This window comes from Dermacentor variabilis, chromosome 3 (genome assembly GCF_050947875.1).
Source record: "Dermacentor variabilis isolate Ectoservices chromosome 3, ASM5094787v1, whole genome shotgun sequence".
NCBI lineage: Eukaryota > Metazoa > Arthropoda > Arachnida > Ixodida > Ixodidae > Dermacentor > Dermacentor variabilis.
Window position 1 is genome coordinate 105,101,152 of NC_134570.1, and position 72,089 is coordinate 105,173,240.

General features: G+C 47.1%; 1 protein-coding gene across 1 annotated transcript; it reads right to left on the reverse strand.

The window, feature by feature from the left end:
- Nucleotides 1–16,396: 16,396 nt before the first annotated feature.
- On the reverse strand, nt 16,397–44,135 carry LOC142574081 (nose resistant to fluoxetine protein 6-like). Its single transcript, XM_075683251.1, has 8 exons — nt 44,054–44,135; nt 42,469–42,634; nt 38,936–39,018; nt 38,081–38,203; nt 36,943–37,063; nt 34,216–34,405; nt 24,748–24,890; nt 16,397–16,703 (listed from the first exon to the last, which is right to left on the reverse strand). Exons 1-8 carry the CDS (start codon nt 44,089–44,091, stop codon nt 16,470–16,472), a joined length of 1,098 nt encoding a protein of 365 aa, XP_075539366.1. The 5' UTR covers nt 44,092–44,135; the 3' UTR covers nt 16,397–16,469.
- Between the last annotated feature and the right edge of the window lie 27,954 nt (nt 44,136–72,089).

Below are 72,089 nucleotides of genomic sequence, written 5' to 3' on the forward strand. Positions count from 1 at the left end.
ACCTTCTATGTAGACATGTTGCCGGAATCTGTGTACGTTGTGAATGTGTTACAAAGTTGCTTGTTTCAAAGCTTGCAACGGGCTCCAGCTTTCTTCCTGATTTCTGTAATTGTCAATTGCACTTGCGGCCGGTGCAGACTCCACAATGGATGTGATAATCGTGTAGCAGGCGTAAATTATGATGGCAAGTAGGACTGACTGATCTCTTACAACAATTTTGGCAAAAGTTGAATGTGGCCTCTTTGCTGGCAAGCAAGCGAAATTTTGTAAGGGAATCCGAGTCACGTGTCGGATATGCGCTCTAAGCACATCTGTATCTATGTAGACTGTCAAAGGAGTGTTTCCCACAATGGCCTCTGTCGCAATTGATGGCGTAGTTTTGGGGAGACCGAGACAAGTTCTTAGTGCTTGTGCTTGCAAACTCTGGAGTTTGCAGATATTTGTAGTGCAAGTATTTCCTAGTACAGGTAAGCTGTACCGCAGGAAGTCCAAAACAGTGCTTGATATATTTGCAACATTGAGGGCACTGTTGCGCCCCAGGACTTCCCGCCGAGAAACGCAAGAAGGTCCACGATAGCGGTCAAACGCTTTGTCATGTACGAGACGTGAGGGCTCCAGGACAAGCCCCTAACGATGATGATGCCAAGAAAGTGGTGCGTTCGTTTCTATCTTACAGTTTGGTCATTAATCCGCAAAGCATACGGGGCCATCACTTTGCGGGTAAAAGCATCAAGTGCACATTTCTCAGGGCAAAGCTCCAGGCTCTCGTTGTTTAAACGTTGACTGCAAAGACATTCCATATTCGGCCCTGTTATGAGTACTTTCATGACGCGCACGCACTTTGTGTATTTGCGTCAGAGAGATTCAAATTCTGTAAGTGTGACAGATGCGAAGGTCCTCACAATTTGGCGCCTGCCTCATTGCACAGCGGAGCAAGAAAGCCAGAGCTGTCAAGTTTGGCTTATCTTCCGGCGCCGCCGCTCCCAGACTCCGGCGAATACATTTAGGGGAGGCGCAACGAGCAGCCAGTTCCACGTTTAACGTCGCCAAACAATTACAAAAATTTGATAGTTTGATGCCGCCCGACAACACCTGTACCACGCGGTTGCCACTGGCATTACGTTTATCAATATCACGTGCTCTACCGTACATGCCATAGTCGAGGTATTGGAACCGTTGCTTGCTGTTTCCGTTTGCAAATCCCAAGAAAATGATCATGTTTACCTTATGCTTATTAGAGAAAGACATCGCGATTGGGACGAAACAAATCACACCTTTCAACCTTTGCAATGATCGTTGTCAATTCGATTTTCTGGTGATAGGTGCTGTGGCAAAAAAAGAGCAACCGTGCACTTTATATACGCTAAGACAACAATTATCACAGCTTGTTTCCAACTAACACCAAACGCGACGTCTTAGTTCTGCCAGGGCGCGTCAGATAAGGCACTAGCTCGATCACGTTTTGTTTCCTTCATTTCGTTCTGACTAATTCGGAAGGAGCCTGGTCCAGGGCGCTGCTTTATGATCCAGGTGGGAGCGCAGTCACGTGGTATTCTCCCTATTTCGCGAGGTTTATTTATCTGTCAAAAAAAATTGTATTTTTACGTTGCTGAAAATGTCGCAGTTTCGAAAATGCCGAAAATGTCCCTAGGCTGTGCCTTCAAATGCATCATTGACGTTTTGATAATTAGGATGGTTTGTCTCGATATAGATAAATAATTACAAGTACCTAGTTAAATCCCTGTAAGGAAAAATTACTGGCAGCTACTCTATTGTACTATAAACAATGTGAACTAGGCTTTGTTCGAGCAACGCATAGCTCTTTCCTTAAGTCTTGCTGCATGATAGTTAATTGGGACACCCTGTATATATGTATGACCTTTGCATGCAACTGACGATGTTCCCATCCCTAATAAATGTTGTTAATTATTAGATAAGCTTTTTTCATGAGTCGCTAGCATTGCTAACTGGAAAGCAATACTGAGGCACACATCACATGCATTTCACACGCCATTGATAAAAGACTCTGCCAAAAGGGTCACTGAAGTGAATATATAGGTTTTTATTTTTTTTTTCAAGGTAAAAAAAGCACGCAAAGCGGTTCGAAGAGTGCTGAACATACAGTAACGTATTCATTCTCGAGGCATAGACTATCCATACGTTTAGAAATAATATTTAGTTGGCTAACCCATCTCCTTCAAAATATAGTAAGCTTTGTTCCGTGCGTATATTTAAATATAATGTGTATGTGCACTGTGTGTACAGTGGCAATCTAAAACAACCTTAAAGTGAGAAAATGTGGAAGAGGCCACCGGCCGCTAGTGCTTCTAATGTGTGTGCCCTCCTATTGTCAGGGTTTACAGAAATAAAGCGAATGTATGAATTAAAACCCGTGCACGTCCGCGTCAACAATGATGCACAAAGCTATTAGCGCCATAGTTACTAGCGCTAACAAGACTAACGGAAATAAAGTTGGCACAGGACAGAGCGCTCTGTCTTGTCCCAACTTTCTTTTTCGTTAGTTTTGTTAGCGCTGTAAACTATCTCTCAGTAAATGCATCAACAACACCTAGCCCAACATTCTGCGTTTATTACTATTAGCACAAGTATAATTTCAAGAGAAAAGTTCGAGAAAAGCCAACAGAAACCTCAAATGATTGGGGTGGCAAAGCGTAGGTAATCGCACGTTAGGTGTGTATAATATAGTGGATAAGTATAGGTGTGTGCGTGTGGACAGGGGGGGGGGGCAGTCTTCGGCATCGCCCGGGGGGCCTAGCGACCCCTCCCCCCCCCGACACCGTTTATACAATTGCTGGTAGGTACAGTGGGGCGTGGCGCTTTTCATGGGGCTCGAGTTTGTGCGCAGGCGCGAGTAAGAGCGGTTGCGAGAGAGAAAATCTGGGGGCCTGTGCTCCTTCAATACGTGAGTCTGCCTAGAAACAACGGACGAGGTTTCTTAACGTGTGTTGTATGCGTTTATCCCCTAGACATGCCGGCATTGCGGAGTGCGGTGCAGTTTGTTTACGCTCCGCCGCTGGCTGCCCGCGTGATTAGGCAGTGGGCATGGACGCCCCATTTGGTGATCGCTGTGTTTGAAGGAGCAAGATTCTGGCTGGTGTTGTATAAGTCACGGGTCGCTTTTTTTAGTCGCGACGATAAATTGCATATTTTACAAGCACTGCTCCAAGAGGGCACATGTAACCGCTAAACGGATGCCTCAGGAGAGCACCTGAGGTTATATTAAAGCAGGCGGCGCCGAAACTCCGGGGCACCCAAACGGTAGCGGGGGGAATCAAAGCTGGAAGCAGGGCGACCCGTAGGTTGGGGCCGCGGAGGCCGAAGCGTGCCAGGGAGTGTTCGCATTAAAAATGGGCTGTCCGCGATAGCGGACAGCCGATCTTATACTCCCCTGGCACGCGCAGGCCTCTGCGAGCCCCAACCCACGGACCAATCCGGCTTCTAGCTTTGATGTCCCCGTTGCCGCTTCGGTGTCCTGGAGGCGCCGCCGATAATCCGAAATAGTGACACGTTGTTTTAATTAGCAAATAACACGATTGAATAAATATAAGTGCGTCGAGTCGCCAACTTGCGATGCTAAGTTCAGCACTACTGCGCCCCGCGACTTCTGCTGGCACGCCTACACTCTAAGAACAGTTTACACCCTTTGGCTTGCCCCTTCTGCCACACAAAAATAATCGTCATCTGCCTTGATTCATTTCCTTTCTTTATCGCTGCAAGCCCGGAACTTTCCAGTGACGAACAGCACGCGCGTTATCAGAAGGGGCACTCCAAAGGGTGTAAACTGTTTTATGCTGATAACGCGCGTGCCATTCGTTACTGGAAAGTTCTGGGCTCGCAGCGATAAAGAAAGGAAACGCACCAAGGCAGATGACGATTATTTTTGTGTGGCAGAAGGGGCAAGCCAAAGGGTGTAAACTCTTCTTAGAGTGTAGGGACAAGCGCATACAACACGCGCTAAGAAACTCCCCTGTGGTGCCTTGGCAGAGTCGTGTATTCAAGGTGCAAAAGTCCCCACATTTCCTCGCTCGCATGCGCTCTTACTCGCGCGTGCGCGCAAATGTCCTTCGTCTCCGCAAGTGACATGCCCTGCTGTACACAATAGCAATTGGAAATACGCCCCCGGAAAAGCCTTAAGGGGGCTCGGCCCCCGGAGTGCCCCCGTAGTCTGCGACTACCCATGGATGGATGTTATGAGCGTCCTCTTTGGAACGAGGTGGTGGGTTGCGCCGCCAAGCTCTTGCTTTCATACTGCCTAATGACCTACCTAGGTTAAAAAAGAACAAAAAGACAGTAAAAGAAAACTCACGATGAATTTCCATAAACAAATTTTCTGACCCGCTATTGTGAAATTTGTTTTTGTACTTTCCCGTTCTTTTGGCGCGTCCCTACTTTTCTTCCGCTAATCTTCCAACCGCCTCTTGCTAATCTCTATTGCAGACACATTTACTTTCCCCCTGCTCTCGCTGAACCCAACGGCTTCAAGGAGGCCAGTCATGCTAAATCGACCACTGAATGGATATCTTCACATTGCAATAAAACATGCACCATCGTTTCCCTAGCTTTACCACAGCAAGCACATGCTTCTTCTTACATCTTGCATCATAGGTGCGTGTTCTAAGTTGTCCTGATCTCGCTTCGAGAAATTAGTAATGAGCTTCCCTTTGAGCGATCATGAATTGTTTCTTTCCTGATTCCGTTTTTTTTTCCTCTTAAGCACTTACTCATTGTAGGTTTCTTTTCTATTGCCGCCACCCGTGAGATTATTTCAGCCTCTCTGGCTTTCCGCTTGACCTTCATTGTTGTTGTGTTTCTCGCCCTACAGGCCGCATACTTGCTGGTAAGCTTCCTAGTTCTTTTCCTCCATTGTGAATCAATGTTGTTCCTGTACAAATACCTCAACACACTCCCAGCCCATTTACTTTCAACTGTATTCCTCAGTCATTGTTCACAGTCAATTTTCCTGTTAGCTCCCCTCACTTCATTACCTGTCCAGCCTATATCACCCTGCACAGCTTCATTTGTAGTCTTCTAGGGAGCGCCCAATGCGAGGCGAGCGCCATCTGGAAGTGGTTCAAGGAAGCGGGGAGCGGCGGTCCGTGGACTGATATATTTACTCGCCTGTGGGCGCAAATAGCGGACGCTGTTTTCGGTATGTTCTTTGTAGGAACGCTGTAAAAATAGTTTGAGTTTTCGCGTAACAGAAGTCTCATGACTGTAAGTATGTGTATTGTAGGTTACGATTTTCCATGCATTTTAGCTTAAGAAAATAAATTTGTTCAGTGAATTCCTCGCGTCACATGAACGGCCTGGGTATGTGGGGTTGGAAAATCTCCATGTCAGAATGACCAGACGCTGGACGCCGCATTTTCTGCGACACGGGATCCTTAAAGCTATCGCGTTAAAATTTGCTCCATTGAGTATTCGCCTGTGTGCATAGATATTTTTGCTTAAAAGCATACGCCGTAGAGAAAATAAAAGAACGTATTTTTGCTTCTTTTTTCCTGTTGTTGTTGTCCAGCATGCAAGAAAAATGTTACTTACGGTAGTTGCTACTTTCCATTTCTTGTTTCCCCCCCCCCCCAACTATCGTATGTTCGAGTGCCTAATTAACTCTGCCTTAGTTATCGCGGCCTTAATAAACACCAAAGGTCCAATATCTCCAAGTCGGTTCGACTCCCCTGAAAGTAAAGGGTACGAGTGCCTAAATTCTATCCTAATTACCTGGGCCTTAAATGTGCTTTAATTAACCGGACAGGTCATGCTGACGCTTCTTCATCGCCTCGGCTACATGCTTTCTTATGAAAAAATGATGGTCTAATTCAACCTAATCCACCAAACGTTGTGGGTCTTAATTCTCCTTAACACCAGGGTAGTGGGTTCGGCTCCCAGCCAGCGTGTAATGTTCAAAATAACTTAGGTGCCGTCACGCCGGACATCAGATTGTTTGTCCCATGAGCCGCCCAAGGCATTCGCTTCCGAGATTTGTTTTCCTGCAAGTATTGGTGTACACGCTCCTCGAGGTTACGGTCGCCTGTGCTGTTATTAAAGGGACACTAAAGGTTACTATTAAGTCAACGTGGACTGTTGAAATACCATCCCAGAAACCTCGAAACGCTTGTTTCGTGCCAAGGAGAGACTTATTTTAAGAGAAAATGCGTTCTGAAGCGTCCGCGTACCTCTAGCGCAGTTCAAATCGCCCGCCCTCCGATCGAGGAGAACTGACATCATGGTCTCATAGTGACGTTGCGCCATCGGTGAGTAGAACGGCGTCCGCAGACGGCGCTACGGCTTTTCTGCGCAAAACGCGAACGCGCGGCCAGAAACAGAGCCAAGACAGAGCCGACAGCAGAGCGAAAGCGGGAGTATGGTGGCTAGCGGAAGGAGAAACGAATTACGTCCCACGTTACGTCCCACGGCACACGGAGAGTCCGTTTTCGTTAAACTATAGGCTGCAGCGAGCTCGCAGCGTGGTCGGCGTGGTCTATGAGAAGCGACGAGCCTTTTCGCACTCGCAACAGGGCATAAAAATGTGCGAATCGACGCAAAACTCGGCCTAGAAACGTGCTTCGCCACAGCCAGGGCTCAATACGACCCAAGCTGGCACGACCCAGATGTCGTTTCCCGCACCGCCACCAGGCGCCGCTACTATACCTCACACTCCAGCGCAAGACGCCCATAAGCTGGTACTTCATTCTATGACGCTAACTTCGACGCTCGTCGCAATGGACCCTGACACCGACAGATTGGCTCGCGATGGTGGGCTCAACTTCAGCGATTTGAGCACCGACGAGCGCGACCTGCTTCTGAGGGCTCGCACTGCCGGCGTCGTTGCGTACTACGACGGCGGCCTCGACACCGGCTCTCCGGAGCGGGAAAGCAACGAGGGCTCCCCACGACATCACATGGACGTGGCATTCTCGCTGCTTGTTCCAAATGAAAGTTTCGCGAGCAGAACCCTCACAGCACGACGCGATAACGAAACTACTGAAACTCCAAAGCGTGCGCGGCGCAGAGTCGAGCGAAAACGAAACCTTTCGAACACCCATATTACTGAAGGGTAACGTCAAAATGTTATTTTTTCCTAGAATCGAATAGACGTAGACAAGTAGCATATTTTCCGGCTTATAATCGAATGAAATGATATTTTTAATACGAGTAGTTGAGTATTAGTAACACAAATTATGAGGAGACCTTTCGTCATCGGGCTAGTACCGGAATGTCGCTGGGGGGTCTCAAATCGTGTCATGCATTTACCTCAATTTCTCGGTTACTAAAGCTCTGTTCGCGATTATATTGACGCCTTAGACGTTCTAGAACATTGCTCTACCACTTTAACTTGAGTTTCTGGTAACCTTTAGTGTCCCTTTAAGGCGAAAGCCTTAGGTGCCTCATGGCTCGAAAAGACCGTGGCCCGGCGTTATCGAAAAATTGACCGTCCGATGTTATGGCACCAAAATTCAATGGCACCTAAATCGATAGTACCACCCACGGCCTTTGGTGGGGCCAAAATTGAATGGCACCAAAATTTATGGCACCACCATCAAAGCCACAAGCTACAGTGTTAAGGGAAAGTTAAGTCTGGCACAGGTACTTAAAATAGAGGTACTTAAGGCACTCGCACCTACGACCTTTTGTGGGTGCCCAACCTTGAACCTTCGGTGCTAATTATTTGTTTATTTAATTATTTATTCACACGACCTTACAGGCCCATTGAAGGGCATTGAGTAACGAGGGCAACAATAATCACATGACAAAAATAGCAAAGTGCAACATCGTTTTACAATATTGTCACAGACAAAGCCACAAAAGACTTCGGTCGACGCTAGAGATCTTTTATATCTATCGCTGTCCTGGCACCTTCGTCGTTCTCTTCTTCTCGGAGCCACCCAACGTGCCTAGCATGTGGCACCGACTTGCACCGAGTGGCTGTCAGCTGTGTCGAGGTCGTGGCATTACCCCCCTCCCTAGAAGCATCGTCTCGATGCGGAACATTGACGCACTGGAGATAGCGACGGTGATACTGTTAAGACAGACGTAGATGGTGAGAGAGATGCGGAGCTTTGCGTTCAGCGGGAGTGGTATAACTTCAATCTAGAGACGTGAACGACATCGGACAGGCCTGGGCGTCGGGGACGGCGAGTGGTGCCTTCTCCTTCAGGAATCACTTCGTATGTGACGTCGCCGAGTCGTTGAACGATCCTATAAGGTCCAAAGTAGCGGCGCAAAAGTTTCTCCGACCGACCACGCTGGCGGATCGGTGTCCACACCCATACTTTGTCACCGGGTTGATAAGTGACGTCGCGGTGACGAAGATTGTACCGGTCGGCGTCGTTGTGTTGTTGGTGGCGGATACGCATTCGTGCGAGCTGGCGTGCCTCTTCGGCACATCGAGCGAATTCCGCAGCATCAGTGACAACATTAGAACAGTAGGTGGGTAGAAGCATTGCGTCCAACGTTGTAACAGCTTCCCGGCCGTGTACTAAGCGAAAAGGGGTGAAGCGGGTAGTTTCTTGAACGGCAGTATTATATGCAAACGTAACGTATGGGAGAACTTCGTCCCAGTTTTTGTGGTCGACGTCAACATACATGGAAATCATATCAGCGATCGTTTTGTTTAGCCTTTCTGTGAGCCCATTCGTCTGGGGATGGTAAGCAGTGGCTTTGCGGTGAACTGTACCACTGAGAAGCATGATATCTTCTGTGAGCTGCGCTGTAAATGCTGTGCCCCGGTCGGTTATAACCACTGTTGGAGCACCGTGGCGGAGTACGATACCATGTACAAAGAAGGTAGCAACATCATTAGCAGTGCCTCGTGGGAGTGCTCGGGTTTCAATGTAACGTGTAAGGTAGTCTGTGGCAACAGCAATCCAACGGTTACCAGCCCTCGACGTGGGGAATGGCCCAAGCAAATATATGCCAACCTGCTGAAAAGGGATCCGCGGAGGATCCACGCGATGGAGAAGGCCAGCCGGACGCGCGGGTGGTGTCTAGCGTCTCTGGCAGTCGCGGCATGTCTTCACGTATTGCTTTACGTCACGGCGAAGGTTAGGCCAGAAGTACTTTTGTCGTATGCGTGAAGACGTTCGTGCGAATCCCAAGTGGCCCGAAGATGGCTCGTCGTGAGTGGCCCGCAGGATATCGTCACGCAGTGAAGACGGCACTACAAGAAGGCAGGCGGTTGCAGTCGAGTGAAAACCCAGTTTGTAGAGAACGCCATCTCGGAGAAAAAACGAGGATAATTTGCGGATGAACATACGAGGCGGCTCTGGTAGACGGTTCTCAAGGTAGTCGATGAGAGGCCGGAGTCCTGAATCATCGCGCTGTTGCTTGCTGATGTCTGATACTGTGATAATGGACAGAAATGCGTCCTCTTCATCAAAGTCGTATGGCGACGGTTGAAGTGCAGCACGTGACAGGCAGTCGGCGTCGGTGTGTTTACGCCCGGACTTGAACGCTATCGTCATATCGTATTCTTGCAAGCGAAGACTCCAGCGTGCAAGACGGCCAGATGGATCCTTGAGATCGGCGAGCCAGCACAATGAATGGTGATCTGTCACAACTCGAAATTATCGGCCATACAAATATGGTCGGAACTTAGCAATTGCCCACACAACGGCCAAGCATTCCTTCTCCGTAGTGGAATAGTTCCTTTCAGCTGGAGACAAAGTGCGGCTTGCGTACGCAATGACGCACTCGGCTCCATCTTGCCACTGTACGAGGACGGCACCAAGGCCAACGTTGCTGGCATCCGTGTGCAACTCGGTGTCACTGTCTTCGTCAAAGTGTCCTAGAACAGGAGGTGTGTGCAGACGTTTCTGGAGTTCACAGAAGGCCTCTTGTTGGTCCTGCGCCCAGACAAACGGAACATTATCCTTAGTCAACCGTTGCAACGGTTCGGCTATTCGTGAAAAGTTGGCCGCGAAGCGTCGATAATATGCGCAAAGCCCTAGAAAACGGCGGAGTTCGTGTTTGTTCGAAGGTGTTGGAAACGAAGCAACAGCAATGGTTTTGTCGGGATCTGGTCGAATGCCCTCGTAGCTGACGACATGTCCTAAATATTTGAGTTCGTCATACCCGAAATGGCATTTTTCAGGCTTTAAAGACAGGCCAGCAGTACGAATTGCGTCTAGAACTGCGTGTAAGCGCTGGAGGTGCTGCTCAAAAGTTTCTGAAAAGACAACGATATCATCTAAATAGACAAGGCATGACTGCCACTTGAGACCTGATAGAACCGTGTCCATCATGCGCTGAAAAGTAGCAGGCGCAGAGCACAATCCGAAAGGAAGGACCTTGAATTCTTAAAGTCCGTCAGGCGTAATAAATGCGGTTTTCTCACGGTCACGCTCATCAACCTCTATTTGCCAGTAGCCGCTGCGAAGGTCCATCGATGAGAAGTATCGAGCATTTCGAAGGCGGTCCAAAGAGTCGTCGATGCGGGGAAGGGGATAAACGTCCTTCTTCGTAACGTTGTTAAGCTTGCGATAGTCAACGCAAAAACGCAGTGTGCCGTCTTTCTTTTTCACCAGAACCACAGGTGACGCCCATGGACTGGTGGAGGGCTGTATGATATCGTCGGTAAGCATTTGTTGGACTTGATTTCGGATGGCGTCTTGCTCTTTACGAGAAACACGGTAAGCACGTTGGCGCACGGGTCTTTCATTGGGATTTGTAATAATTCTGTGTTTCGCAATAGGCGTTTGGTTGACCTTCGATGTTGAAGCGAAACAGTCCGCAAAAGACTGTAAAAGGCTTCGAATGCTAGCCTGTTGTTGACCCGATAATTTAGAATTCACATCAATATTGCTGTTGGCTGGTACGTCCCAGTTAGAATCTGCATCAGTTTGCCCTACAGTTAAACAAGCGGGAAAATCACTGACTGGCTCCAAATAGGCGATAGCAGTTCGTGGGGCGAAGTGCTGGTATTCACGACTGAAATTGGTCACTAAAATCTGAGCAGTCCGTGACGACAGCTGCAAGATGCCGCGGGCTACGCAAACCTGTCGAGCCAACAAGACTGACAGATTGCCTTCAGCGATTCCGAGATGGGGAGGATCATCGTCTGTTTCTACGGTGATCAACGCAGTACTCCGAGGTGGTAAAGTAGCACAGTCACCCGAAACGCTTAACACCGTGGACTGTGGGTGGTAGTCGTCCGAAATAGTTGCGTGTTCGCTGGAAAATGTGACAAGCAACTCGCGAAGGTTTATGATTGCGCCGTACTCCCGAAGAAAGTCCATGCCGAGTATGACCTGCCTAGAGCACTCTTCCAGTATAATAAATGAACCGACAAATGTGACCTCACGAATTTGTACCCTCGCAGTGCATTTGCCGATCGGCGTGAGGACATGACCGCCGGCTGTACGGAGCTTAGGTCCTGGCCACGGTGTCGTCACCTTGCGAAGTGCCGTAACCAGTTGTCCGCTCATGACAGAATAATCGGCGCCAGTATCGACAAGAGCGGTTACCGGGTGGTTATCGACAGAAACGAGTATGTCGGCTGAAACAGGCTCACGGTTTTCGAAGGAAGGTGTCGAAGGTACGCAGTCGTCGTTGTCTTCGTAGTTATCGTCGTCGTCGGGGTGTCGCAGCGGAGGATCTTTCGAAGTGCGTTGGACAGCGGCCCCACCTCCGGAGGTCGCTGTTCTCAGTTTCCCCGACTTGGGCTCGTGGGCCGGTTGCCCACGGAAGCGGAGAACGTAGTGTAGCGGCTAGGTGACGCCGATCGTCGAGGAGGTGGTGATCGTGACTGGCGCCTCTGCGGAGACGGAGATCGGGTTGTTGGCAGGGACTGTTCAACCGGTGGGAACTGCGCGTACGGCGACGAAGGTTGACTGGCCAGATATTGCTGGATTTCTCTCGGACGCTCTCCCTCACGTGGGCGACGAGCGCCGGGGTGATAGCCCTGGAGTCCAATTCTTTGGTAGTAGCAGGCACGGTACAAGTGGCCCGCTTCGCCACAGTGGAAGCAGAGTGGCTGATAGTCAGGTGTGCGCCACACGTCTGACTTTCACGTATTGATTCGGGGGCTCGTGGACCCGTACATATTTGTACGTGAACCTTGGCCCTGGAAGTGGCACAGCGGTTCTTCAGAAGAAGGCGGTGGTTCCCGGGTTGCGCAGGTAGCCTCACTGCTTGCGCATAAGTCAGTACGGGGGCGGCTTCAGGTCTGGTTTGCACGAATGGCTGTGCTGCCTGGCGAACTTCTTCGCGGACGATATCTGTGTGGGATGTTACGGTCGGTTGAAATCGCACTCCCTGTAGCCGGTCGAGCTCCTCACGCACGACACTACGCACAAGCTCTCGAAGCGCATCGGTGTCATAGGGTAACGAGAGAGAAGATGCTGATCCCAGGTTGATTTGGCGATCGTAGACCGAGGAGCGTTGTTGAAGGGCTCGCTCCATTGTTGTCGCCTCACTGACGAACTCAGCTACTGTAGCTGGAGGCCTTCGCATCAGTCCAGCAAACAGCTGTTCTTTTACCGCACGCATCAGTAGGCGTACTTTCTTCGCTTCTGTCATGCCAGGGTCAGCACGCTTGAAAAGCCGCGACATGTCTTCTACGAACATGGCTACGCTTTCGTTCGGCCTTTGAACCCTATTCTGAAGGGCTTGCTCTGCTCGCTCTTTTCTTGCGGGGCTGCTGTACGTATCGCGTATCTGCCGTTGAAATTCTTGCCAGGTGGTGATGGATGGCTCGTGGTTAGCGAACCATGTCCGGGCAGAGTCCTCTAGGGCGAAGTACACGTTCCTTAACTTTTTCTGCTCGTCCCAATAATTGACGTCAGCCACACGATCGAAGTCGTCGAGCCAGTCTTCCACGTCCTCAAAAGGCTCACCATGGAACGGCCGCGGCCAGCGTGGGGTGTGGAGAACCAGCGACGCAGGAGGCTGTCCCGTACCGTACGTCTCCTGTGTCTGGCTTGCGGTTGTGGTGGACATCCTCGGCAGATCTTGCAGGCCGTATTCCGGAGGCAGTCTTTGAAGCCGTCGGCTTTTGCGTAGGTTATCCGCTACCTGTTCCTGGGGGTCAGAGTACATAGACGCGTACCCCGCACCTCCACCAGTTTGTCACAGACAAAGCCACAAAAGACTTCGGTCGACGCTAGAGATCTTTTATATCTATCGCTGTCCTGGCACCTTCGTCGTTCTCTTCTTCTCGGAGCCACCCAACGTGCCTAGCATGTGGCACCGACTTGCACCGAGTGGCTGTCAGCTGTGTCGAGGTCGTGGCAATATTAATTAGTAACGAATTCAGGTCATAACGGAATGTTTCGCGATTGGAGATAGATGCAATGTGATCCGGGAGGCTGTTCCAATGTGTAATTGCTCTTGGTAGTGGTGACGAGTTATATGCCTGCATTTCTCTATGAGTGCGCATGAAACTAAAGGCGTTGTGAATGCGACGAGATGTGCGCACAGGAACATGAAGCGGCGAACAGTGAAAGTTATTACTGTAAATTTACGTGTGAAACAAACATAAAAGAGCAATGGCGTGGGGATCTTCTAATGACTGAAATGCAAGGTCTTGTTTTATTTGGGTAATGCTCAAATGATAGTCGTAGTTGCCAGAGAATCAATCTGGCTGCCCTATAGGGCAGCCAGATTGATTCTCTGTTTGAAATCGTGCAGAATATATTCTGCACGATTTCAAACATATGGATTACATAATCTTAATATGGTGACCATGCGGATAAAGCGAAGATCAGGCAAGGTAATTAAGATACAGTTAAGATAAAGGTGAATAAGGCACTCAAACCCACGACTTTTGGCTGGAGATAAGCAATGGGAAGTAACAACTCCTTCAAATGAGAATGTCAAGTAATTTAATTAATTCCTCGTGAGCGCGCAGGCTTTCGCCTTCATTCGTTTTAGCACATGCTAAAACGACTCTTAAGATTTTATTGCCTTAGGACAAGTGAGAATTTGTTCATGTGCAAGTGTGTTTTTGTTCTTCATTGATCGAACTAACAAGCATAGCAAAACTGTGTGGATCGGGATATTTTCATTGGCATGTATCGTGTAGGTGAGGCACGGTCAATTAAACCGCCACTCGCCTAAAGTTCAAAAGGAAAATGAAACACGTGATGACGTTACGAGACCGCTACTTGTGCTTTGTTCACAATTTGGCTAAACAATAGACGTGCAGAGGTAACGAAACATCAATACGTGCCTTACTTCTTTTTGAACCTTGGGCGAATGCCGGTTTATTTTACGGTGTCGCGCCGTCGCCTGACGAGATTTCGTCAAACTCTGGAACATGCTGCAACGCTGCTGGTATGTTATCGCCTTGGTGGTATCGTGCGGTCATCGTGACTCGCTGTGTTCGTATACTTAAGTTATCGGGATAAAATTATTCTAAACTGAAGAGATAAATTCGAGGAAGCTGGCAAGGATAGGGAGCATTTGTTGACGTCCCTGCGTGTTACATGCCGTGCACGTCCACCTCTTCACGCCACGCATGACGCGTGCAGGGTCATGGCTTCCCTCCTCTCTCCAAGTATTCGATGTTGCGGTCTCTACCAGGAGCGCTACCGAGACCTTCGGTGAATAGTGGCCTAAATGGTTGACCTGTTTGACACATACTGCACTCAGCAAATGCGAGGCCTGAACTTCCAAGTAGACTCAAAGAGCATGGCTTCTACGACTTCAAACACTCATGCTTTTCATGTTGTGACCGGTGACGAGCGTTGTTCTATCGTTCCCGTCGACCCGCAGGTGACTAACGTTGCCTCTTTTAGTCTTATTTTCGAAGTCCCCTTCCAGACCGTGTCACCATACAGCAAGGTTCTCTCTGAGAACTCTAGCCTTATGAGCGGAAAGCGTTGTGTGCTCACAAGGCACCCGCTTCTTTTCAATCGAGATGAGCACAGTTGCCTCTGGTATCTGGTCACCGAGTGCCATTTTACTGCCGCGGATCGTATAGCGGGTATTGTAGATGCGCTTCCAGTGACCACTAGCGGGCATGGTGCTCCACACCATTACGTAGCTGTTGTAACTTCCACGGTCACAAAAGTTTAGGGTGTACGGTTAAAACTTCGCTCATGTCAGCAGGCACAACATGTATATTTGTAGTATATCACCAGCAATACTCTACAAAAGAGTAATCATTAAAATTGTGACAGCCGGTATCGTCCATACGAACAACGTCCATGGAAAACGGCCAGGAAGCGCGCACGGATATCACGGAACGCGAGGCGGTCTCGATACGTTAACATGTGGGACTACGACGCGTTTTGCAAGTGTTACAACGGAGGCACTTGCAATGGAAAAAGCGCCATATGAGTCACTTGTTGAGGGAGCCCGAGAGGTTGTATAAATGAAAGAGATGCTATTTCTTCTTACCTACAGGGAACACGGCTGTTCGCCCAGCACTCGGTATAGTGTGTATTAACATTTACTAGACTTTGCTAGTAACGACGATATACAACGGCAAGAACATCTGCGCTCCCAAAACAGCCTATTCCAGGAGTCTGTGAAAACCGTAGACAAGTAAAGCATTGGAGAGATTTATATGCTTTTTTAATAAATTATACGTTATTCTTTATTTATTTATTCATAGATTTGTTTGTTTGCTTGTATATACACATTACTGCCAACTGCCCTTTGGCATCCAAAGGGAAGTGGTTAACAGTGAAACGGAAACATGAGGTACAGATGGTGGGATTAACATAGCGGCAAAGGGCAGAGGTTACAAAAATCACTCTCTCAATCGCATCGTAAAAGCTTGTTCAAGGTAAACTAAAAGCATTACACTTAAGCGCGAGGAAGAACAGTGTCAACAAACATCAGCACATCACAATCGATGAAATGGAAAAGAAGGTTGACGATCATGAACTAGCAGACGCAAAAGTATAGAAAACGAAAAAAAGAAATAAGGAGACACACGTTATAGTGGAAGACAGTGGACTATCATCTGAAACTGTGCTTCTTCAACGTGCTGGTTAAGAACTGCAGCACTTGAGCATCTCAATATCAGACACACCACCAGCACTTTGTTCTACCGCTCATTAATAAAGATGCTAACAACGATATAGTTCATTAGGTCGGCGAAATTGTGCATTATTCTTTAGTGTGTTGCCTGATGTCCAGCAACAGCTAGACTGAACGCGACCAAGAAGCGTAGCTTGTATTCCCTCCCAAGTCCTTTATTAGCTACGCAAAGGAAGTACACTCAACTCCTCCTGATTTCTTAACTTCTCCTTCGGGGGTACCTACCGTCGCGTCACAACAAGGTGGCAGTACGACCTGTAACATCGTCCTCAGCAGTATTGGCGCCGAAGTAACCAGCTCAAAGCGGTAATAAATGGCAGATTTCGCACAATATGTGCACGGTTTCGCTTGCTGCCGTTTAGGACATCACATGCCTGCTATGCCACAATATTCTGCATACGAATAGAGTCTAGCCGTGATTGTAGAAGGAGACGTCACGTATCCAGCTTGCTGTCCGCTTAGCAACGAGAGCAGACGTTGTCTTCTGCAGTCTCCGGTTTCTTCAAGTCGCTACCACAGGGATTGTTTTCAGGTTGTGCCTTTTCCGTGTTTTCTCCTCCTCTTCCTCCTCCTCCTCCAATTAGCCTGGTGAACAACAACTTGTCGAGAGCCGCAGTCGGTGCCTCACAAATGAGAAAAGATAAATAGGAGAGCAAGAAGCTCCAGACGAGCAGAAGAAACAGCAACGTCAGCTGAAAGGGAAGTGAGAAAAAACAGGCTGTTCACTATCTTTGCAAAAGCATCCGAAAAGAAAACTTCTGGAAAGAATTCGCATTCTAACGAGCCTACGTAAATTGTCGTATTAGTGTGAGGCCTTATGATGCATCAGTTTCAAATGTTATGTTAGGCAGCTCTATCACCTTATCGATTTCTTAGAGACTATAATGGTATAGTACGGCTATAGCAAAGCTGATACTCCTACCTATGCCACTTAAGTCGCCGATAATTTTCCCGCGACCGAAATCACTCCTTATGCAAGTGTCAGTAGAAAAGCAACAATAGCTTCTTACCAATATCACTAATGTTTCTCGTGCAGTACCTTGCTTTAGCCGTTGCACTTATCTTTTACGATGCGCACCTCCTCATTCAGCTAGTACTGTTTCTCCGATCGCTTCTTTCATTGCTCCTTTGTTCCTTTCTCTTAGCACCTTTTATCGCAAAGGGGCATCTGGTTACCTCTTTTCTCCTCACTCTCTCCACTGTTGCGGCTGCTGCAACCACTTGTGTGGCCGCTCATACAAACAGCAGCCAGGACTTGTATGGTCATTTCTGTCTTTGTCTCCAGTGTGTTGTGCTGTCTGGGAACAATTAACCGCTAACCGCCATGATAACCACAGTACAGCTTAGTCATCTCCCAGCCGTTCCTGCTACTGCTTGAGTTAGTGACAATGGGCAATCATCGTGCGTCACCATCATCGTCGTTATCAGCTAGTACTTATGTTCAGTACCCGACCGGGTGATTCAATAACCATGATGCAGCGCAGCTCAGCACGATGTCTCCGATTTGTTTCGTCAGCCACGTGATCGGAGCGGATCTGATGGGATTGGACTGCGAAAAACGCTGGTGTACGGTGCATTGAGTGCACGTTAAAGAAACCCAGTTTGTCAAATTTAATCGGGAGTCCCGCAGTTAAGCATTCCTTATAACCCACTGAGCAGTTCAGGGGGGACGTGCGACTCCACAATTAAATTCACAGAGGTCCCGTGATGGACAAAGGTCTCACCAAGCAATTTCTGTAAGTTGACTGCATGCAATACCCTGTATATTTCCTAGTCTCATTGCAAAACTTCGCAGCGCTACCTTTCTCTCGGCACCCACTTTTCCGAGCGGCGACGAAGTTTGAGCGCAACTCATTACATGTTCATGCGCATTAGACTGCGTGTTTATGCTCACTGAACCCAAATTTTACGTTAAATATAAACAATTGCGCCTATGGCTAAGAGAGTGCTTTAAGCTGTCTCAGGATAAACCGTCTTGATAAGTAGCTTTTGCTTTTTCCCGAAACAATAAACGTCATTCTGGTCACGCTCAACTATATACCTGTAGTGTTGACTGCACTGAAACGTGCACATTTGTTGTTAGTTATATGTGCAATGCTTTGTTAATTCTTCTGTTCACCTTTTATATGACTAATTATGATGCGTTGACAAGCGTGTTATGCTGAGTCTGTGCTGCATATATGTTGCAAGTACAATGACAACAAAACTAAATATAAAGAAATATATTTCAGGAATATTTGTACCATGCTGATTTGGGAGCTTGCCTTCAAACTACTTTACCGCTGTCCTTTTGACTAGATTTCTACTGAGTCCCTCCTCAATAAGTTTGTTGGAGATAGGGTAGTACATTCGTGTTTAATGGCGCAAAAGCGACTAAGGCCATGCTGCGCCAGCGACAAGATATTCAGAAATCCAATTTTAAAGCAGCGATCCCTGCGTTACTTTATATGCTCTGCAAAGAACCGGTTTTCTCTAAAAAGCTCAACAATTCAGTGAAGGGCACTGGCGGATCATCTCCGAGTATTGCGGTGTGGTTTAAACATATGTGTAAGTTATAGAGATTCTGTAAAAGCTTTCGTCTCTGTGTTTCGGTATGTGGGCACGTCATAATAATGTACATTACTGTAAGTGGTTCATGGCACTTCTCGCAAGTTGGAAGGTTTTCGTTTGGAAGTAGAAAATTGCGTGTCAGGTGTGTATGCCCAATTCGATGTCTCCGTAGGATCACCTCATAGCACCGTTGTTGGCGACTGCATGTCTTCCACTCGCCAATCAAGAATTTTATTGCATGTAACTTGTTATTTATGCAAGAGTCCCATTCTAGTTGCCACTTTGATGTCAGGGCCTTATCAATCGCTCGAATACTGTCTCTGCATGGAAGTGTCGTTTGCGTTATGCCTTCGTGCGCTGCCATGAACGCGCATCTATCTACTGCTTCCTTCCCTGGTATCCCAACATGGCTTGGGATCCAGCAGAGTCGTATGGTTCTTCCGTATGTATTATAGGCCACCATGTTTAGGATATCGCCAAGTAGGGGCTCAGACGTGGAATTAAGCTTTAGTGCTCTGAGTGTGCTCAACAAATCCGTATATATGACAGCATTCATCTGCTTGTCGGTGGTAATTTTTTTGCTGCCATCCATATCGCATAATCTTCGGCGGTAAAAACTGAAGAAAAATTAATTATTCGAATGCTAGTTTCTCAGTTTTTCGTTATAATCCCGACACCTAGGTATTCTTGTGTTTTAGAGGCGTCAGTGCAAAATTCCATGTAGTTTTCATATTTTCCTCGAATAGCTCGGTAGTCTTCTATCATTTGTTCTTGTGGAATGTATTTTTTTGTTTAGATGCGTTAGTGTCCAGTCACATAGATATGAAAGTTTGTACCATGGGGGAAATTTTGGTGACTTTTCAGCAACCTGCAGGACCTCATGAGGAACAACATCAGTCTGACAGTATTCTTCGTGTCTTAAGTGGCCGAATCATGTTCGGCTTGTTTGTGCAGTGTATCCGTGATTTGCACTATGTTACGATGCTGCAGCATATATGTTGTGTGATGACCGAATTCACAGTAGACAGGAAAGTGTAAGTACTGCCCTGCGGTGCTGTAAGGAAGGCTCATTGCAGCCAAAAAAGAAACTTTGGATAGGCGATGTGCTGTAGGCACCGCTCGCCAGCCGTAGGCCGAGATTATGAACTGGATCAAGTCGCTTGATATTACTGCCTAGCTGCACCATAAATTACACTACCATAGTCGAGGATGCTACGTACAAGGGACCGGTATATACGTAGTAGATAAGTTCGGTCAGATCCCCAGTGCTTGTGCGATCACACCTTGAGGATATTTGGTGCTATATTTTGTCTCATTTGAGTTGTGTTAATGTGGGCCGGGAAGTACAGCTTCGTAGCAAAAGTAACGCCTAAAAATTTGTGGTCTTCTTTGATCGCCAACGTTGTACCATGCAATGTGAGAAATGGATTGCAGTGTAACCTTCACTTCTGGGAGAACATAACTGTAACAGTTTTCTCCGTTGAAAAACGGAATCCATTTTCGTCAGCTCATTGTGTGAAATTATTTATCGTTACTTGTAGTTGTCTTTCGCAAGTGGGTAGATTTGAGGCGCGACACGCCACTTGCAAATCGTCGACTTATATTGAGTGCATATAAGAGAATGGGACAATCTTATTAACAGAGTTCGTTTTGACTATGAAGAGTGCCGTGCTCAGAATGCAACCCTGTAGAACGCCATTTTCCTCTGTAAATGTGCGTGAAAGTGTTGTGCCGAGACGCACCTTAAATGTTCTATTTGCCCTAAAATCAGATAGACAGTTTCTCATTGTGCCACGGAGTCCCAAGTCAGCCACGTCTTTTAAACTTCCATACCGCCACGTGGTATCCTGTGCTTTTTCTAAATTGAACAAAAAAAACTGCAATACAGTGTTGTTTGTGCAGACGCGCGTTACGCATTTGATGTTCTAGTCGTAAGGAGTTGATCAGTTGAAGAGCAGCCCTTTCTGTATCCGCGCTGGTGCATGTCTATAAGAATTCTTGATTCAAGGATGAATGTGAGTCATATGTTTATGATACTCTCGAATGGTTTGGCTCGACAACTTGTTAATGCAATGGATCTGTAGCTGCTTGGGGATGTTGCGGGTTTACCTGATTTCAAAAAGGCATTTCTGCTGCATTTTTCTAATCTGTAGGCATTACTCCAGATTCCCATATATCGTGTTTCTACTGATGCTTGAGATAGGTGTGCCAGCATTGTGTAGTGGGCACGGTCAAAACCTGTTACCGTTCTTGTTTTTTTACCGGCGGTTATTGTTAAGTTCATTTGAAGCCCCAATAGTGGGCAGCCTCTATTTCTCAGCCGACTCTCTATATTTCAGGAATGCATTTGAGTAGTTTGCTGAGCTGGAAATGTTGTAAAAGTGTTGGCCTAATAAGTTGGCCTCATCCTGTAGTGCTGTTTGTGTGCATGGACATGTAAGTAGTGGTATTGTGTATGATGTGTACTCTTTAGATTTCCTCACCTGGTCCCATAATCATTTTGATTTGACTGTACTATTGATTGAAGATATGTATTTTTGCCATCATGGTTTTTCCGCCTGTCTTGGAATAAATGGTGCTTTGGCTTTGACCTGTTTGAAATTGAAAAGATTGCTATAAGTGGGGTACTTCGTAAGATTCCCCTGACTTTATCTCGTTGTTTTTTGTTGTTGTTTTGATTCGGTACACTCGTTTGTCCACCAGGGTTTTAGCTATTTGCGCACAATACCGGATGACTCGGGTATTGCTTTTTCTGCCGCTGACATTGTGACCTCAGTGATTTTTAAGTTAAGTTCGTCAATGCTTAGTTCTGGCGAAAAGACAACTCCTAGTTTCGCATTCTCCCTAAAACCGGCCAGTCGGTGAGCTGTAATTTCCGCCGGCGTGGCATAGTGACAAAGGTGTGTGGTGATGATAAAAGTTTGATGACTGCGGGCAAGTGATCCCTACCCTATGACGGGTCGACGGCTTTCCATTTAGGATCATTAAAAATAGATTTTGAGCTAAAATCTAAATCTAAAGAACTAAAAGTGCGGGAAGTCGGTGAAATCTAGGTCGGTGCACGTCAATAGTAAAGGCAGATATGGTTTCAAATAGTAAAATCTTCAAACAGCTGCCCTCTTTGGTCAGTTTTAATACTGCCCCAAAAAGTACAGTGAGCAATAAAATCCCCTACCAAAGAAATGGCTCCGGTAAGGGACCTGTTAAATTTTGTAAGTGCTTAGTAGTAAAATGGGTGCGGGGTGGAATATACAGTGAACAAATGGTGATGGTTTTGTGAGCTAAAACGGTGAAAGCAACAGGTTCTATGTGACTGGTAATGCGAACTTCTCTAGCTGCAATACTACCCTGCAGAACAATGGCTATACCACCCGAAAGCGGGTTCGTCTGAGTAAGGTCGCGCCGCACAGCAGTGAAATCTTTTAAGATGTTCTTGTGTTTTTCACCTAGGTTTGTTTGCTGTAGGTACAAGGCAACAGGAGAGAAGTTAAATAACAGGTCTTTGATGTTACCTAAGTAATGTAATATACCTCTAGAATTCCAGTGGATAATAAAGCCATTATGAAAATCTAAGGTAAAAAATGGCATTACGAGTGAATAGGAGAATGAGAAAGATGTTAGGTGACATAGATCTAAAGGCTGATACAAAGGATAGATAACCTTCAGGTTATTGCTCTTTAATTTAGAATGATTATTTGGACTTGGTCCTTCTTTCCGCGCTAGAGAGAGCGCTTGTCTTTTGGTGTCGATTACACCGGGGTTATTGGGTCTACCTCCATCGCTCTCTCTGAAGCGCTGGAGGACCGAGAGTTGGGTGCCGAAACACGTCTCGGGCCTTGCGGTTCGTTTGAATTTAGGGCCCTGCGGAACTGGTATCTGCAGGCTCTTCGAAGAGGATGGAGCAGCACTGGCTGCTTCCACCGCGGAGGCGGGAGGGGCCACTACGGGACCGCTGTGCTCGGGTTCGGAGGACGGCTGAGGCCTCTGTGACGCTGCCACCACCTGCGTCCCATTGGCACAACTTCTTCGCGAAAGGTATGATAGTCGCTTTCTGTCTTCCAAGAACGATATGTTTTCTTTCACGGTTAGTGCAATTACTTTTTTTCCTTTTTCCAGCAAGAACAAGACCGCTAGTAAGTTGGATGGTCTCCTTCGCAGTTAATGAAATGTGGGGAAGAAGTGCGGTTGTCAGATTGCTGATCATTGGAGCTGCATTTATCGCAGGTTCTTTGGCCTCGGCATGCATGTGAAGCATGTCCGATCCTTTGGCACCTGAAACATCGTTTGGGCTTTGGGATATATGGTCTGACGTTTACTTTTACGCACACTGCATCCAGCGAGGTACGCATTACGCTTGTTCCAAAAGTAAGTATAACATGCTTTCTCGGGATTTCTCGGTCGTTTCTGCGGATGACAATTCTTTGCACTTTAGCAACATTTTGTCACTATAAACCTTCCAGCAGTTCGTCATCGCTCAGGCCAATAAAGACTTCCTGTGGTATTACACCTTGGCTTGTATTTAGTGTTTTGTGTGGTGAAATTGTCACTGTCGCGTCACCAAAGCTAGTAAGTTCCGAGAGCTTTTGCCCTTGACCTTTATCATTTAGTTCTAGGAGGAGGTCTCCGCTAGAAAGTTTTGAGGCTTCCCCGATTTTGTCTTTCAGGCACTTGGCCACCAGGAATGGGGAGAGCTTTCTTACTGGTATGTTGTTTTCACTGTGGATTACATAGTACATGGGAAGGATGGGGTGTTGCTCCGTAAAGAGAACTGCAACGGTGCTTCAGTACGGCATCTCTTCAGACGCCGATCATAGACGACAAGATTACGCTGCCATAAAAACATGTATTCGGCAACAGCGCCGATCACCGCCCACGGAGCCTAACAAGGGAACGCGGTTGAGCTTGTGTACAAGTCTGCACGACGGCAGCCGTACGCCATCACTATAACCAAATAGGGTGTACCCAAGGTAGGATATTCGCACCAGGTTAATCCTTGCCGCCAAGGAGAAAGGAAGTAAATGGAAGAGAGAAGAAGACAGGAAATGTAAAGAAAAGAGCAAGAAAGACGAAGATTTGAAGAGACAGAGAAAGGAAAAGGCGACTGCCGATTTCCCCCGGGTGGGTAAGTCCGGGGGTACCGCCTACGAGAAGCAGAGACCGAATAGGTGTGTTGCCTACGCCGGGGTGCCTTAAAGGTACAAATACCCTGCGTCGGCTCAACCCCCAGGATCCCCCTTTCGACGAGCACGGCTAACCCGCGCGCGGCTACTTGCGGGCGGGTTCAAACCTCATGTGCTCGGGTACGTGGTGTCGCAAGAGACCAAACGCCTGCTGCCGCAGACGCCCCTGCGGGGTGTTGGAGATAGGTATTTTTCAAATAGTTGATCAAATTTTTATTGGCCTTATTCTTTGCTTACACGTAACGCGCTCCATGACGCCGTTTCCGTTAGAAACCTTCACGCATGAGCAATCTTTGTTTTAAGCTTTATCCCATACACTTGTGTCACGATACAGGCGGCACTGAACATCTATGGATTTTCTTGAAAGCTTAAACGTTATCATTCTTATTCGCCTCCTTAAGGCACGAGGAACTGTTCAAACTGTTCCGTCGCATGAATTGAGCCGTACATATGCTTGCACAGAGCATACACCAAGCGTTTAGTGATCATGTGCGCGAGGGGAATTTGTGATGCAAGAATCAGCACTATAAGGAGTGGTTCTTCTCACCGAGGGTTAACAAGCTTTGCGGACAGAAATCTAAGCCAGACAGAAGCTTCAAAGGGAGATGGACAAATAATTGACTTCTGAGATTTTCCGTTTCGAAACCACAACCTGGGTATAAGGCGCGCCGTAGTAGGCGACACCTGATAAATTTTCATAGCCTGGTGTTCTTTACTGCGCACCAATTGCACGCAACATGAGCTTTCTTGCATATCGCTCCCATTTAAAAGCGGCCGCCGCGGCCGATTGTGGCACCCGCGCCCACATGCTGAGCAGTGCAACGTCATAGCCACTTAACTACGGCGGCGAATACCAAGAGATGCATACTTGAGGCCATCGGCAGTGCGAAAAAATACAAAGCTTCAGGTCAGAACCAGCGTTTCGACATCAGCACTTGCCTTCGTCAGACATTCCTCGTTTGCCCCCTCTAAATAATTCTGGCACGCCAGTTTCTCTTTAACTTACCTGATTGAACACCGACCAGAACATTCGTTCCCTCGACGCGTGAAACAGCAGGTGGAGGAAAGGCACGTGGATGAGATAGACGCCGAAGGAGAGCTTGCTCAGCGGCACGTAAGCGTTCCAGGATAGCAGCTTCGATAGAGCCCCTGCAGAGACAAACAACGGGTAAATTCTCTTTTTTCACTATGGCCTCAGCTTATGAGCTTAGCCAGACTTCGTAGGGACATAAATGGACGCTAAATGCTTTTAAGAAAGTCCTATTTAGCTTATTTGCGCACATATGAGCGCCTATAGTAACTGATTTGAATTTTGGATACATGTACTCCAAAAGCAAAAGTTATGACAGTGAGAGAGTGATTGTAGAGAGGAAGAGGTGCACTTTTCTGCATCAATTTTGTCTCAGCGCCTTGAGGAAGAGGAGGAGAACATAAATAGGTAAGAAGAGGGAAATATGATAGTACCGGTCGCAGTACGCGTTGTGACGAAGCATCACAAGTAGCTATATTATGAATCACCGCTTACAGAGTGACACCAAGAAGACGACAAAAATTTTGTAGTGCTTTCATCCTCTGGAGATAATTAGTGACAGTAATACGATTTGCATCCTTTCTTATGCTAATTGTTTCATTAAAGATTATACCTGATCAATTCTGGTGATGGTGAAAATAACGAGGCGTATACAGGGTTGTGCGATATGTTCAAGAGCAGATTGTTCATCTTTACCTGCTCCGGTTGCCTTCTATCTGCACTTTCTCTACATTTACACATACACACATGGCATGCCTGCTATATACATCCATAAAATTTACATCGATGTCTCAATCGGTTCGCCAACATTAGTGTATGATACTGTCTCATCTCCCACAGCTTCCACGGGTGCTTGCAGCGATGGCTAGCTTGTGACCCCAGTAACCCAAGTCCCCCAGCGACACACCCAGGGACCCAAGTTAGTGTCAAAGAGGTTCGCCCAAGTATGGCACCCACACAATGACCCGAATTTGTGGTAACGGTGTTCACTGAAGAGCGCCTCATACACAAACGCACATACCCATTCACTAAAACTGAGATATAGGAGGTTCACATACGTGGTGATAAAAGTTGGGGAGAAAGAGGTTAATTGAAAAGCGCCAGATAAGCAGTATCGAATACCCTTCAACACAAGTTGGCATGAAATGGATTACCTCATCAGGGGCACATGCGCAATGTCACATATCCGTGACACAACTTGAACCAGCGACTGGCTTCGAATCGATGTTCCCTCATCAAACCAGCGCAATGCCCTAAACTATATAGCACGGACTACCCAGTGATACAATTTGGACGGAAAAAGGTTCGAGGCACCGACGTACCCACATCGCATTCAAAAAGAACAGTGTTTCTCCCCTTGCGTCGCGTCTTGACGTAAGCGCTTTCTAAAGCGGTAGTATTCTTTGGCCATTTCAGGCAATTTCCTGGAGCGATGGCTGTATATGTTTCAAACTAGCCGTTTTCCCGCATACCTTGATAAATGGTGACAGTGACAAAAAATTATCCGAGTGCCCTGAGGAACTTGATCGGGGGGAGCCGAAGGCTAGTCCGCTGTATAATGGGTGTTGCATCGGGCTTCTGCGTTGAGGGAACAGAGTTCGAAACCAATCATCGGGCCAACTGCGATTACTGAGTGTGTGGCATTGTGTTCAACGCTATTCAAGAAACATGTCTCACGCCGACATCAGTCACTGTGGATGCGGAACTGAGTGGGTACCGCTGTTCAAAGAAACTATTCGACGCCGACCTAATGCATTGGATATGTACAACTCGGTTTTTTCTGGTCTTCAGTGAACATGTTCGATACCAATTTGTGTCACTAGGTCTGGGTGTTCTTCAGTGAACGTGTTTGACCCCAACTTTAGTAACTAGGTATATGTCACAGGGAATGTGCTACTCTACAGTAGACACTTTTAGCACTGCGTGCGCTGCATAAGCAACGCTGCTGCCTCTGTAAGAGCGCTACGTCCTGCATGCCGAGCATGTGCAGAACGCAACACGAGCCGTACCCGGTGCGTACAGTGCCACAGCGGGCCCCTGCATCCTATTCTTGGGCAAGTATGTGAGGGACCTCGTGTGCTGCTTTCGTACTTCTAGTTTGTTCGTGACAGCGCGGGACCCATGGTTGTTTCCAAAATAGCCGGTACTGTGCCATAACCTGACCACGGATCTGACTAGGACGTTTGGATTAGCTTGACTGTTAGCAACAAGCGCTTAATTTTTATTTGCCAGATGACACAGCATGTTGCCGTACGTTTACGCATGTGAGCACTCCCGTCTACTAAATGCCCTATCGTGAGACGCGCTGCCACGTTGTGAAATGTGCTTCTGCGCCGAGTGCGCACCCTCATGGCGCAATGTTATAACTATCTAATGACAAAAGAGATCCCTTAAATTCAAATCGAACCCAAGTCACAAGTGCTCCTCAAGTACAGCAAGCAAACGCATTAGCAAGCTGCGCCACAAGTGCAACAGGTATCTACCGTTTTCAATGAACACCTTTCGCGTCAGTGCTTTGGCGAACTGCGCCAAGAATGCACTCGGTGTGTCCGCTCTTCAATGAATCTCTGGCGAACTTGGTTCACTGAGTGCTCAAGTATTACTGAGTGTTCAGCAAGCGAAGGAACGACTCAGTGTTCGCAGGCACCGGCGCACCACGCTTGTAGCCTCGGAGGGCACGGGCCGGCTTCTCAGCAGCGTCATTAGATGGCGAGTCAAGTCCAGAAAGAAGCGAGGGGGAGGAGACAAGTGCGTCATGCATTTCGGATGCCATGCGCAGGCTTCGCGGCGACCACGATACGTGGCTGCCAGCGTTCATAGAAAACGCGAAAGAAGAGCCCCGTCTCAGTACACTCGTCATACATAGTTCTTTTCTACGGTGGCAATACGTTGTGTCGCTATGTTGATTCAATGCTAACGCATCGCTGTCGACAGTGATCCGGAAAGGGGTTCCGCGAAACATTTTTTTTTTCTTGTGCAATCAGCATCTTTTGGAGAACTTCACGCATTTTCTGGGAGGTATCTGCTTTTCTATGCAACCGTTGTGCTGCTAACATGGGTCCCTGGGCAGTCTATCCGTGGTCGATGCCTACGTCACCATGCCGCTGTGCTGGGAAAACAGGGTCAGAAACCAACCGTCAGACCAAGTTGGGTAACTGGCTATGCCCCGCTTTTTAATGAACCTCGCTCCCTCTAAATTTACTTACTGAGTATGGGCCACTAGTTAGGTTCCGCTCTTGAATGAAGCTATTTTGGGCCAAATGGTGTTCGCTTAGCGTGTACCACGGGGTAAGCCCAGCTGTTCAATAAACACCTTTGTAACCAACTTGAAATCCCTGTGTATGTGCCACTGCGTCCATAGGCCGCCTCTTGAATGACAAAACTCATTTAAAAGAACATATCCCGTGTAAGGCGGAAGCAATGCCGCATCATGCATACTAGAATAATCTTGTCTGAAGATATTCTATTCACATGCGCGCCACGCGCAGACCTCGTGGTGCCGTCGCTATAGCGGGAAGCGCCAGAGAGAGTCGGCTGCGTACGCGATTCATGCATAACACGTCTCTGCGACGGCAATATGGCGCGTCAATACATTGCTTGAATGCTAATCGCCTTAACGTCGTCATTCATCTTGAGATGGGCTCTGCCAGAACAGTTCTTGATCGCCTCCGCATGCAACAACCGGAAGAATTAGCTCGTTTTGGTAGTTGGAGACTTATCATGCGAGGACATTCAGTGACCACAGAAATGCAACCGCCTTTGAACTTGACGAGTACGCGTGCGAAGGTGAAAAGCAGCTACCGTATAGAGCAGCAAACAAAATAGAACATGGGACGAAACACCACACACTATGCTGTACATCTGGAGAGATGATTCCAATTATTACGCAATAGGCAGGCGCATCGTGAATCTCAACAACGATATCACTTGAACTGTGAAATGAAATTAAATCAAGTTGCACAGTTAACGTCCATTTGCAACTCAAGGGCTATGAATATACGCCACAGCGTGAAACTGTGGTTCATATCGACCACCTGTATTTCGTTGAAGTGAAGCGTTCGCAAATGTTTTCAAATATTTTCTTTTAAAGGACAGAGAAATGGTCAAGTTGAGATACGTTAGTGGCTGCAACAATTCGACTTAGGATACGCACTACGAAGGGACTGCGTCGCCATAAGGCGCTATTATATTTTTAACGCTTATCACCTTATGAAGGGTACGTCGATTTGTGGTTTGCTACAGTCAAAATGACTCGCAGTGCCAAGTGCGACTCTTGCTACTGTGTTGAAATTGTAGAAGGTGTTCGTCATGGGTGCGCATCATTCGGTACCCACACAATTTCTCTTGTAGCTCCCCTCCTCCCTTCTGTGAATTCATGCTATCCGTATTGCTCAGCAGAGTTATTATTACGACATTTGATTGTGGCAAGAAACAAATTCTCGTGTTCTGCTAGAACGTGTTGTTATTTAGTGTTGTTTTGTTGTCTTCTATTTTGCAAAGAGAAGAGTAATGCTATATCGAGCCAAGAACGGCGAGGAATAATAGTCATAGCCGTCAAAGTCACAAATGTTCTGAGTGGGAGTGCTTGGCAGGCACTGCAAAGCCGCAATCAATTTCTATGACCAACTTTATTCACTGAAACTCTAACTTGAAATTAAAGATGAAGAGCGCTCATGAATGAATGAGAAATATTTCGAAGTTCGCATTCATTTTCCACAATTTGCAATTCTGTCGCACTTTGTGGGATCTTAATACAGTGGAGTAAATATTTCGATAAGAAAAATAGCACAATCATGCTTTCCTTTTTTATTCTTACTGAAAACTGTACTTCCGTTTTCTTGCAATGCAAATATAGAAAAAGACAGCAGCCACAACGCACTCGTAATCTACATTTGACGAACTTACTGCTGACCATAATTACTTTGTTTAGCGCAAAACATCGGACACAAGATGCAGGACAAGGCGTAAGAATTGTAAATTGGGAATGGGGAATGCGCGAATTTTCTTACTGTTGAAGGGCCAGTTAAATGTTGTGCAAAAGAGTAGATTCATGATGTGGGAATTTTCTTCCAAGCACGCACGCAAAACTGTTCGCATTCTTCTCCCATTGCAGAAGTTTGGGACTTTTTCGCTGCGGGGTAAAGCTCCTGTCACGATCCACCCGGGTTCGTGAACCAGGCAGGGCTCGAAGGACCCTCTGTTAGACAGACGCTCCGCGTGGTGGGGATGAACGGTGACTGACGGCCGAGCAGCTTATTGCGCGGTGACCAATGTTGCCTACCGAGTCTGGCAGGCCACCGAGCCTGGCGGGCCAACGAAGATTATGCCTGAGAGCGCGCCCCATGCTTGCTACACCCCCTTAGCCCCAGTTTGTTTGTTGACAACAAAATAAACATCCCAGTTCAATGTATGAGCCTCTACCTCCGTCCAAGCTGGGTCGACGGTGCCTGCTACCCAGGCGAGAAACGTTCCGATGGCCTACGCGGTCGAATACTCCGCCAGGGCACCGGTGTTGACGGGCTAGGTGTGGCAATGCTGGGTGCTGCATGAGCCAGCCTCGCTCCACCCGGAGGGTCCGCGCTGGTCAGCCTTGTGAGTGCTGCCGGACTTGACACCGGCCCAACGGCCGCCGCACAGCTGGCAACGCTTGCCGCTTACGAGGTGGCTGGCGCTCCGTTAGAAGTGACTGGTGTTGCCGCTAATCCTCCAGCGGGCTTGAAGTCTCAAGGGGCAGCCGAGGGTGCTAGCTAGGTCCCCAGGCAAGGCCTAACGTGGTCGGCGTGTCTGTGCCACGTGGCCCCGTCTAGCATGCCGACAAGCAGCGATGAGACGCTGGCAGGAGACACCACCTGTCCAGCGGACCAGGGTGGACTAGGACCGAAGTTCCTGGTGAAAACTTGAGCTTCCGACTGCGGCAAAGGCCTCGGTCAGCAGCCAGCTTCTGTTTCAGCTGCTTCATGAGCACTGTGGATCGGAGGTCTAGATGCAGGGCGTACAAGGTTGTCTTGACCATCCGCCCCAGCATGAGCTCCCAGGGCGTACAGCCAGTGACATCGTGGGGCGTGGTCCGGTGCTGAAACAGTATCTGGGAAATCTGCGTCCGGAAATCCCCAGTCTGGCTCTACTTGAGCTTGTCCTTGATGGCTTGAACCACCCGCTCAGCTGCACCGTTTGAAGCAGCGTGGTACGACGCAACCATCATGCGGCGGATTCCGTTTTTTGTCAGCCAGGCCAGGTACTCTGTGCTGGCGAACGCAGAACCATTGTAGAACACGATGACGTCCGGCGACCCCGGGGCAGTGAAGACCTGTCGTAGCGCTGCAATGGTCGCGCCTGCTAATGGAGTGGTGACAGGTAGAACCTCCACCCATTTCGAGAAGGCGTCCGCGGCCACCATGAAGAAATGGTCCTTGAAGGGCCCCCCCAAAATCCTCATGCATGCGGGTCCAGGGTCTCTGTGGGGACGGCCAGTGGGCGATTTCCACATGACCCGAAGCCCGCTAATGCTCCTGGCAGATTTGGAAGCTCTCCACCATGTGAGCGATGTCCTGCTCCAGGCCAGGCCACCAACCATGGGCTGGGCCACCATCTTGGTCTTTTCCATGCCAGGATGACCATCGTGCAGCAAGTGCAGCAGCCTGGACCGGAGACCTTTTGGGATGACCACCATGGAACCCTACAGTAGGCAGCCCTGCTGCAAGCTCAGCTCGCCGGCCTTGTGGCTATACGCCTGCAGAAGAATTCTTCCCCATGGGACACCGCCTTGACCACCTGAGACAGGACTGCGTCCCGGCTGGTCGCTTGGGCAGATCAGTAGAGTACCTCTGGGTACGCCTGCTCCAGCGTGAGCACTTCATGAGGCACCTCTGGCAGAGGCAGGTGGCTCAGGGTATCAGCAGGTCCCAAGTCTCTTCCCGGACGGTAAACTAGTTGGTAACTGTAAGCTGCCAGCCTCAAGGCCCAGCGTACCACTTGCGGTGATGCCTGCACGGGAACTGCCTTGTCAGGCCCCAGCAGCCCCAACAGCGGCTTGTGCTCAGTGACGGCCTCGAACTTCCAGCCTCACAAACACTGGTGGAAGCGTTCGACACCGAACATGAGGGCCAGGCCTTCCTTGTCCAGCTAGCTGTAGTGTTGCTCTGCTGCATGAAGCCGATGAGAAGCAAAGAACACAGGGCGTTCCTGGCCATCCTTGTCCTGGTGTGCCAGGACGGCTCCGACGCCGTACAGCGACGCATCTACGGCCATTATGACAGGCTTGGCAGGATCGAAGTGTACCCGCACTGGAGCCTTGGTGATTAGCTCCTTGCTGCGCTAGAAAGCCCGGCCCTGCTCCTTCTTCCAGACCCATTGCTGATCTTCTCGTAGCCCTGCCTGGAGCCCTGCCACGGAATAATTTGAGCCTGCTGCCGCATGCTCCCGCCCGCACCCTTGCGACGGCTACCCTGGCCGCGGGCTTGTGCGGTACCTGACCTTGAACCAGGCTGCTGCTGTTTGCTGTTCGTCCTGCCCTTCGGCATACCCGTGCCAGGTGCTCAGTTTTCCCGCACGTGAAGCATTATGCTTGAGACAACTGGCATTGTGAGAGGGAGTGCGGGCACCCTCAGAGCGACGGCAGGTACTGCCCTTTGTCGCCAACTTGTTGATCGCCGCTTTCGCCGACGATGAGCCAGTCGCACGGGCAATCTCGCCGGTGTGCTTGGCGGCAGCTTCTATTTCCAGCGCTGCCTTAACGGCGTCGTCGCGAAGGGTCGGGAAGCTACAGGAGTCGCGTCTGCATGACGGGGTTGTTGATGCCGCAGACGAAACGGTCCTGGAGCAGCTAGTCCAGCTGGTCCCCGAAACCGCAGACACTGGCTCACGCTCGTAGCACAGCAATGAATTGCCCGAGGGTCTCTCCCTCCCGGCGGCTCCGATTGTTGAAGCGGAAACGCTCCATTAGTGTGGACGGTGCTGGGTTGAAATGCGAGCGCAGTATAGCGAGCAGCTCACCCTACGCCTTAACATTCGGCGTGGCTGCCTTGAGAAGGTACAGCAGGAGACCGAAGACGCGGGTATCGCAGCTGGCCAGGAAAATGTCCCGCTGTTTGGCCTCGGGTGTGTCGTTTCTCCCTCAAACGGCTCGAGCCTTCCGTAGATCGGCATGGCGGCAGCAACGGGGTGGGGCGGTTTTTCCCCGCTCGCGGTAGCATGGGTCAATCCGTGGGTACTCGTCGCCAGTGTCACGATCCGCCCGGGTTCGTGAACGGGGGAGGGCTCGAGGCACCCTCCGTGAGATGGACGCTCCGCAGAGTGGCCGTGATGAACGCCGAGCAGCTGTGCTAGTCGGTGTTTATTAGTGCGGCGACCAATGTTGCCTACCGAGCCTGGCGGGTCAACGAAGATTATGCCCTAAGGGCGTCACATGCTTGTTACCCGCCTTCTATACCAAATTTCGCATTATAGGCCTATGCATTATTATTGGGTTGTTTCTTGTTGCTCGATAGTATTACCTTGTACACCGAACGAGTCAACAAAACTTATCCGCTCGCACCAGTAAGCTTTCTGTACTGCGAAGGGCTTCATTTATTGATCTAGACATGTTCAACACAAAGTAGTCAATATCTTTCTAAATCTTCCACTTTCTTTATTAAAACGACTTGAGACTTGTTCTGTGTAGGCAAACCACAAGATAGGCGGTAGAGAAATGCGGTCGAGAAAGTAAAACATGGAACGTATGCGCTTTCTCTGTCAAGTTTTCTACGTAGTTTCCTTTCAGTCCTTCGTCCCCTTTTTTACGTGTCGCAGTGCAGCTAACAGGACGTCCATGTGCTTAAGCTCCCTGTCTTTCCTTGTATTTTCTGTCTCTTTCTCTAAGTAGCGATCAAGCGCACTCTCATTCTTGTGTCACTCTTGTAATTAGCGATAAACACGACTGCCCAAGCGCATCAAACTGTGACTTCCAAGAACGAATGATCGCTAAGGCTGTCATATACTCTCGTGCTATATATGCGTATGCAGCCGAATGTGCAGAACATCGGGCTACTGCGCTAGGAGACCCCGGCTCAAGTACCATCGCTGGCCACGTAGCCATTCTTTTTCTACCTAGGCCTCAAGCGAGTCCAGCAAAGAACCCAATTACCTACCAGCTGATCGCAAAGCGGCTGTTCAGAGGCGAACAATATTTCCCATTTAAGGCCACGATGTGGCGTAGAAGGCGCCACGATTAGGCATCCCAACAATATTCATCGAGATTGGCCACCTTGGGGTATACAAATGCAGAGACCAGATGATGTCGCGGGCGAAGGAACTGCTCCCAACCAAACCGGCTGTAGCGCGTATGCAAGTGCATCCCTGAGTCCAGTACTGACGACGACGAGAAAAAAACACGGGAAGGTAGCTAAAGAATGCTTCGAATTTAAATATCCTAATGTGACACAAAAACGTAAAATTTGGTCGCCTTACCGCCTCGTCCCGTGGAGCACGCGAGCGTGATCCATACCAGGAAGAGCGTCCAGAGGATGCGGTCCAAGAATGCCGCAAGGAGCGCGACGCCCGCTGACACGGGATTCGGGCTTCTGTACCAGGCGAACTTCACAAATACGCAGAACAGACAGCAGGCCACGGACCCGTACCAGCAAACCTGCTGGAACCGCTGGAGAAATGAAGGCGAAACACACATCACTCAGAGGCCCAGTGCGGAATCTCACAAATGTGCATGCCACGAGGACCGCAGTAATAAACTGGCTTGTAACACGTGGTTTCCCTCAGTCAGGAATTTGTCTTGCGCGAAGTCCCTTTCGTAAGCAAAACGAGAATGAACCATAGGCTGGTGCTGCGAGACACAACTTGTGCGAAAACGCGCAACTACTGATGCATCATTATTGTAATTTATTTTTCCCTTAAGGGCCTTTTACAGGTCATTACATCGAGAATTCCCCAAAAAAGGCATGTCATAAAACGAATACCATAATTATCGGAAAGGCAGCCATTTCCCAAACAAATAAATACGCAGCGATTACAACCAAGGAGATTTCTGAAGTTATTATAGGGTACAGTAATAACAGCAGTGGGAAATTAAAGCAAGCAGAAAGTGCCGATACATAAGGAGGAGGAGCAAAATATAAAAAAAACAAAAAAATTAAAAATATTGCAACTACACCTGGAAATACGCTTACGCATTAAGGAAGGCTGAAGCGAGTATTTGCACCTTACAGGTGCTGAGAAATATGATACTAACATGAACTCACCGGGACCGTCGTCGCTCGTGGCTACGTCGTTCTTTTTGTTAACACGTGATCTGGGTCTCAATTCCCGGCCCGGCTGAACTTAGGCTGATTTCGTTACACTTCGAGTAACCATAAGTACAATGTACGAAAAGTTTTCAGTACTGTATAAAACATTCGCCAAGATAATTTCCAACAGAATCAGGGCAACACGTGATATCAATAACCAAGAGGACACGCTGGCTTCAAGAAGAGATATTCTACGTCACATTCATGTCACCAATCAGGTAATCGACAAATTTATAGACTACAGTAAACTTCCCTATATTGAATTTCATACAATATGAAAATGCATTTGATTCATTTGAGTTACCAGCAGTCACAGAGACATCGCGTAATCAAGTAGTAGAGGAGGCATACGTGAATATCTTGTGAAATATCTACAAAGATCCACAGCTAATTCGGTTCCCCACAACAAAAATAGAACGTTACTTATCAAGAAAGCGGTCAGGAAAGGAGACAATCTCTCCAATACTATTCACTGCATGCTTAAAAAAATATTCAAATTATTAGACTGGGAAGGCTTAGAAGGGAGGTTCGACGGCGAATATCTCAATAACCTTCACTTTTCACATGACATTGCCCTCTTCAGCAGCACTGTGGCCGTGTTACGATAAATGGTTTAGGACCTTGAGAAAGTGTAAGAGTGGAGCTTAAGATAACTATGCAGAAGACAAGGATAATGTTCAATAGTATGGCAATGGAACAAGAATTAAGGATAGCTAGTCAGCCTCTAGAGTCTGTACAGCAGTACGTTTATCTAGGTCAATCGCTCACAAGGGACCCTGATTCTGAGTAGGAAACTTACAGACAAAGAAAAATGCGTTGGAGCACATACGGCAGGCATTACTAAATCTGAGTGGGAGCTTACCACCGTCATTGCAAAGAAGTGTACAGTCGTTGCATTCCACCGGTGCTAACATTTGGGGCAGAAACTTGGAGGTCAACAAAGCGGGAGAACAATGAAGGTTAGGATTGCGCAAAGGGCGATGGAACGAAAAATATTAGGCCTTATGTTTAAAGACATTAAGAGAACGGTTTTGATCGGAAAGCAAACGGGAAAAGCCGATATTCAAGATGACATTAAGGGGAAAGAATGGAGCTGCGCAGGACATGTAATGCGTAGGGCAGATAACCGGTGCACCATTATAGTTACACAAAATGGGTGCCAAGGGAAGGAAAGCGTGGTGGAGGACGGCAGAAAACTAGGTGGTGCGATAAAACTGGGAAATTCCCAAGCGCCAATCACCTAGCGCAAGACAGGGGTAATCGAAGATGGCAGGGAAAGGCCTTCGTCGTGCAGTGAAATTAAAAATAAGTTGCTTACTATTATTATTATTATTATTATTATTATTATTATTATTATTATTATTATTATTATTATTATTATTATGTTCGGAAACGCCGAACATAATTCGCGCGAGACGCATAGCGCCCTCTCTCGGCAAGCTTAACTGGACGGCCAACGGAGCCTAAAGATATACTGTATAACTCGAAACAGCACAGTTATGCATTCCGAATTTGTTATAGTTTTTAAAGAAAGACTCATTTGGGAACACATTTCTAAATGTGAAAATCAGTAGGTACCTGAGCAGCTTCAACCTTTAATTGGGCCCTACTTTGTGTTCTAGAAGAGCCAACGACTGAATTTGGCAAGTTTCAAAGTTTTTTACTAAACTAAAAGGGCCATATTACCAACAAAAAAAAAATACGTGGATACTCGTGACTTCACGGTGACGTGCCAGCACTGGGAATGCCCACCCACAAATCATGCAATGCAACTAGTAATGGGTCATCATGTACTCTTACTATATTTTAATAACCAACCCTTAAAAATAAATTATCGAAATGTAGCTTTTTTAAGCGTGCGTAGCGTCTTCGCATGTGAGGGTTGTTTCAGCGGTACCTTGGATATCTTCCTTTCCTTGAAGTCGTCTAAGACGAGATACGTCATGCAGCCGCCGAAGTAGCACACGGCGTGGTAGTAGGGCCGGATGTAGTATTCGTCCAGAGTTCGCAGCATGACGCTGAAATTCAAAGAGATTAAAGAATTCGGAAAGAATAAAGGTACAACTCTACAGCAGGGGGAACACTGTCACTGCGATTAGTGAAGGAGTATAGACCCCTTTCGCTACTTACAAACACAGGGCCTGAACGGCTTGCGGTTTTGCTCACTGACGTAGCCCGCTAAATGTGGCGAGCAAGAAAGGCATAGGCGGCTATATCGCCTAGCAGGACTGCGTTAAAATCTAAGCCTGCAGACTTTCATCACTTTTCCTGTGTACATATAACGACTATTTTACAAGTCGACGCTGCCGCAAGTTATACAAAACTCTTGTATGTTAGTCTTGAGGCGTGATGTGCATGTCTTTTATCTCAAAACTTTCAAAATAGATTTCAGGCGTAGTGAAACAGCTCATAAACGTGCTTTGTGCTCCGGCGCAGTAGATTGAAATGTCCGTGGCCGGAAGTTTGTTGGCCCCGCACTTTCGCTGCTATTATCAGGCCCAGCCAGCTATACTCGCGGACAACTTCACCTGGCTTTGAAGGGAAAGCTACGGAGGCCAATCGCGCACAACTGAGAACGCTTCTGAACAGAGGCCCACGTTTTAATCTACGTTAGTTTAGGCTGGGTGAGATAAAACATAAGCAGCTTAATAGCAACAGTTGAACAAGACAGAACACATCACCGAGTGTAAATGTTTACATATTTTGCGGCGTTTCCCTTCCCCGTCTGCGTAAAAGCGAAACTGTCGCAAGTGGAAGCTGCGTCGCTTCAGCGTCTCTCCCGACAAACCAAAAGCGCTGTCAAACGCGGCCGGACTGCTTGTGCAGTCACGCATGCGCAGCAGTCACGCGCCCGTAGCTTTCCCTTCATAGCCACAGAAAGTTGGCCGCTAGTACAGTCTTGCGAAAACAAAAACAAAAAACAAAAAAAAAAACGCGAGACTGCTGCGATGCTAATAGAGGGTTCGGTGAATTTTCCCCGCGCTGCGAGCAGTGACCGCATTTACTTTTAGTTGGCAGTGATCTTCAATACTTACTCTGCAATCGAGCCTGGGAAGATCATAAACGGCGACAGCTGAAGGACTGCAACGACACACGTCCCAGCAATGCAGCCCAGAAGAGATAGAAGGGCGAATGCTCCGACTGTAAGTGTCCTGCGCCTGCGCATCAAGTGTCCTTGTCAAACGACATCGACAGAATTGTTCTAAGTGTGGAACTTTTCTAGCAAACAATAAACGATTATTTGAAAGAATGGTTGAGCCTTGAGTATCTAATCCCGTATTTACACATGTAAAAAGGAATGCACGGTAAATAAACCTATCTTAAGTAAAGCTTATCCATCTCGCTGCTTTCTGCATTGATGAATTTATTTGATCACCCGTAATTTTGTACTTTAGATTAGAAACTGTCATTTACTTTGTGCAGGATTCTTTGCAGGTATGCTTACATTTCCATCTTCCTTTTAGAAGTAAACCAATCGTGAATAACACTACGATTATTTCTTTACATATTCAACTGCGTCACGAATAGACTCTGCAAGCTGCAAGCAAAAGCACTCATATAGTCAAAACATTCGTGCAGTAGGCTTATGCGCGATAGGATCGTATTGCTGTATGAGCATTCAGTGCCGCAGTGTAAGCAATTATTTCAAATTTACAAAACTAAAGTACTGGCGTGCTTGTGTAAGGTCGCTTTCATTTGAATCTGACAACTTTGAGAACAGATCCCGTAGCGCTTTTGAGTCACTCTCTTAATTTGCACACGTAACAAGCAGACGTATAAAACATTTTTAATAGATATTTCCATGCACTGTAACAAGTAAAATACCTCCAATGCATATTTTACGTATGCGGCTTTTCCCATTATGATGTTGCTTTTTTCAATGAGCTCACCGTTTGAATATCAGCAGCGTAACAAGAGAGACGACGAACAGCTGGAAATCCGTCGACAGGTACCACACGTGCGGTATGACATTCTGGCACGAGGAAAAATGGGATATTGCACATAAACAAAGTTCACTTTTATTATCACAGAGAGAGAGTGGGGCGCTTGGCTTGTGCCTACTCCCTTGGCCCGTCTAAAGTTCGCGCTTGTTAAACAAGCCAATAGGAACCCCCTAAATCAGCAATAGGTATCATTAGGACCCAGAACGCTTTTTAACGAAACACACCGATTTTTTCTGGCGTGTGTTTAGTCACCTGCATTCTACTAAGGGTGATTCACGGGCATCACGAGAGAGAGAGAAGGAGTTGGGGACCGGTACATTGAAAATGACCGGGTACGGGAAAGGTAAGGTTGGTATTTACCTCCGAAATAATGTTCGATGGATTACGTGGGAAGTGCAGGTGATGTAAAAGTGAAGTTCGGTCATTTTAATGTACGCATTGCCAGTTCCTGGCAAATCAGTTCTGCAGAAGTCCGAAAGGTAGAGGAATGTTCACGAAAAGGAAAATTGTCATCCACCCGACTGTAGCACGACGCTACATACGAGTTTGCCAGAAAGAAAGCGTTGAAGTTGAAACAGAATTCGTCCTCGTCCCAGGCAACTTGAACCTAGCGCCAAAGCCTTACCACGACGGTTGGTCCACCATCTCGGCAAACCAGGAGCCTAGAAGATGGCAGAGAGACGCTGAAATATTTGACAAGTCGCCTTGTCGACTTATCAGTACCACGCCGGTAATGCGTTGGTCCCATGTTAAAATTACAGACCAGGACGAATTTTTGTTTCAGCTGCAAAATCCTGTTTCTGAAATTAAAATCACGTGGGTTCCCTTTGTAGCTTTGCGCTGCGGTCGAGTGGATGACACTTTGATCTTTCAACAACATTTCCTGAAACTTGCTAAGCAAGCTAATCTCCTGAATTTTAGGAAATAAGTCCAAGAGCTGACGCTGCCTGTTATGGAAGGACAAGGCATTGGACGTAATGTGCTTGTCAGCATCAGTGGTGCCCGATTTGTTTAGTCCCTCTGGCCTCCATAAAATATTTCATGAAATGTTTCAATGTAGTTTTTCCATACATCATAGCGTACTAGTTCGAATGTTGTTGCAGTAGCGGGTTCTTTATTCAGTGGTGGCAGAGTCTACCGTATGTATTAGCTGGAGAAGAGACCGTTTCAAAAGGAGTAGGGCAAGGGTAGGGTAAGGAAAGTGCAAATGTTTAATACTGAGGATTTGTTGTGGCATTAAGAGGTGGCTGGGCTGTGTGAAGAAAGTGCTAACAACTAGCAAATCTTGTGCTCTTTCAAATTCGTCAAACTGGGCGCGAAGAATGCCCGTCAATGTTTGTATTTCCTGAAAAAATGCGAGCCAGAATAAACATCAGGCACAAGAATAATATAGTGGTCATATACCAATATCTATGCAGTTATGGTCAATGACCGAGCTTTTGGCTACCCTCAAGGTGCACTTGCAGGAGTAGCAGAGCACAATGCAATCGGATTATGGCAACGCACGCACAAGAACTTTCGATTTAACCAATCGAGAATGCTGTATTTGATAACATTGCAAGAGCCCGTACGGGACGTATTTCTAATTTCATCAAGTGCATGAATTCATACGCAGTCATTTTAGTCATTTCTAAATGGTTTCAACAAAGGAACAGTGAAACGGACACGTATAATAGTTACTTTACTATATATATAAGGGTGATTTATTAGTGAATTGAGATGGGTGGATTGAAGATGAATGAATAAATAAATAATATTAAAATGGAAAAACACGGGACCGGACAATATTTACAGGCAAGGCAACTCCTTGTCCTGCCTGAAGAAGCTTCATTTTGCACCTCCTTGTTTTGTAATAAGGGTACGTCTGCCGAAAGCATTATTGTTCCCGAGCTCACTGTTCAAAACTTTCGTTGGCTTAACTTAGAAGAATTTACCAGGTGCCTATTTCTTCTTCAAGCAAATCGCAATGTTCTCGCAAAATCACACCTTCTCCACACAATTCACATCACCCTTCCTGCCCACTGTTACGGCTTTTAACCGCTACCAATCTTTCTCATTGGACACCTTGAATCTCTCCATAGTTCCATAAATGTTGCGAAGCTATTAAAACCTAATTACAGTAGAACCCCGCTGTTACGTTCCTCACTGCTGCGTTTTCCCGGCTGCTACGTCGTTTTCATGCGGTCCCGGCATAGCTTCCATAGGATCCAATGTATAAGGAACCCCGCTGTTACGTCGTAGCTGTGAAAACGTTCCCGCATGATACGTCGCAACTTAGCACTCCGAGCCCGCCTGGGCTGAAGTAGGCAACGCGCTCCAGCCGCCATTTTAGCTTTTGACAAGTTTTGGCTGGGCTTGGCCGGGCTTGGCTATGGAACTGGCTGCAAGAAGCCGCACGCCAGTTCGAGAGGCCGCCACTGAGTGGCCATTCGTGAAAAATGCTCTCACTATCATCACTGTGATTAGGGTCACCGCATGGTTGTTGGACGGGTCGACTCACGGAGGAAGGAAACTTGGGAGAGGCCCTCTCGTCACTCTTTGTGAAGCAAAAGTGAAACCGGAAGTTGGCGTTGCTCGTGGCGTTGCTCCGCCTATCGGGCCAGCTCTCCTCTCTTGTTTACATTTCTCCCACGGCGCGCCGCGTGCAACCGGGCTGCTCGGACGCGCGCGCTCCGCAGCAATACTAAACAATCGTTAGCAGGTTAGCATGATTACGCCAAAGAGGGCAAAATTTCCCGCGGATATTCCTTTGTCCGTTGCCATTGCCGTGGCGCGGTGACGACGAGGAGCACGAGCCGCATGATGCCGGGGAGTGGCCAAATCCTAGCTTTGGAGAAGCCGTCGCGGCTCTAGACCTCCTCCACAGGTACGTCGCACCTCACAGCGCCGCTGACAGCAATGCGGCCTTCCAGGCTATTGAGAAACGTGTGGCGATTTCTAGCGAGCGAAAGAAACGGCAAGCCATCATTCTAGACTTTTTTAAGTCCTAAGCGCACTCTGTGGAAATAAATTGTCTATAGTTGAAGCTGCCCTTTTTTTCATTCATTTTCGGAGCTTTCCTCACTGTTGCGTTTTCCCGGCTGTTACGTTTTTTTTCCCCGGTCCGGTGAAAAACGTATGAACGGGGTTCCACTGTATCCTTATTTTTTGGTCCCCACCGGTGCCACGTACCTGGAAGACATTGTAAGGGCGACTAAACATCAATGATTTGCAAGAGATATTCCAAGATTGTGCAATTCACCACCGGCACGTACTCGCAGAACGGTACCCATTCCTATTGTTCAGGCCTGACGCACTTACATGACTGCTACGTATATTTTAATAAAGCTCATGTTGAAACAACCGAAAAGTTCATGAAACGTAACGCTGAAGTGTAGGCCGCCAGCATTTGTAGTCAGAGTATACTTCAACGACGAAATGCACCGTACAGTACGTGAATGTCTTTTGTAAAGACGCTTTCGTAAAGAGTTTACACTTACTCGTTCGCTGATTGTATCGAAATTACGGATCTGCAGAAGCAAGTGCCACCAATGAGAGGCGACCTCCTTGTGCAGGTCTTGGAAGAACGCCTTCGTGTTGGGACCCGTGACAAAGGGCTGAAGCGCGTACAGGCACATGATGATGAAAAACAGTGGAATGCAAGTCCTGCAGAGAGAACGATATAATTACTCTCCTTAAATGGAAAACACGAGAATGCCATCATCTCTCCTCGACTTTGACATTTTTCGGCTAGGATGGGGGTTTACGTGGAGAGAACTCTTTTTTCCCAACACACTGCAGTATTGGCATGAAAAACAACAACATGGGCATTAAGGCTGCTTGTTAACTGAACCCTATGGTCAACAAATGGGCATCATATTTACATCCATGCGGTGAGATCAGATAACATAATCATTTTGTTGAAGGCACAGCCATATGTCTGTGTGACGTGCCGTTTTTCATCAGCAGTGTTGAAGGTATTGTTTTTTCTTTTATTTTCCTTTTTGATTCTTTGTTATGATTAAGCATGAAGTAGCTGATAGCAAATTAAATGAAGATTTAATGACTACAAAACTACGAGGAGTAATGTAGAAGCACCCGAAAGATAATCCTGTTCTTCCCAACCCTGTCCCCATTGCTTTTTCCTGAAATCCCACTATGCGAAATGACTAACCATTATACATATATCATTGTGATGGAAGCTTGTGAGTGTAGAAGTTAAATTCGTAGTGATTTCGTGAGCTTAGGCCATGGCGCTGAAACGCAGAAGTAATTAAAGCTTGCTCAATTATTTATTTATTTATTTATTTATTTATTTACTTATTTAACCAAAACTCTCTTTCCTCTTCACCGCCACCCCCCCTAACAGCTATTCCCAGCAACTTTCTCTAATGACCTATTTCTCTGAAAACTAGGCTGTCTGATTTTGACAGCTGCAAGTTAGCAACATCTACAAAAATTGGAAGGTTACGAGGCCTATAATAATTTTTCTTGCTTGACCAAGCACATTCGATAACTATGCCAGACTTAGAGAAGTTTTACTGCCATGCACAAGGCAGAAGTTTGATGTATTTTGTACGTGATTTGTATGTTTGTGTAGTGCGTAAGAACTCTCTGCGAAGTTGACTGTAACTTCCCATTTATTACATCTATTTGCAGGATGCATGATAAATTTGCATATCATAGTTACGGATCAAAATTCAGCGCAAACAGGACGACACAATAAGGCGAAAAGACAAGACTCTGTTCTCAACTGCCATATTTATTACGTCACACCTCTACCAATAGGAAAACAGTCCTAAGGAACATGCATCCACTCCTCTGTACAACATTTAATTTTGTCTTTTGGAATCCTTGCCATCCCATTCGCTCTCTCAACATATCTCACACCAAGGCTTTTCTCGGCATATGCTAGTCAGATCTTTTTTTCTAACAAGCTGATGTATGGCGTAATAAATATTTCTCATGAGAGTATTGTCTCGCCCTGTCTCCTTGTAGTGTGCTCCCGTGCGGTCTAAAATTTATTTTGAACGCCTACAGATATATGCCTCCTCAAAACGTAGAACATTCACAAACGCTACCTACCTAATCAGCCGTCTGATAACGCCGATTATGAAAACCATTGGTCCATTTCTCCTCTGCCTTGTGACAGTAAAGCATAGAAAGAATCCACTGCAAAAGAAATAAAAATTTTGTCTTAGAATCCGGACGCATGAATACAATGTATGCGCTATCACGAACAAATAGGCCAATGATATAATATTGATCAAGCGACCGATTCAACAAATTGTTCCGTCTTACTGCACAGTTTCACAAAGAGAGTGGTCTGGATAGCCCAGCTAACCTTGTAACTAAGAACAGTACCATAATTTTAATTGACCTGCTTTCCCTACCTATTTCGTACATGCGGTATAGTTAAAGTAGTCATGATGTCTTTTTTCTTTAGAAATAGCAACTAAACAAAGAACCCCTGCTTCCATTCCCTTCCCTCCTCCAAAAATGATGTACGCTTCTGCCGCTTGACGGCCTTTATATTAGGTTACTGGGACATTTAGGTAATCTTCCCGATAGCTAAGGTGAAGTTCGGCTGTGTTACTAGCATATTCTGTATAAGTTGCATTAGACGTTTCTATACTTGCCTCAGAAAAAAGAACGTGTCGACGCTGCTGAACCCAGCGGTTATGATCATAAATGACCACCTGTCTGATAGGAGGAACAAGTTCAGCAGACCAGCTGAAAAGAGTAGAAACAGTTTGCACTGCGTCACTCGGTGACTACTAATGAATAGTTTCATATGCAGAACAAGCAATGTGGCCCACATTGAAATGGCCACTTCATCCTCAAGACGACACTCTAACAAAGCTACAGTCGGTTACGATTGCGCACCAAAGCTAATAAATTGGTTCACGTGGGTCATGAAAAATAAAATTCAAAAACATTTAACGTATTCACGCGTCGTCCGCAACTTCCGTGTTATTAGTCAAATGACGTCCGAACATGAAACAGATGTATGCATGTGGAAAAAGGCACTAGCATTTTCTTTCACTCCACGTATTCCTCGAGGCCTTAACAATGAAGCATTGAAGTTTAGTTTAAGTCAGATCAAATCACCCTCGTCCCGCCTTTATCTCGAACTTGAAAGCCAGCTCATAATTCCTAAAGGGGGTTTATTCGTTTAGCACCCACATGGAGCATCAGGAAAGACACCCCTATCATTGAGCGAGGCTAATTCAACTTGGAAGTCGCGTAGGGTTGCTTCGCATAGCTGACTTGGCTCAGTCGTAACCTTTAGGAGGTCTCATGAATTGTCTACGGTTGCATCCGTTTTCGAAAGAACGAGCTCCTTTCGAAGTGTCGACCATCACCCAGCCGTCCATGGCGGCCCCTATACGAACTATATAAAAAATAGAACTCGCCGTTCCGCGAAACATCGATTGCAATAGCAAATTTGTAGACAGCTATACAAAGTAATGATATTAGATTTATCAGCAGTATAGACTTGTAAATATTCGTTTACGGACTAAATTAACAAGCATGGTGCGACGCGCGCACGAGCAAACCAGAATACATCTCACTCGATGACCACGCACACTCGCTCTGAGATGTTACATACGGGACCTTTCCTGAGCCTCCTTCGAGTTGACCAGACCACATCGAATCGCGCCACAGCTAATTAAGAAGCGCAGAAGCACGGGTACCACATTTCCGAGGCGCGGCACGTGCAAACAAGTTGGCGGCCCCCACCTCGTATGCCGCAGGTGGAGCTATTCACTGCTTAACTCTTCCCGAAAGTGAAGCGAGAGCCTGGAACTGTTCCCGGTAACTTGGGTCCAAGAGGCAAGACGGGTGTAATGCACCGTGAAACCCTGGCGGCGTCGCCCCCATCCGCCTATTGTGACGGTGCATTGCAAGTCAGCAAGGCAAGACCGCAGGGAGAAGTAAGCCCTCGGACAATTGGGGACCAAGCAGCGACCCTCTCCGCCGGGTGTGACACCATCGCACGGGCGCCTACCATTGGCCGAAAATGACGACACCCGAGTGGGCTCGCCGATTGGCCGAAAATGGCGTCACCTGAGCGGGCTCTCCCATTGGCCGAACGTGACATTTCTTCGAGACACCAAAGGGCTTAAAAGACGTAGACCGGTAGCAGCAGTAGAGCATTCCTTGATTGATCTCTTTCGAGCTTCTTGTCACGGGCCGCAGCGTCCCAGTTGCTGCCAGCCCGTAATGACTTCATGACTGTTAATGTCTTGGTCGTCTCAGTGTAAATAATGTAAATAAACCTCCGAAGTTTGTCATCCCAAAGTCCTCCTCAACTCTTACAGAGAACGCTGGAGTGAGGAATGCGGAGGAGGCTGCAGAGGCAGTGTAGCAGCTTGTTCTAGCCAGCAAAGCTGTCTGAATTGAGTTCTTATAACCCCCCTTCTTTTGTGCACTTGTCGGGTCACTTGGAACGCGAAAACTCCTACCTTCACTGTGCGCGAACACACGAAGACGCGTTTCGCCTTCTGGCGTTCAAATTCTGGCGCAAAGGAAAAATCCCTACGTTTAATCTGGGCGCGGCTACTCATAAAGCGTAATAAAACCAAAGAAATTGTTATACTCGCTCGTAATTATCGACTACTGGGCGAAATTGCACGGATCATTTCAATAATTGACATTGCAAGAAAACGTGCCAAGCGACGTAACACGCCGGCTCACACGCGATAATTTCTGTTCTGCCTACTGTGGCATGCGCCATAGGCGCGATGGTTAGAACTTCGTGCTGCTATGCTAGGGGTAATCTGTTTTAACACCACCGCTAAAATAGATTACCCTTAGCATATATATATATATATATATATATATATATATATATATATATATATATATATACTTAGGCCCGTACCCAGGGTTCTATTATTTTGGGGGGAGGAGCAACCCAAGGTAACTTTTCTATGCAAATGAGGGGTAACGTTACCTTTACTAGTTCATATGTGAATAATGCCCGCCATTTGCCATAAATACGCCCAAACCCGCAAGAGAGATATCCCCCATCTCACAGCCAACGCCTGTGAGATGCGCCTCTGTTTTACTTGGCAAACAAGGAACCACATCAAATGGACTCGCGCATGAAATCAGCGCAGGAAGAACACTGCCAAAAACAAGGAAAGAACTGAAAGTGTAAACTAAGGATTTTTAGTAGGCTTTTTCTAAACAGCTCTGGAATAATTATAGAAAAACATATTTGCGGAACAATCACAGTTCTTCTGGATCCCTCGTTGACTGCTATACCAAATTCCATAACCGAATCGTATTGTTATTTGGGAAATTGAGTAACGATACGTGATTGCCAGTCCCGTACAACCGAGTAGAGCGCAGGACACTGCGGTTCTAGACATGCTGCTCCCACCGCAGTAGGTTAGAAAAACACCCACCTTATCACGGCAGAGAAGTGGCTACGTCTGGTGGCTCGACAGATAACTGTAGAGGCCTCATTAAATATGCACGGAATTATTCTCCGCTTCCTTTCTAAATAACAAGATGTTCCTCCATAAATATTTTCGCAAAGAACGGGTAAATTTGTTAATTTTCGCTTTTCGTTCATGTTTTGCTGTTGCCTTGGCTCTCCCTTACTAGACCACTCAATTTCTCAACTCCTTGCGACTCTTGTTTCCAGTTGCTAATTGTGCATTAAAACTGCTGTACAATTAGGGGAAGAAGCCAGACGAGATAACGGGTGACATTCATACTGCTTATGGGTTTAAGGGTTATTGCAGGCTTTGATGAAGGACGCGGCTTCGCATGATTTTATCTTAAGCCTTATCTAACCCATATCGCAGGTATATGTTTCCGAGGATCTGCCAGCGTCGCAGCGAGCCGGCACTCGAGGAAATAATGAAGCAAAACGAAAAGTTGTACGCAACTGGTGTTTTTTTCTGGCCGCAGCTCGTCCCACAAGCATACAGACCGGCTGACTACGAAGCAAATCCCTTTCCTGGTCCCTGGATCAGTCTTAACAAAGAAGGTTGAACTGACGAAGCAACAGCACTGTGCGTCGCCGTTGCAAGAGATGGTGACAACTGAACACATCTCGAGTTAATCACGCTGGCATCGAGTCGATGAAAAATCTGACCTTCGCACCCCAGGAGATGCCAATAGCTACAGCGATACGAAAGGGGCGAAAAAGGCAGCAAAACATTTACCGTCGAATAGCTGTTAGGTCAGAGCGGTTTATGAACGTGTGTCAGAAGTGGTGGCATGGGCAGGGAGAAAGGGGTTTATGTCGCTTAATGACGGGGGCGGAGGAGGTGAGGCCGCGTCGCCCCCCCCCCCTTGTGTACGTGCCTGATATATACGAAGCATCGCACGCGTAATGCGAAGACATAACATCGTCCCCACTCGCGGCAAGCTGTTCCTTCCTCCCCTTCCACTACCATTATTTTTATTTCTTTTCTTCATTTATTCAGTACAGGTAATTTCCCACATGTTGTCCTTGGTTTCTTTGTATAATGGCTTCTTGTGATGTGATTATTAAAAATCGGGCTCCTGGGTTAACCCCGTTTCTTGTTGTTCATATTGTGAGACAAGGTTTAAGCATCCAGTCCCTTCATTATTCTTCTGATAGAGAACCCCACCACCAGGCCCCAAAATGGTGATGATGACTATGCACAGGTGAGAATGTATGAGGCGTATGAATAATGCTCACACTAATTTCCCCGCTTCCGCATTCGGCCAGCCAGGCCGCGACTTGGCCAGGAGGGAAACGCCGAACAAATCGTTTGAGGCGCGGAAAGAGAACGATCTCCGAACGACGAGAAAGATGGTCTGAAGAAACGCCTACGGGAGTGACGCAATAGTTAACGGGGGATGTGTGTTCGTTGATAGTGTAAGGTCCAAGGAAGCGGGATTCAATCTCACACAAGCCGGGTGTACGAATGGGCGTCCGAAGGAGCACTTCCTCACCAGGACAAAAGGAGACGTCGCAACGAGAGATGTCGTAATGTTGCTTGCGATCTAGCCGACTGACTTCTGTGTTAAAGCGAGCACGTTGACGGCATTCCTTAAGCCACGAGAGGAACTGTTTGGGTGTACTGGCCGAGGTGTTAGTTGGGGCATTGAAGAACGCCGCGTCGATGGTGAATGTCGGTGAACGGCCGTAAACTAGGTAGAAGGTTGAGTATCCTGTAGTTCTTTGGATAGCGATATTCTGAGCAAATGTCACAAAAGGTCAAAGTTTGTCCCACTTGTCGTGGTTTGGCCCGATATACATTGATATTGACACGTGTACTTATCTTTATCGGGCAACCACGTTTCGCCGCCTAACAAATGTAATCGCACAGCATGGGACGCGCCTGCATGTATCCGAAGGTTCTGGAAAGTTATCGATGCTTCTATCCGCTGTCTGTTGTCGCCGAGACTTATGTTATCTGATTTCAACACCTGACGCGAATGGTGTAGAACTTTGTGGAAGGCACGCGGGTCCGAACGATTAGTCTGGAACATTCGACAACTGCTCTATAAAAGCCGACGCGCTTGACCCGCAGATCAGATTTTCGACGATCGCCGACTGTGTTCACCGCTTTCGTTGTGCTATAAGTGTAGCTTGTTTTGTGGGCACAGGTTCGCCCAATAAAAATCTAGTTTTGCCTTTCACAGTATTGTTACTGTGTTCTTAACGTCACCACCACGTGACAATATCATACCTGTTAGTGTTCAATGAAATCGCTTTGTTAAGCTATTTGTTTGAAGGTGATATGCGGATGTCGTCTTATGAACTGTGCCACAAACTCCGAGTACTTCTTTGGTCATTGTTGACATGAAAGTCTTGCCGCGGTCTCTTAACAGTACACGAGGTGCACCATGACGCAGCGTAATGACATCCAAAATGAAGGTGGCAATGTCTGAGGCCGAACTAGATCGCAGAGGAGCAGTCTCTGCGTAACGTGTGACCTGCTCAACAGCTGTTACGATCCATCGATGACCTGCCGGCGTCATGGGCAGAGGGCCGACGAGGTCTATCCCAAAGATGGCAAAGGGTGTCTCGGGACATCGGATGGTCTGTAAAAGCCCAGCAGGAGGCGAGGTTGGTCGTTTCCGCCATTGACACTGGACGCAAGAACCGACGTACTTGGCCACAAAGGTAGACATGCCTGGCCAAAAGAAACGGCTCCTAACGCGGTGGTATGCTTTGTGGAAACTCAAACGGCCAGCAGGTGTGTCGTTGTGAAAGGCTTCAAGGACTTGTGTGCACAGCGACCATGGAAGAACAGGCACCCAGTGGTGTCCGTCGGAGTTGTAAATGTAGCGGTGCAGCCCATCGTTGTCGAACTAAAATAGTCGCAGTTGTCGACGTAAGACGTAATCTGGCATTTGGTGCAGAAGTAGCTCCGCATAGGCGTTGGATAATGCTGTTGCAGTAAGGATCAGAAAGTTGACACGAGGCAAGCTGAGGGACGCGATTGGAAGATAACGCGTCTGCAGTAACCGCCAGAAGCAATAACGAGAGTGCAGGCTTAGTATCATCATCAAGTGGCGAGCAATGGAGAGATGTACTTGAAGATAATAGTAGCAAGGGGCCGCGAGAGAAAGCGTCGGCATCTTGATGCTTTTTCTCAGACTTGTAGACAGCGCCAAAATTGTACTCTTGTAAGCGGAGCACCCAGCGACCAAGGCGCCCAGAAAAATTTTTGATTGACCACAACCAGCATAAAGCGTGGTGGTCGGTTATGACCGTGAAATGGCATCAGTAAAGATATGGTCGAAATTTTTGTATCGCCCAAACTATTGCGAGACATTCCTCTTCTGTGATCTAGTAGTTCTTTTCGGCAGCCGTTAGTGCGCGACTGGCATAGGTAACAACTCTCTCACGTGAGGTAGTATCACGCTGTAAAAGAACAGCACCGATTCCATGGCCACTAGCGTCGGTGTGCAAACAAGTTTGTGCGTTCTCATCGAAATGACAGAGGACCGGGTCGGTGATTAATGCTTGCTTGGGGGCTTGGAAAGGAAGTTCGCAGTCGTCTGTCTAAGGGAAAGCAGTGCCCAACGTGAGCAACTTGTGCAGCGGTGACGCCATGGTAGTAAAATGACTGATGAAGCGACGGAAGTAGGATGTCAGGCCCAAGAAACTTCTTAATTGTTTTTGATTTTCAAGGCTAGGGAAGCAAAACGCGGCAGCAACCTTATCGGGATCTAGTCGAACACCATCTTTACTGCTAAGGTGGCCCAACACTTTTATGTTCTTTCTGGCAAAATGGCATTTCTTTGTATTGAGTTGGAGTCCTGCGTTGGAACTGCATGTGAAAACTTCGTCCAAACGCTCAAGGTGCACACGAAAGTTGTAGAAAAATAACGACGTCATCTAAATAGCACAGACAGGTCTTCTACTTAAGCTAACGTACAATTGTGTCGATCATGCGTTCAAATGTTGCAGGAGCATTACATAAGCCGAAGGGCATGACGTTGAACTCGTAAACTCCGTCTGGTGTTGCAAAGGCTATCTTGTCCTTGTCCGCTTCAAGCATGGGGATTCTCCAGTACCCGGATGGGAGGTCTAGACTAGAGAAATATTCTGGAAAGAGTCAATTGCATCGGCGATTCTTGGCATCGGATATACGTCTTCGCGTGTGATCTTATGAAGGGCTCGATAATCGACTTAAGATCATACAGAGCCGTCTTTCTTGCGAACCAACACAACAGGAGACGACCAAGAACTGGACGATTGCCGAATGATGTCTCCTTTGAGCATGTCGTCACCGTTATCCGCAATGATTTTCCATTCTGCGGAAGACACGCGATATGGATGGTGACGTACAAGCGAACCGCCTTCCGTCTCAATGCGATGTACTGCGACGGAAGTGCGCCCCAGAAGCTTGGAGTGAACGTCAAATAAGGTGCTGTGTTTTTGCAGGAGTGCCAAAAAGTCTTTCTGTGCAGCAGTCAAATAGGGATTTATCGCGGCGGTTAAATCAGCGGCAGCACTATGGTCATCAGTTGTGGTAGAAAAAGGTGGTGATTCAGTGTGAAGCGGTACCAGCGAAATTGGTTCGATGTCAGTAAAGCAAGTCAGAGTAGTGCCCTGGGAGAGCACAACCGGCGAAGATGTAGGGTTACAAACAGCGATGAACGCTCTACCGTTCTGTAACCGCACTAGGCTTGGAATAAGGCTAAGCCCACCAGAAATGCAGCGACCTCTCGGCGCAAGGAACCCATTACTATTAACAATAGTGTCGGAAGTCAGTGTGAGAATATGCTCATTGCCCGCGGAAATGAAACGGTCGGTAGACGTGCCGAGACGTAGGCTGTGAGCATCTGCAGCGGATAAAAGTTCAGTGTCCGTCATATGAATAGTTCGCTGACGGCAAGAGATGAAAGCTGAGGCGGAGGCAGGAAGTCCCATCCCAAAATCATCACATAGGTGCACGAAGGCAGCGTGACCAAGTGAATGTGGTGAAGGATGTCATCAATGAAAACACGCGCAGTGCAAACACCGGCGGGCCGAACAAGAACTACATTAAAACAATGAAAGGGAGGGCCATTATACGGTGTCCTCACTTTTCGCAATCGAGAACACAAATCAGTACTAATAACGGAAAGCGATGCACCTGTGTCAACCAAGGCTTCGGTTCGGACACCTTCAACACGACCCAGAAGTATATTTGACGGGCACTTCGGAGGAGTTTCACGTTGTTCAAAGGATGCAGCTTTCCCTCTTGAAGCTGCACCATTTAATTTTCCTGGCGGTGATCGGAGGACGAAGAAGCCGGTCGAAGAGAGGAAGAGGAGCGCCGCATTGGAGATTGACAGCGACGACGCGGGAAACGCAATGAACCGGCCGCGCTGAAGTCCTGTGGAGATGGAGAACGTCGAGGATAATAATCGTATTAAACACGCCGACATTGTGGTACAGGGCTGTGGATCCTTATGAAGGGTGGCGACCGTCTAAGAAGGGGTTCCCCCAGGAGCAGGCAATGGGGATGTCGCGGTATTTATGCTGCTGGTCTTGGGACATGGTCGAGTACATTTGGTAGAGGCGGCGATTCGAGCGGAGCTCCAGGGATGTAGCGTAGGTGAAGCTGGAGAGAGACCGCGAGCGAGAGGAAGAAACCGGACAGCACACTCCACCACTTGTGAGAAAAAATGAGGTTTAAGCAGCCAGTGCCTTCTTTATTCTTCCCAGAGAGAGCCCCACCACCAGGCCCCAAAACGGTGATGATGAGTATATGTACAGGTGAGAATATATGAAGCCTATGAAAAATGCTCACACAAAATACATACTTACGAAACGAAGAATATCAGGCCAGTCCCGAAGGTATAACATTCAAAAAGGAAAACGGACGAATAATATGGTATGTGTTTTTTACTGACGTTTAGGTCGGTGGGCCAGCCTTCGTCGGAGTGTAATATATGTATATATATATTCATAAAGCAGCAGGGCAGCCAGGGGCATCTACCCGGTGACATATCGGCCTACACATTTGCCTTGCACAAACTCCGAAATCGGCTAACGAAAGTGACTAGAACCATATCCGATGCGGGAACGTTGTCGTAACTCGCTAACAAAGACTCTCTTTAGAAAGCGAAACGCCCGGCCTTTATTTGTATCCCCCTCTTCTCGTTTACTACTTTGAACTATGCGTTCCGGGTGCTTCCGCACGCGATCATTCTCGTCAAGCTCGTCTGCGAACCGCACTGTCATCGGCGGTGAAGTTCAGAAAATTGATTTACTTAAAAAAAATGCGCTCATTACGGCATGAGCAGCATAGTTTCCATAACAACGCACTTGCCTACTTGCTCGCTCTGCGCACGTAGTCGTCAGAAGCGCAAGCGTTTCTTCACCGAGGGTTAAGTCGCGTTACGATCAACAACCAAAGTCACCAGTAGCCGACGCTATCTAGCTAAAGCCGTTAGGAACGTAAACTAAGCAAATAACACCAGAAGGGAGAAACGAAAACAAAAGCGAAGCACTCATGACCTACTCACACCACGTGTCTGACATTACCGAGCCGCAGTGGCCGAGGGCAATGTGAACGATGCCGTAAAAGCGCATGCCGTGCAGAAACTGCAGGGCGTAGTGGTCTGGCTTATTCTTGTCGGCAACTCTGAGCAGCATGCGAGTGTTGGACGTCGCCGAAAAGGCCGTGATGAATTCGAACAGAGCACCTGAAAAGAAAGAACATTTCCGTTAGCGTCGGTGACGAAATGCATTCGTAACTACACGATCAGATAAGCGCGAAGCATACGCTTTCGCGAGCCTTTTATTGGCGGCAGTAAAACAGGATTAACGAGGCAGAGGTGGCTCGCCCGATGAATTTGCAGAATCGCGTCACAAGCGGAAAGGAATCGCGATTCGGCGGCAGTGAGCGATACACGATGCTCGTTCACGGAATAATAGCTGTCGTGTTAACGCCACTTAGTACCACAGGGACGACTGAACCCATAGAGTTTCTGATTACATTACCTAGAACGAAATCTGGCGCTGCTGCGATGTGGTATGCATGGGAATGCCGGTATATTGTGACTTCTGATTGGCATCGTTCTCCTAGAGACAGGACACCTTGAAGACGCGCTTGGCAAGTACCGTTCAGTCTGCCACAATGATTCATATTCTACTAAAACAGCACTTAAAAAGCTGTTTTAGCTTTATTATTACGCGAAAACATGTTTTGTTTAACTATGAGAACTTGTTATTGTGTGTATGACTGCATGTTACGTAAAAAGTATCAGCGGTCCGCTAAAGTTGGAAGACAGACGACAAGGTTCGCGCTCGCTTTGAAACAGTTGGTCGTCTGTTATTGCTTTTCTTCGCTTGGTCATGCATTGTGGGTGAGTAAAGATGTAATATGCGTGAACGGAAACATTTTATGAAGATTTTACTTTGAGAACGTGTTATTTGCGTAGCCATATCCACGTTTTAGACGAAGCCTCTTACAACACCAGCCAACACGAGCCTCGCAGACACGTATACCGTCATTCCCGTGACGGCATGGTGCCCCCTTTAGAAACTCCCATATACCGTGGCGCCAGATTACCCTCTAGGTGTTATAGTGAGAAACTCTATGACTGAACCAAACGATGACCGGATGGACGAATGAATTTACTCACAGCTTCTATAGGTCCACCCTGTCTGTTAGATTCACTAACCCGTTCAGCGTCACTGATGTAGCCGGCACTCTTCCGCATTTCTGCCCCGCCATATTCTTTTCGACATTCCTTTTCTCAGACAATAATTTAAGGACAACACAAAGGAAGCAGTTGTAAATTCCCATATAATTTTCTTTTATTTCAGCACAAGCAAACACAAGCCGTTGTGTTTGTTATGCAGTATCCGAGATAAAAACCCGACACTGGGGGCGCGTCACGTCTGGAAAACAACCGACTCTGAAAGGGGCAACCTTAATCATTTTGCTTATTACGCCTCTCCCTCCTTCAAGGCATTTCGTACAGCGCGACTAGGTCAAGAACAATCGATCGTTCCACCGATACAAACCGGCTCCGAATTGTACGGTACTATAATAACGTTCCATCCCGCAGAGGAAACAGTGCGCAAGTACAAAGCAGCAGGGGCGCGATTCTGGACATTCCGCCATTTTCTTCGAAGCGTGACGTAGGCGCGACGCAAACAAAATGGTGCTGGTGGCCCCGTTTTGCTTACGTAACGTGACGCCAACATGACGTTTCGCCTAAGAAACTGTAATGAAGGAACTGAATGTAGCGTTATCGGTAAAGCAAAACAGTTTTCCTCCGCAGTAAAAATAAAGCAGCTATCTAAAAGCGTATGATTATTCCGTCGAAAACACTTCTCGCTTCCGTCGTCTGCTGCGTACAAGCCGTCGTCTGCTTCAATAGCTAGGATGCGTGTCCCCGGAAAATGGAATGAGTCATCGCATGTTGGCGCCAACGCGCTTGTTTTCTTGCTTGAGACAACGTACGCGACCTAACAGTGGTGATGCGCGCACCTTCTAGGCAACATTATCGCTATCTTGTGAAACGCAAGTGACTCAGCCCGACTCGGCTGGCTGAGAAACGGCCGAATATCACCGATAGCGTTGCGCGCGCCAGAGATATCCACTAGCGCGACGCAAGCCCCGGCGCTGCCATCAATTGTTCATTTCGCTGGTTACTCGCACCGCGGGAGGAAACTTCAAGGCGCCGCCTTGCGTACATTTCTTTTTATAAATTAGAAAGAGGCCGTTGTCATAACTTCTGATTGTGCGAAAAGGCATTAATCTTGATTACAATAAAAATGCAGCAGGGAAAAGTGGACAACATTGCCGAAAGTTTGCTATGTTCAACCAATATTATTTCGTATAAACGCGTTCTTTTAAAAAATGATGGCCCCAAACACAAATGCCAACACCACCTGAGAGCGATGCAAATACTATGAGCACGCGTTACGAACAAAAGATTTTCGTGGCGCCAAACGACGGGGAAAATGTGGCGATACGCATTCCTCTCGGCTGCCATTGCATATGGTTAAAACATATGGTTGGATGGCTAGTTGGTTAGAATCCATGGTAGAGTGTATAAGCGCGACTGGAAGAGGACGAAGAAAGAAACAAATACACAGACACAGCGCTTCACTTTCAACTATATCTATAGTTGAAAGTGAAGCGCTGTGTCTGTGTATCTGTTTCTATAGTTGAAAGTGAAGCGCTGTGTCTGTGTATCTGTTTCTATAGTTGAAAGTGAAGCGCTGTGTCTGTGTATCTGTTTCTTTCTTCGTCCTCGTCCAGTCGTGCTTATACACTCTACCATGCATTGCATATGGCTGCTCATTAGCATAATTCGCGCGGCTCGTCGCAGCAAAAATTATGGCGGAAAATCTCAGCAATGGTGGCCCAGCGCAAGGTCACGCATCCTCAAAATGACGTTTACGAAACAGCCCTTCCTGTGACGCTCCTTACGAGATATTCCTTCAGCCAATCAGCAAGCTGGCATGGCGCATATCTTGGATCGCCACCACATATTCGCGCAATTGCACATGCATTGCACTGGCTTCTGCACGCTACCGCTCACGTTCTTTTTGAAGCGCTAACATCACTATATATCTGCCAAGGACCAAAAAAAATGTATTAGTCCATAAAATTTGCAGCTCCAGGTCACGTTTCATCATCTTAATGAAAACGCAAAATGACATTTGGCAAAACTTCTGTTTCCCGGCACAAATTTCAAGGCACGTGAGCTCTCCACAGCCAATCAGTGTGGAAGCATGCCGGATAATGGCGGCCATGCAGCCGCCATGCGTGTCGAGAAAGACACCCCAGGTCGAGCAACTTCGTTGTCTAAACGCGTTTTTAACTGCCCGCCCGCTACGATATCGTGAAATGCACAAAAATAGATTGTACGTACTGCGGTTTTTCTTGCTCTTTGGCTCTCGATTCATGAAGCAGTCGACATAGGTGCCAGCTGCGACGGCGATGAGTAGGATAGATAAAAATACCCTGTAAGTAGAAGCACCCTATATTTATTAAACTTCTTCAAAAGCAACAGCTTGATTCTTAAAGCGTGATGTCCGCAAAAAAAGAAAAAAGAAGTGAAGCCTTCGCGCTGTGATAATGTAACAAAGTTCAAGTAAAGGAACTAAATTAAATAACGTTATAGCCGCAATAACTAGTTGAGTCAGAGGGGTTGTTGGAAACAATGGCCAGCATGTATGGTATTTCATGTCATTAAAAATGTTATCTCTTGCTACATGTGCTATGCGACACGGTTTCAACATTTGTGTGGTGAAACACAATATTTTAAGGATGGAAAACTGTTAATTTATTTATCCATAGAAGAAAACGAAGCGCAATTAGATTACCCGGCACTCATTCCCTGTATAGGCTGTCTTGAGGCAAACACACCCGTTTCTCCTACGGTGAAAGCAAAGGCACACTGACACTTTCACAGCCTATAAGCTACACTATCAACTACAATACTTGTTCTCAGCAAACTGTACCTCTCAATAGATCTTCAAGAAGGTAAGTACATGTACCTGTCCCTTTATCGCAACATCAAAGTTCACGACGCATATAAACAACTATGAAGAGTGTCCACCTCGTTTGGCTATATACTTGTCTTAAAGTGGCTACTTCTGACACACTTCGAATTTGAAATTCTACAAAGACGGGGGTAAAACAAGGGTAGCAATGTGTTTCCAGCCCCAGAAATATACCAGTCGCACGCATTCGGAACGGAAATTTGCCAAGAATACAAAAGTATTTGTTCCCCCAACTTAAAGGTGGGTGCGTGTTCTTGATACCCGCCGTTATAAGAAACGCACCTCGTGCGTCGAGCTAATGTGGGTCGCTGCCTTTCGAATTTCCAAAACATATTCATTTATTTTTCTACGCTTCCATCTGGAATCAAGGCTGGTGCGAAGTAAATGGTCGTACATTTTTGCAGGCGATGACCGCTCGCTATTTATTTTGGGAAACATAAATTTAATAAAACGTTTAACTAGGGACAAAAAGCGTTCACTTGTTCCGGAAGTACATCAAATGCGAAGAAAGATATGTTTTCGCTCACTGTTGTTCTAACGTTGGTAGTATTATTGGTATTCTCCTAAATGTAGAAAAATGGTAACCTAGGTCTCTTTAGGGACAGTTATTTCACAATCCCAGATACGCTGCTAAGGCAAGAACAACAAAGAAATAAAGAAGACATGAACAATATAGAAGTGTCACAAATGGTCTTGTCCTAATAGGAGGCTACGGCACAACACGTCTAGTGTGACGCGATGGTTGCTGGAAAACGTCTTTGTCTTCGTATACACTCAATCGTTGCTATTTTAGAGTAATAGAGAGTGGCCCGCCAACCACAGAACTGGGGGGACTGTGCTAAGAAAAACCGTGACATACCTTACTGCTCTCTGGTGTAGCACAGTGCTCACGTTTGCTGATGTAAGGTACTTCGTGGCATCAAAGCCTTCCTGCCACAACGCTTTTCCTCATCGACAACCGACAGGCAGATAAATGTTCCGGTACATATTTATCTGATCACTGCGCCACCAGGTGTCTCACAGGCATGCCGATTCGCGTTTCTGCCCCGATGTATTGCTTTAATGGTGACGCAGATTTTTTACAGCAAATCTGTTAGGTTATAGTTGGTCGCGATTTATCGTGCGCTCGTTCTGTGCTCCCCCAAAATAGAGTAATGCCACCTAGGGGCCACAACCAACCAGATAGACATAAAACGGTTGCTTGAAAGGGGTCTTGTCCTTGCGTCACCGCCTAACAGAAATATGTTTTATCATATATTCGAATTACGATCCGAATCTATCATGTTTGCAGCTTGTGTTAACTCGTACTTCCCGAATTTTCCAATGCAATTTACTTTCAAAATATCAATTCGTTCAATAAGGCGCTTGCGGTCGGCGGATGGCCAAGAAGAAGGAGGATGTGTGCTGCGCGCGTGACGGACGTCGCTTGTTGTGTTAGTGCTGGTCTAACGTCGTCTAACGTCGGCAACAGATTCACTATACATCCACTTTCACTGGTTGGAATGGACGCGCGTTTTTTTTTATGCAGTCACTCTGTCCAAGATTGGTGGTTAACTTACCATATCCTCCGTTCCGGAGGGTATGGGTTGACAACAAATCTACCCCGTGTGTGTTCACGGCTGGTTCGACTGGCTGACCGGCATTAATGTTCCCGCCTGATGCACCGTGCGCGCGAGACGAGAGGTGGCCGGTTGATCAGGCTTGCGCATTATGGCAGGTCAGCTAGCCGAACCAACGGTAAAGGCACGCGAGGTGCATTTTTTATCAGCCCGTCCCCTCCGTAACGGAGAGTGCGGTAAGTCGACCGCCAATGTTTGACAACTGGCGTCCGCGACAGGACTTGCTGGCCTCCGACACATGTGCCGCTCGCCTCGCCGGTTCAACAAACTCTGCCCGCTTGCAGCGGTTCGCCAGATACACACACTCGCTCTCTCTCCCTCGCCGCCCCCGCTACCGCGTGAGGAACCGGTCTTGGGGCGCGCGGGATCTAAGCAATGCGTGCCCCACAGCCGCACACACCATGCCGGGATTTCTTGAAGGCCGTGCGGTGACGCCGAAGGCTACACGCACTTCGTAACACACCCAAAGCTGCTACTTGCTGCATGGCAGGCTGCCACTTGTCGGAGTAACGACACAAATCATTGTTAAAATGATATGGTAGATACACGGGTGTTATCCCTTATTGACGGCAAACTTTAATGCTATTTCTTGACTTGCGTCAAAATTCAGAGCTGCCGGCGACCAAATCAGTTCCTGTTAGTTATTATGTGTGCTATAAAGATCTAGGCATCACACGAAGTAAAGTTCAGTCAAAGTGACTTACCAAATTGCTATTTCTCTTCTGCTCCACGGTTCCGGTTCCCCTGTTACGCAATCAGACACTTCAAGTCGTAGAAAAGGAGGCTTCACTGAAAAGTTAACGGAAATAAAGAATTATGCCGATCCCCCCGCACTGTGAGAATTGCTGAGCACTGGAAAACCCCCTGCTTAGGGACAAACACGCCAGTAATAGTGCCATACTCGACCTCCGTGTTTATAAAACCTCAGGCTTATGAAAACAGACACTTCGGGACATGGAAAGTCTGTTAATATCACGCAGCACTCGTACTCAGCAATACTGGCTCATTCCGTAATTTGCAAAGCAGAGATGCCCACAAGTCATCTTACTGCTTCGAAAGTAAGTTCATGGTGGCCACGAACGCGCTTGAAACAGAAAATACAATTACGTATAACCGCAATACGTGGGGAATAAATTAGAAACGAGGGACAAACGGCGATTCCCGATACATGCCAAGGGTTAACTCAACAAGTATGTACAGCCATTATCGGAGTGGTACTGGCTCTTCCGCAAAGCAGGTCTACTTCTTTTTTTAAAAAACTAAGGCCAAATGCCTTACGCAAATGAAGTTATGTCGGCCTACACTTAGATTGAGCTGATGTAGCTGCACAAATTGCTAACTGAGTATAGTTGTGAAAGAAAGTCTTCGCGATAGAAGGCTGGGAAGGGGAGTCTATTACCCAGAGAACATTTAACATGCGCCCATGTAGCGGCTGTTGGAATCAGACACGAATAGCGACACACGAGCGCGCCACTTGCGCTAGAGCGCTAGTCCACGTCGTACTCTTCTTCCTCCAATATTTGCCGATTGTTAAGAAACAAACGAAAATAATCTCGCTTCCAATATTCACAAATATTCCATGCATGTCGTCGTAAACGGACATCCATGTAAGGAAAACTTATTCCATTTCAGTAATAACGGAGCAAACATCCCTGAAATATTTCAATTGAAAGCATTCTGTGCATTTATGCGCATTCTGTGTTTACTTAAAACTGCCCCCCAAAAATACAGCCATCGTTGCGGCTTACGATGTAAAAAGAGGCAGAGGGTCACGGTAGGGCTTAAGACGCTGCACGGGGGCGAGGTGAAGCGTCGGCGCCATATGGCAATGACGCTACTAAGTGGTATGACGAGACAGCGTGATCAACCGTCTCAAAAAAAGAGACACCAGCGACTAGAAGGGCACGCAGAGCGTTGGCGATGCAGCTCTCCTAGTTGCATCGTAATAAAATCAGATGTGTTCTCGTTCTCTTCCTTACACGCCCGTCTCCGAAAGAGAAAATTTTCTGTAATGAAATTCTCGCTACTTGTACCATGATACCCCATTAGCGCGGCTCTCGCTGCTCTCGCAGCAGCTCGGCGACGAAAACAACGCCGTCACGGTCGAAGCGAAACAGCCTCCAGAGCTGTTAGAAAGCGATCAGTACAAAGTCACGTTGAGTGCCCGATGCATACTTGCCTCGGACGTGTCTCGAGGAGTCTTTGTGCCAAATCAGAGAAGCACAGAGCACCTTCACCTTTCATTGATCGCTAAATGTGCCCACGGAGAGAACGCTTCACGCAAGTGGCCCGTGTCTTCTTTTTTTCTTTTATTCTGTCTTCCTTTTATCTTTTTTTTTTTGCAAGCACTTGTTTCTTATGCCCGAGATCTTGTGCTTCGGTGCATGATAAAATAATTCTAAAGTTATGAAGTTTCCAAGATTGAAGATCTGTCCCTGCTCGCTATCATTACCTCAGCGTTGCCACTGCCTAAACAGCAGAATCCCTAGGCTTGTAATAACAAACATTGACCTTAAAGGAATTACAAAAGGTGGACTTGGCTGCTCAGGTCACAATAATAGGCACATATGTATGGGCTCTGATATTCGGCAGTGCATTTCTCGTAGTGTATTCTCTTTATATCTCATGCACTTGCATAACTTGAACATGAATTCAGCGAACGCTATGTTCGGTACAGGGCATAGTTACAGGGCCGTGCACTGTTTAAGGAGACACATGAACGTAGAGCACATATGAATTTTTTTCCTCTGGCAACTGCAATATCACCCAGCCTTGCAGCAGCCGACTTATATGGTTGCCGGGGCTTGTACCTTTCTACACCCCTTGTGCAGTGCATGGACATTTCTTTGCTGTCTGTTTGTTTTCACTCCTGACTTTTCTAAAACTATTAGATACCGCAGACTGCATTTAATCCTGTATAACATAAAACGTTAGTTTGTGGTTTCCTTCAACCATGTCTAAGGCGCGCTGAAGGAGTTGCCATGGAGACATTAATGAAATGCTAGCGTTAATCACAACAGTTTTCAGCACCATTTCTAATCGACGCGTAGAGGACTACGTATTGTACGCACCGATTTCAATTAAGGCTTGCATGTCTTGTTGGTTGCAGTCGTTTAAAGAGCAGACTGCCAGGCGACCCAGAGGTAGCTTCGTGAAGGAAAAGTAGTTCCTGAAATATAGTAGCTGCAAAAAGTAGAAAAATATTGTGACAAACAAGAGGCCATACATGAAGGCATGACTTCGGTGCGGCATGGATGCACATATCCATATAATATAAATTCACAAAGTAAGTAACCACAAAGTAAGATGCACAAGGTAAGATGCACAATGTAACCACCACCTTCGAAGCAATGGTAAAAGATGAAGAAACAATTTTTATGTTTTGGGTGAGGTATTTATGCTAATCTATCTATCTTTACTGAGAAGCTAGCTCCAGAAATATGTCTATTGGACTTAGCTCGATCAGGTAGCACAACATTTTCACTGATGCTACCGCCTGTCCCACAGCCTATGGACTAAACATTGTGGCACGTCCTCTCGATATCTGACATTTCGTCTGTAAAGATCCTGCTGACGTAGATATTTCATGGTTCAGTTTTTGATGTTGCTCTCACGTGACCTCTCTTGGGATGCTACCTGAACTTCGTCTCCTACTCTCAGCTTAACGACGCTTCTTAATTACTTCAAAATGCGGTTCCGTTAACCAAACCCAGTGGCCTCTTAGGAGGGAGAGCGGGGAGAGGTGTACCTGAACACAGCCTGGCCAGCAGATATTTTCACGTGAGTATTCGGTGAGTATATTTCACATGAGTATCACGCGTAATTGCGCAACAAAATGGAAGCATTTGGAACAGGCAGCAATCCGCGCTGAACACATTATCTTTTTGTACACGGTAACCTTACGCGCGGAAATGTTAGATAATTTACAGCTATTCACTAGGACCTCGCACTTATGCAGCTAAAGAAACTAATATAGTAATCATAACGCGTAATTATCTACGTCATTTCAAGCATTTGTTAAAGGTAGAGACGACGCAAACGTGTGCAAAGACGGGCGATAATGGTATACGACGACGGTGTGACGACCACTACCTGACGATCAATGCAATAATGACACTGGACTGACGACGATGGTATGACGACGATGGTGTGGTGATTGCGGCGTGACAACTAAGGTATGATTACATTGTTGTGACAACGACTTTATGACAACCATGAGATGACCACGCTTGGATGACGATGTTAAAATAATTACACTGGTACGACGGCGAAGGCACGGCAACCATAATATGATCATGACTGTACAACGACGATGGTTTGTCGAAGATGGCATGAAGACAAAGGGATGTCGAAGGCTGAATCACGACGACGGTGTCAAAACAAATGTATGACGACAATGGGCTGACGACAGGGCAATCGCTACGATAAGATGACTACGATTTAACGACCACAACAGCATGACGTTGACCTTTTGATGACAAGCCGCTATCGACAATGGCGTGACGATGATGGAACGATGACGACGGCTTCACGATAGTGTCATGACAACGATATGATAACGCCATGATAGCAAGAGAGTAAGAGAGATATATAAAAGAATGGTAGGGATGTTCACTAGTCAAAAGTCCGGTTGGCTACCATATGTTGGGGAAAGGAGAAGGGGAACACAAAGGAGGGAGGCGATATATATATATATATAGATAAGGTAAAGAAAGAGAGATTAGGTAAAGGGAGATTAGGGAGATAGGCAAAGGAAGAGAGTATGTAGTGCACAGACTGCACTACATACTCGAAGGCGCTCACACAAGGCAAACGTTCTCAGAAAGCACAAAAGTGCCCTCGTTTCCTTCTGAGCCGATGATCCATGGGGATGGTATTCTGGTATTGTCTGTTCACTTATAGGCCGATCATCTAGTTTCCTGAATGCGATAGACATTTATTATCTTTGTGCATCAAGTTGGGGACAGCGACACATTAGGTGGACAATGTTCTCCTCGTAGCCGCAGACATCAAATACAGAGCTGTCAGCCATTCCAGTAAGTGCTTAATACATTTTCGTGAAGGCAACTCAACCACGACCAACACAGAAGACACACTTCGCGTTGGTTCAATCTGGCCGGAGGTCCGAGATACAAGAATGTATTTAGTCTGTCTGCACATGCTTCTGCACCTTGTATGTGCGGTAACTCGCCGTGGTTGATAAGTGGCCATGGCATTGGGCTGCTACGCACGAAGTAGCGGGAGTGAATCCCGGCCACGGCGGCCGCATTTCGATGGGGGCGCAATGTGAGAACGCCCGTGTACTTATATTTAGGTGCACGTTAAAGAACCCCAGGTGGTCCCCATTTCCGGAGTCCCGCACTACTGCATGCCACATAATCAGAAAGTGGTTTTGGCACGTAAAACCCCATTATTTTTTTGTATGCGCGGTCTTCCACCCAGCTAATGAGAGTGTGCGTGCTAGAATGCAAAGCTGTCTCGCAGCATCTGTCCTTGAAAGAGGAACGGGGACGCAATGTCCCTTTTAGTTTGACGTCTTAGCTGCCTTGTCTGCATCATCATTTCGAATGATAGCACAATTGCCTGGTACCTACTGTAAAGAGGTACTAGGGCCTCTTTCTCTGAAATGGCGGATAGATCCCCGATCGGGATAGGTCCCCCGATGTCGTATGGCGCTTTTCTACTGGAAGAGTTTCGAGGTGGTGGGTAGGAGTCCGGGCGAAGTGACTCATATACACACGCATTGCTTCAATGGTAATGTGCGTTCTGATAGTGTAGTCTTGAGCGATTACAACAACGTCGCTCGTTGACACGCTCCGTGGTAAATCAAGAAATATCCTGAGCGCTTGGGCTTGGATACCTTATATTGTATTGTTGTTATTTGTTCAGGTGTTGAAGATAACGTGTAGGCTGTACCGCAGGAATACAATAAAGAGAGCCCTGTACAGTTGCAGGATATAGTGTATCGACACTCCCCAGGGCTCTCCTCTTAGGAACTGAAACATTTATCAAATTCCCGTCAGTTGATTTATTTTTCACATCCACATGAGGGGAACAGGAAAGATCTGTCAATATCCGCCCCACAAAAATTTCTCGCTTGTTTGTGCGAGATCAGCTGTGTGTCGATGGATATCACGTATGCAGATAATGGTTACCAAGTAAATGCTACCACTGCACACTTTTCCCGTGACATAGGAAGTCTTTGTTTCCAAAGGTGAGATGATGTTAAAGTGGCTGATTTCTTAATCCTCGCGTGAAGATGAAGTCACGTCACAACCGATGTCCAAATACAGATGTCATCGGCATAGATGAAGAGCCTAACTGTGCAGGGAACGATGCCGGCGAGTCCAATGAGGGCTAGATTGACGAGCGTCACGCTTAGTGCTCCGCGCTGAGGGACCACACGGTTGCTGTAAGGCAGGGAGGTTGGGCCATCCTCGGTAAGTATGGAAACGAATCTCGTTTGTAGGTAGCTACTAATCCAGAAATAGATCTTGTTGCCAAGCCCTATTGCCTCTAACGTGCTGAAGACCGTTTTGTGTATTACGTAAGATAGCGGAAAAATGATGACGACGTGACAACAAATGAATGATCACATTGTCATGAAGTCAATAAAATGACGGCGACAGCAACGACGACACGTTGCTCATGTATCTCATGTGTGCGTTCATGAGCATCACCTGCTGCCGCGCGTCGCCCTGATTCGCACTCTATGTGCAGTTTGTATGCTATGCCCGTCGGCATTTCAAGCTGCCTTATCTCCTGCATTGGCCAGCATATCTTGGAGAAAATATTGGTGTGTCATTACTCGTGACCTTGCTGTGACCTTGGCTCCGACTAGACAAAGAACTGCATCGCATTCGAAAAAAAAAACATATTACTCGACATAACGTCGTCCTGGGGAAAATTGTACAAATAAAGCTCAGTCTCACTTACCCTTGGGTGCAAAACATCCGAGAATGAGCGAACCATCTCCTCCACGGCTGAGCCGTTCGTGACGTATATCATGAGGTTGCAATACTGCCCTCGTGACAGCATGTTTCCATAGCCGTCGCGTACTGCAATCCTGAGACACTCGTCGAATGCTCCCATATCCGCGCGGGTACCCTCGAGCAGGCCCGTGGGGTACTTGCCGGACGCGTCGAACACTGCGCATTGAACAAGCATATTTACACTGGGAACACAGAGTTGTCTGAAGGGATGGATTGTGCCGTTTCCATGGGGAAGTAAAGAGGGAAGGGGGAGGGGGCGGAGCCTACCAGTCCTGTCCATTACAACTCCAAAGTATTTGCGTACATCCATAAACCCACCCAAGCCCAATGGGAAGAAGAGTGGGATGGTCTCCCCTGCGGCCCTTACCCCGACTACTATTGTTCGCTTAACAAAACAGCTCGTGGAGCTACTTGGTGATGTTTTTTTTTTTCCTAATAACATAACTCAGCGCTACTATATTTCACGAGAACACAGAAAGACATGACAGTACACGTGCTACTCTAAATATGTTCATTGAAACCTACACACGTTACATTTTTGAATAATGAAGGCACAGAGCGCATGCGCATTCATGGCTGCATGATATGAGCGGACTTCCTAATATCACCCTTTGTCTATTATTCTGAATGCAGTGGCACCAAGACAGACTGAAGCAGTGCTGTCGCACGCGTCGCCTCTCTGCAAGTCGCAGTGGCGGCGCTCCGACTTCCAGCTATGGAAGGAAACCCACAAAACCGTACGTACGGTGTGCGTCGGATGTGGACCAGGATATGCCTCTTTCATGCGGCAAAGTTTATGTCGGTGAAACGGGGCGCTGCTTCAACAACCGCGCCATAGAACAAGAAACATCACCAGTGGATCACACGGCCTCGTCCGAAAATGTACACGCCCATGGCCGCTCTTGCAAAGATTTTAGCAATCAAAACTGGGAGCCACGACTCAAGGGGAATCAAAATTCTAACCAGAACTGAGAACAGATTACAACCCGAGCTATCGGATTCCTATCTTTTCTATCGCGCAGAGAGGCAACATATGCGTAAGCACCACTTCAGGCTTCATGAGTGCCAGCGAATCTGGATTATTAAACAAAAGGTGACAATAAGCAGCCTGCTCGCAGTGAGCTGCGGTTTTCCTTGTGTGTATTTTGTTTTTCCTGCAGCCATGAATGCTTTAGAAATGTAACCTGTGTGCGTTTCTATAAACATAGCAGGAGTAGTGCCCGTCCTGCCAAGTCTTTCTGTGCCCTCGTCAAAAAAAATAATGTAGCGCTGGATTACGTTCTTAAGAAATAATGAAACAATAACTACCAATGTGTCACAGCGTACAACAAGGATAGCTTTAGCAGCTTGTTTAATTTGCATTACGTGTCGAGAGGCGAGGTTCATAGACCAGAAGAGGCAGAGTGGTACCTGCATCACGGATAGTCTGCTCGTCGATTCAAGTGCAGTGCCGCTGATTATACGCGAGACGTTGGGGCGGAGTAGTCAGTGCTGCTTTATCTAATCGCAATCGGCGTGACGCGTGGAGCAACTTCAACAATTCTAGCCTCCTTCTACCTTGTTGCATCAAATATTTCGACAGTACGGTAGCACGGAGAGTACACCCGCCACGATGTGCTGAGTGGCTATGGCGTTACGATATTGAGCTCGATGTCGCTGGTTCGATGCTTACCGCGGCAGCCGCATTGCAATGCGGGCGTAACGCAAAAAAAAAAAACACCCGTTTGCCATTTAGATTTACGTGCGCAATAAAGAAACACTCGGGTCGTCACTAATAATCCGGCATCCCGCGTGCGCGTCATGATCAGCTAGTGCTTTTAGCACTTAAAACCCCGGAATGATATTTGTTTTCTTTTTTAGAATGAGAACACATTAGAAATAGCTGGAACAAGATGCATTTAACAATGCTTCGAATTTCCTAAGACTGGAAGCAGTTCATTCTGTTTTCGAGTACGTTTTAGTCGAGCACGTTTCGAGCACGTTTCGAGATTCGAGCACGTTTGGATGGCGCAAAACGAAATTGGTACCTCAAAAACAGTGCTACTACGACCCGACACAGAAGCCACGAGCAATACGAATGTTGTGAAGGTTCGTGAAGGCGGTAAGCCTTCTCCTGTCCTTTCCCAATGGGCACCCTAGCTATGGATTCCGATTTCCAATGCTAGATTTACAGCAGCAATTCATGTAAGTTACAGCGTCGAAATGAGTTCCGGTGAGAATATTCGGTGAGAATATTCACAAATCAGTCAATCACTCATCAGTCTATAGAAGAGTCACAAAAATTAAATTAAATTCTTTTTTTTTTTTGCATGCCAAAGCTACGGCATAATTATGAAGAAGGCGGTAGTGTGGGACTCGATATTAATTTTGATCATCCGGGGTTCTTTAACGCGCACCCAATGCATGGTACACGAGAATGTTTGCATTTTGCCCCCTCTAACTGCAGCCGCCGCGGCCGGGATTCTGTCCTGCGACCTCGTGTTTAGCAGCGTAACTCCAAGAAACAGAGAGAGAGAGGGATAAAAGTAAGGCCAGGATGTTAATGAATCAAGAGTCCGGTTGCCTACCCCACGCTGGGGAGAGGAAGGAGGGAAAGATAGAGGGGGTATAGAGACGTGCACGAACCGTACTAGAGTCAAAGACGCTCGACAAAGCCACTAAGCAATCATGGCGGGCGAATCCGAAAACAGGCATAGGGAAATATCTGGACTCATATAAGGAAAAGAAGCAATGAATTAAGAAAGTACTTCGAAATTCCGACTAGGCACAAAAGTTATCTTTTTAGAAAATAGCCCCTCCGAATGCAGTCACGCCGAATGCTTCTGCAAGGAGACTATATCGCCGGTCGTCCTTGTCCGAATAACCGTCCTGCGCTAAAGTCGCAAGTAGCTCTTTCAGGGCATCAGAAATACAAATAAAGCTTTACGTTGGCCCAGCGAATATGTCTATGGACATGTTTGCGACGATATCGACATATTTGCGACTGGTTACGATAATGTAACACGCGTACATTTTGAGGTGTTACGCTTGCAGGGCATTATGATATTGTTCCTAGCATAAAGTTTTGTTGCGGACCGCTTGTGCATCTCTTATGATCCGCATTAAACGAGTGACACTCTTCCTTTTTTTTATCAATTTCTATTATTTAATATAATGCCGTTATTCGCCCTTCTACCGGAATGGTGGCTTTTGCCAGTTCGTAGGATAATGTCGTAGAAAACAAAAAGTGCAATGGAAAGAGAAAGTGACAGAACTGCACAGCAAGAACGGTTTTACACTCGGCTCTAGTATTCTATAGCAAGTCCGCTTACTTGATTTCTTCCTGTTTCCACGTTCTCCCAGCAGAATGCAATAAACATGTAAGTAAACAAATTTCGTTCTCTATTGTGACAGCTAGGAGTCGTCTCCTTTCGGGAGTAGTTCCTATCTTCAGATAACCTACACTGCCACCTAATAAGAACGAAGCCAGAAAAGCACAGCGAGTATCATCGTTGAAATAACCAGCTTACGCAAAAGGGTCCCTCAAAAGCATTTAAATTCACGCCCGATAGAACAAGCGTGCACGGAGTAGAGAAGGGAGCGTGAAAACTGCGAAAGATTCGACTTCTTGATTCGCACTTAAAGAAGCCACTGGTGCCTGTTCGAGGCGCTGATCATGCTGATACGTACAGCCGTCGTCAACGTGAAAGGAAACACGATTTAATATTACTATTTTTTTGAAGCACCTGTAAAAGGCGCTTCAAAAAATGCCTCCCCGTAAAAGTCTCCAATGAGAGTAAATGTTCACGAAGAAAATCTTGTTATGTATGCAGTTGCTATATTTGAGGAGATGTATCACGATTCTTCGATATTTTTTTTAATATCGCTGCTTTCTTTCATATTGAGTACGACTGTAGCATTTTCGCAAGCACTCACATTTCAGCGCCCACGGGTCGAGGTTCTGGAAGCCACGCAGGGTCCGCAAGAGTCCGGCCGTGCACTCCGGCCGGACTTCGGCTTCCAGCAACTTTCTCCGAAGGGACGTCGGTATGCTGGTGAAAGCTCGGGCCACCAAGTCGCGCATCACTTGCGCGTAGTCAGTCCTACCCAAATCCTCCGGAAAATCAGTTGTCGACGCCGGCATCGTGGTCTCCAATCTGTCGGCGCTCGAAGCATTCCCTGTTTCATGCAGTGCCGACGAAGCTTGTGCCAACCACGTCGACGTTAACAGCAACAGCACCGCGAACATAAGTCCCTCGACTGACGCCCGTCGGAAGCGAGTTTCGGGAAACCGCCGGGAAAGCATCGTAGGATACAACACTGCTTTGACAGATGCTCGAACTGGATCAGGCACACCACGTAGACAGCCTAGCCTTTCAGTATGTCTTCGGCGCTCCTGAACAGAAAAGCATGTTTCTCTCTATGCTTGAAACTAATAGACAACACTATGGGACGTCGCTTGACTGAACGTTTGCAGAGTTCATTTCAGTTTAACTCGAAGAATTCAGATGGACTGTCGCCCAGTACCGTGCCAGCTTCTGTTTGGGGGCACAGCGAAGATAGCCATGGAAGAAGTGGACTCCAGGGAGAGGCGTGGATCACTCTTTCCTAGAAAAAAAAAACTGCGCTTGATCAAGTCGCCCAGGCACGAAATCGGTTCAAAGGAGCCTCTCGCATTCCTGAGAAAGAAAGAACACGTGCGCGGTTGTCGTAACGTCTACGGTGTTCAAGGACTTCGTCACTCTCGCTCTTTACGACTGGCGAAATTAATACTTAGTGCAGAGTAGCGAACATTTAAAAAGATAAGCACGAAGGAAAATAACTACCGCCGGGTCAAGAATCGCACGTGCTCGCTCGCAAGTCTCCCCCACAACGAGGTAAAACCTGCTGCCCGCACGCAGCTTTTTTTCTTTGTCTTTTCTTTTCCACGTCGTGCAGTGAAACAGAATAGTGCCGAGACGGCATTTGAGCACTTGTAGGGAACCGCGCACACACGCGCATCAGGTGAGAAAAATATTGCGATACGCTCGTTGCTCGTGGACCCCATTACGCGTGTTGTAATCATTATGCAAAAATAAGAGTTAGAAAATTGCAGAATAGGTCTGGTCTGCGCAGACTGGAATAAACTCGTCATGTGAAAGCCACACTTTGCCGTTGGCGGGATTGATCAATACACGCGGATCAAAAGCAATCAAAGCAATCGTGACAAAACTGCAAGCAGTCCCGAAACGCAAGATCTACACCACAGTGGCGACGCAAATAGCTCCTTGGAATTTACAGACATCTTTTTGCACAATCGGTTCTATTTTTGTATGGACGCAGTAAAGCTTAATTCTTAAATGAGTCTGTCCTACAAGGATTCCCTTAAATTGAGGTATATAATTCCTGCACAATGATAAATAAGTTGGTTGAAACAAGTTTATGTCATGATGTATGCCAGGTTTACAATGTCATAGCTTATGCTGGAACTTAAGTATACGCAGGTCCCTGCGCTTCGCCTCCCTAGCGAAAGGTATAGGCTGTAAGCACGAGACACTGAAATTTTCGAATTATTATTAAAACAT

Coding starts and splice junctions, on each gene's coding strand:
- LOC142574081 (XM_075683251.1), bottom strand. CDS start 44,091: ATGGTTTTCATAATCGGCGTTATCAGACGGCTGATTAG. Junction 39,019..42,468: donor TCGATACAATCAGCGAACGA/GTAAGTGTAAAC, acceptor TCCTCGTGCCAG/AATGTCATACCGCACGTGTG. Junction 37,064..38,080: donor TTCCCAGGCTCGATTGCAGA/GTAAGTATTGAA, acceptor TTTGAATTTCAG/CGTCATGCTGCGAACTCTGG.